This window comes from Rhinopithecus roxellana, chromosome 19, assembly GCF_007565055.1.
Source record: "Rhinopithecus roxellana isolate Shanxi Qingling chromosome 19, ASM756505v1, whole genome shotgun sequence".
Lineage (NCBI taxonomy): Eukaryota > Metazoa > Chordata > Mammalia > Primates > Cercopithecidae > Rhinopithecus > Rhinopithecus roxellana.
The window spans coordinates 26,382,807-26,452,969 of NC_044567.1; the positions used below are offsets into that span (position 1 = coordinate 26,382,807).

At 43.2% G+C, this 70,163-nt stretch overlaps 4 protein-coding genes and 1 long non-coding RNA gene across 9 annotated transcripts; 3 read left to right on the top strand and 2 right to left on the bottom strand.

Moving 5' to 3' along the window:
- The first annotated feature begins 19,429 nt into the window (after nucleotides 1-19,429).
- SRSF1 (serine and arginine rich splicing factor 1) lies at nucleotides 19,430-26,713 on the top strand. 2 transcript variants are annotated; one of them, XR_749037.2, is made up of 5 exons: nucleotides 19,430-20,691; nucleotides 21,100-21,284; nucleotides 21,649-21,821; nucleotides 22,022-22,701; nucleotides 23,623-26,713. XR_749037.2 is itself a non-coding variant. In XM_010372920.2 (4 exons), the coding sequence occupies exons 1-4, from the start codon at nucleotides 20,498-20,500 to the stop codon at nucleotides 22,214-22,216; spliced, it is 747 nt and encodes a 248-aa protein (XP_010371222.1). In that variant the 5' UTR covers nucleotides 19,430-20,497; the 3' UTR covers nucleotides 22,217-26,710. The 2 variants fall into 2 exon arrangements, 1 of the variants encoding a protein (XP_010371222.1); XM_010372920.2 differs by having other exon boundaries at nucleotides 22,022-26,710.
- An 8,033-nt stretch (nucleotides 26,714-34,746) lies between these two features.
- LOC104669817 lies at nucleotides 34,747-38,913 on the top strand. Its single transcript, XR_004055008.1, has 2 exons — nucleotides 34,747-38,299; nucleotides 38,674-38,913. It is a non-coding gene; the product is annotated as an uncharacterized LOC104669817 (long non-coding RNA).
- A 119-nt stretch (nucleotides 38,914-39,032) lies between these two features.
- LOC115894923 (putative glycine-rich cell wall structural protein 1) lies at nucleotides 39,033-39,839 on the bottom strand. Its single transcript, XM_030924085.1, has one exon. It carries the CDS (start codon nucleotides 39,837-39,839, stop codon nucleotides 39,165-39,167), a length of 675 nt encoding a protein of 224 aa, XP_030779945.1. The 3' UTR covers nucleotides 39,033-39,164.
- VEZF1 (vascular endothelial zinc finger 1) lies at nucleotides 39,634-56,966 on the top strand. Of its 4 annotated transcripts, none has more exons than XM_030923311.1 (7): nucleotides 39,634-39,870; nucleotides 42,480-42,691; nucleotides 44,565-45,259; nucleotides 46,023-46,086; nucleotides 47,153-47,354; nucleotides 48,635-48,784; nucleotides 53,582-56,966. In XM_030923311.1, the coding sequence occupies exons 2-7, from the start codon at nucleotides 42,686-42,688 to the stop codon at nucleotides 54,007-54,009; spliced, it is 1,545 nt and encodes a 514-aa protein (XP_030779171.1). In that variant the 5' UTR covers nucleotides 39,634-39,870; nucleotides 42,480-42,685; the 3' UTR covers nucleotides 54,010-56,966. The 4 variants fall into 4 exon arrangements, with proteins under 4 accessions (XP_030779171.1, XP_030779169.1, XP_030779172.1 ...); XM_030923312.1 differs by having other exon boundaries at nucleotides 39,641-39,870; nucleotides 47,171-47,354; XM_030923309.1 differs by lacking the exon at nucleotides 42,480-42,691 and having other exon boundaries at nucleotides 39,637-39,870.
- Nucleotides 51,802-52,376, bottom strand: LOC115894819 (60S ribosomal protein L21). Its single transcript, XM_030923313.1, has one exon. The coding sequence runs from the start codon at nucleotides 52,322-52,324 to the stop codon at nucleotides 51,842-51,844; it is 483 nt and encodes a 160-aa protein (XP_030779173.1). The 5' UTR covers nucleotides 52,325-52,376; the 3' UTR covers nucleotides 51,802-51,841.
- Nucleotides 56,967-70,163: the final 13,197 nt, after the last annotated feature.

The following is a 70,163-nucleotide window of genomic DNA, read 5'->3' on the forward strand; positions in this document are numbered from 1 at the left end:
GGTGTTGGCCCTTATCAGTTTGAAGATTAATGTTCTTCAGTTCTGGAAATGTTTTGGGCTCTCTCTTTAATAATAATATTTTCTCTACCACTGTGCTTTTTTGGAGTGCCCATTTGTAGTTTTTACACTTCGTGAATCTTTTTTTAAATCTTTTTTCTCCTTAGTGGTATCTATTTAGTTTTTCTGTTCTAATTTCTAAGAAGCATCCTTGATTTTATCTTCTAACTCTTGTTTAGATTTTCTTTAGCTTTTTCTATCATATTTTGAATTTTAAAGTGTGCTTCTGTCTTATTCCCTGATTTTTAATATATGTACATACATATGCATGAATGCATGGATGTATGTGTGAGTGTGTATACATACGTATAAAAGATAGATGATAGACAGATAGATAGATAGATATTCCTGTTACTAGTTTGTAGAGATATATTATCTTTTATCTGTTTGGGGAAACTAATTATAGTTTCTTTGAAGTTTTTTCCTGTACCTCACATTGTATCTATTTTCTCTGAACCCTCTTTTTTTCCTGTGTTCACTTCAGTCTCTCTCATTGGACATTTTCCTTAAACATCTAGCAATCCTTGGCTGGCTATTCATATTTATAAGTAAGGCATTAAAAGTTGATTGAAAGCTCCATATATATGGGTAGGACCTCACTGAAAGGAAATCTCTGACTGTAGTCTTTCTGCTTTTTGTCAAATGAAACTTTTCCAGAGATTTTATATTCTGTGCTAACCCCACCTACCCAGGTACCTAAAATCTGTTTCTGAGCCTTTTTTGGGTTTTGAGAGAGAACCAGCTTGTTATTTAGGGTGCCTACATTTGCCCTTCTGTGAGTCTCCCAGCTTGCCAAGTCATCTATCACTTCCCCCTCTGCTTTCTATTTTCCTTTATGGCTCAAGGCCTCAAGTGTCTTCTTGTTTTCTTTACTTTCCTTTTTCTTTCTCTTTTTTTCCTGCAAGATAGGGTCTTGCTCTGTTGCCTAGGCTGGAATGCAGTGGTGGCAATGCAATCATAGCTCACTACAGCCTCAAACTACTGGGCTCAAGCAATCCTCCTGCCTCAGCCTCCCAAGTAGCTGGGACTATAGGTGTGTATTACCACACCCAGATAATTTTTTTTTTTTAGTAGAAATGAGGTCTCACTATATTACACAGGTTGGTCTCGTCGAACTCCTGGGCTCAAGTGATCCTCTCCGACCTCGGTCTCCCAAAGTGCTGAGGTGGGAGCTACCTCACCCAGCCAATATTTGTGATTTTAATTTTTAAAAATTAAAGACAATTTGGTTAATTTAATTTAATTTATTTATTGATTCATTTTTTTTACTTTATAGCTCACTGTAATGTTGAAAGCCCTTTTTGTTTTCTTCTGTGGGTAGTGGAGTGGAGGGGAGGTGTGGGGTGGGGACAGTGTCTTGCTCTGTTGCCCAGGTTGGAGTGCAGTGGTACAAACATAGCTCACTGCAGCCTTGGATTCCTGGGCTCAAGCAATGCTTCTGCCTCAGTCTTCTGAGTAGCTGGGACTACAGGCGTGAGCCACCATGCTGGCTAATTATCTAAAATTTTTGCGGATACACATGCTTACTATATTGCCTAAGCTGGTCTTGAACCCCCTGGGTTCAAGCGATCCTCCCACTTCAGCCTTTCAAAGTGCTGGGATTACAGGCGTGAGCTATCTCACCTAGCTCCTAATTTTCTTTTCTTTTCTTTTCTTTTTTTCTCCGAGACAGAGTTTCACTCTTGTTGCCCGGACTGGAGTGCAATGGCACAATCTTGGCTCACCACAACCTCCGCCTCTTGGGTTCAAGCGATTCTCCTGCCTCAGCCACCCAAGTAGCTGGGATTACAGGCGTGCATCACCATGCCCGGCTAATTTTGTATTTTTAGTAGAGACAGGGGTTTTCCATATTGGTCAGACTGGTCTCGAACTCCCAACCTCAGGTGATCCACCCACCTCGGCCTCCCAAAGTGCTGGGGTTACAGGCATGAGCCACCACACCTGGCCAATTTTCTAAACATAATTATGTTATTATTGGATTGGTAAGTAGTGTTACGTTAGGACATTTTTCTTTATTTCAGATTTACATGATGGCCATGAGTGCCATTCCCAACACACTTGTGCAGCTAGCATTCTGGGTGTAAATTAAGTTATACCAATTAGATCTATAGGTGGACTATGCAACAAACTAAAACTTTCAGCTACAGCCAACCACTACCAAACATCTACTATCCACAGCGAAATAGCTACTTAGTAATGTCTGCAATGGATGCCTCTGTTTCTAATTGGTATTGGAAGTGACCCAGTTATCCTTTCCCATTTCAATAGTGCTTTCTGTGTAAGTTCATTTGTTTTTGGTTGGTGTACCGAAAATTGAGCTAAAGAGTCTGGAAGATGAGGATAATCCATCAAAACCCAAGGCATCAAGATGACAGTATCAAAATAGAGAATACCCAACCATCAGGGTCCATTTACTGAGCAACTTCTGTTTGCCTGTGCCTCGGGCTGAAAACTAAAAAGTCATAACACCTTTCCTCATGGAGGTTTCAGTTCACTTAGCCAAATCACAACATGTGTATGAGCAACAATTACCAAACAAGACAGTGGAGAGAAAAGCAGCAAGGTCCATCTTCCTGACGCTCTGCAGTATGTGGTGCTTGTGAAATTTCGGCTTCGGTCTCTCTCTTTGGTGTTGAGAATCCATTGCAGCAGTGGCAGCCAAATAGCACAATTCAGTGATGAGACAGTTGTGGCTGTGGCTTCTACAGCTTCCTGATCCTGGCTTTATGATCTCTGAATGGCATTTTGATCAGTATGCCAGGGATCTTTTGATCCTAGTAGTTTATTTTTGGCCTCCTGATCTCCACTTTTCTATCTGTGGCAAAGGAAGCATCATCCTTGATAGACCAGTTCTGCAACATTCTGGGAGTCATGCCAGAGGTATGCCTAGAGCCCACCCCTCCATCTCTTCCAAAAAGTTTCTAAATATCTAATGTAATCTACTGTGTTTAACCCCTTTCTGCTTAAAATACCTAGAGTAGGCAGAGCGAGGTGGCTTATGCCTGTAATCCCAGCACTTTGGGAGGCTAAGGTGGGCAGATCACCTGAGGTCAGGAGTTCCAGACCAGCCTGACCAAAATGGAGAAACCCCGTCGCTACTAAAAAAATACAAAATTAGCTGGGCGTGGTGGCGCATGCCTGTAATCCCAGCTACTCAGGAGACTGAGGCAGGAGAATCGCTTGAACTCGGAAGGCGGAGGTTATGGTGAGCCCAAGATCACACCATTGCATTCCAGCCTGGGCAACAAGAGCAAAACTCCATCTCAAGAAAAAAAAAAACTAGAGTGTTTCTGTTTCCTGCATTGAACCCGGACTAATGAAACTTGTTAGGAATTTGAAGTGTTTGAGAGAATAAGATATATTAAATTTTCAATTACTTGAAATATTTAATAAAAACTAATGAACTACTTATATAATACGCTAAATGTTTAGGGGTTTAATTTTTTTTTTTTTTTTTTTTGAGACGGAGTCTCGCTCTGTCACCCAGGCTGGATAGCAGTGGCCGGATCTCAGCTCACTGCAAGCTCCGCCTCCCGGGTTCACGCCATTCTCCTGCCTCAGCCTCCCGAGTAGCTGGGACTACAGGCGCCGCCACGTCGCCCGGCTAGTTTTTTGTAGTTTTTAGTAGAGACGGGGCTTCACCGTGTTAGCCAGGATGGTCTCGATCTCCTGACCTCGTGATCCGCCCGTCTCGGCCTCCCAAAGTGCTGGGATTACAGGCTTGAGCCACCGCGCCCGGCCAATTTTTTTTTTTTTTTTTTTTTAAGACAGAGTTTTGCTCTTGTTGCCCAGGCTGGAGTGCAATGGTGCAATCTCAGCTCACTGCAACCTCCACTTCCCGGGTTCAAGCAATTCTCCTGCCTCAGCCTCCCAAGTAGCTGGGATTACAAGCATGCACCACTACACCCGGCTAATTTTTTGTATTTAGTAGAGATGGGGTTTCACCATGTTGTTAGGGCTGGTCTTGAACTCCTGATCTCAGGTGATCCACCTGCCTCGGCCTCCCAGAGTGCTGGGATTACAGGCGTCAGCCACTGTGCCTGGCCAGGATTTAATCTTTTACATATAAGTATTTTTAAAAATATAAGTATTAATTGAATATTAATCACAGAACAAGTAAAAATAATGAATCTAATTTCTTATATAACATAGGATTAGATTAATATTTATCAAGATTTGTAAGTTGAGTTTAAGGACTTAAGAAAAACTACTGGGTTTAGTGGCTTACACTTGTAATCCCAGTGAATCAGGAGCCCAAGGCAAGAGGATCATATGAAGTCAGGAGTTCGAGACCAGCTTGGGCAACACGGTGAGACCCTCACTAGAAAAAACACAAAAATTAGCCAGGGGTGGGACATGGTGATGCACAGCTATAGTTCCAGCTACTCAAGAGGCCGAGACAGAAGGATCATTTGATTCCAGGAGTTTCAGGCTGCAGTGAGCTATGATCACACCACTGCACTCCAGGCTGGGCAACAGAGAGACTCCAACTCTAAAAAAAATTAATGTTTTTAAAAAAGAAAAACTAGGTGGGGCATGGTCGCCCAGCCTGGAGTACAGTGGCACAATCTCTGCTCACTGCAACCTCTGCCTCCCGGATTCAAGTGATTCTCCCACTTCAGCCTCCTGAGTAGCTGGGATTGCAGGCACACACTACCACGCTTGCCTAATTTTTTGTATTTTTGGTAGAGACAGGGTTTCACCATGTTGGCCAGGCTGGTCTGGAACTCCTGACCTCAAGTGATCTGCCTGCCTCAGCCTCCCAAAGTGCTGGGATTATAGGCATAAGCCACTGCGCCCAGCCTCACAATATCTAGTCAGTCATAAGACAGACTGACTTGAATTTCACATCTTATTTCTTCTGAAGAAGAGTAAAACCGGCTGGGCGCAGTGGCTCACGCCTGTAATCCCAGCACTTTGGGAGGCCGAGGCGGGCAGATCACGAGGTCAGGAGATCGAGACCATCCTGGCTAACACAATGAAACCCCGTCTCTACTAAAAATGCAAAAAATTAGCCGGGTGTGGCGGCGGGCGCCTGTAGTCCCAGTTACTCGGGTGAGGCAGGAGAATGGCGTGAACCCCGGAGGCGGAGCTTGCAGTGAGCTGAGATCACGCCACTGCACTCTAGACTGGGCAACAGAGCGAGACTCTGTCTCAAAAAAAAAAAAAAGAAGAGTAAAACTGATCAGTCTAACCACAAACATTGAAAAAGCAAGGGAATAGGTTTTTGCAGCCTTAATAAGAAACACTGTTTATTATGGTGCAGGGCACAGAGTAGTGCAGAGCATAGATCACTACTATGTGCAGGGCACTCGACGACTAGTTGATTTCCATGTTATTTCATTTAATCTTCACAACAGCTCTGTAAGTGCTATTATTGACCCCATTTTATGGATGAAGAAATAGAGGCTCAAGCAGGTTAAGAGAGTTGTGCAAGATCACACAAGTAAGAAGTGGTTTTGGGGATTTAAACCCAAATCCATTTTGTTCAAAGCCTATCTTTCCACTGCACCTTCATGCCTTTTAGCGATAAGATACACGGGCCGTGCCTCTGCCAACTCGTGGCTGCCAATATGTAACATAAGCAAGAAGCAAACCTCAGTTATTTTCTTAAGCCACTGGTACGCTTGGAGTTGTTTATTACTGGAGCCTTATCTAACAGAAGTTGGCTGATAATAGCTATCTTTATTTTCTATGTACAGTGGTGTAAACCTTGGAAACTGTTTTAGTATTAATAACTTAGTACAGTGCAAAACATGCTTGGTGAGAACCTCTATTAATTTATACCATCCCCAAACAAGTACTTCTTCTTCTTTTTTTTTTTTTTTTTTGACAGGGTATCGCTCTGTCACCCAGGCTGAAGGGCAGTGGTGCAGTCTTGGTTCACTGCAACCTCCATTTCCCAGGTTCAAGCGATCCTCCCACCTCAGCCTCCTAAGTAGCTGGCACCACAGGTGTGCATCACCATGCCCGGCTAATTTTTGCATTTTTTGTAGAGGCGCGGCTTCACCATGTCGCCCATTCTCTCAAACAAGTACTTTATTTAGACAAATGCTCAACAATGATTGATGCTCTCTGGGGAAGACAATTAATCTGTTGGGGGCATGGCTTTGGCATTCAAATTTGTGGCAACATATATTCCTGTATAAGTATCTAGAGAAGTATATTTTCTTTTCTTTCTTTTTTTTTTTTTTTTGAGGCGGAGTCTGTCTTGCTCTGTCGCCCAGGCTGGAGTGCAGTGGCCGGATCTCAGCTCACTGCAAGCTCCGCCTCCCGGGTTCCCGCCATTCTCCTGCCTCAGCCTCCCAAGTAACTGGGACTACAGGCGCCCGCCACTCGCCCGGCTAGTGTTTTGTATTTTTAGTAGAGACGGGGTTTCACTGTGTTCGCCAGGATGGTCTCGATCTCCTGACCTTGTGATCCACCCGTCTCGGCCTCCCAAAGTGCTGGGATTACAGGCTTGAGCCACCGCGCCCGGCCGAGAAGTATATTTTCTTAAGAGCAACTAGAGAATTTTAAAACTATATTGTCAGATGGGAAATGTAAATAGAGCCCCATATTTTCCTATGTGTATTTGCAAAGTAATTAAGAATTTCTAAGAAACTTACTAGAATTATGACATAACATTATTAACAAGGTGCCCAGGCAAATGCCTATAATTTTTCCTACCCTGGATTTAGTTGAGGCTAAGAAAATGTATACTAAGGTGATAAGCAGTTATTGTATCTATAGAGGTGGAAAACCTGAATAATTCTTTAGAATAGACTGTTTCCTTTGTGTTAGGAAGTCTGCCTAAAGGGGCTCTTCAGTTGCCCAAATTTAAAGCAACACTCGCTTGTCTTGGGAAAAGTTAGAAAGCTTTTTTCTGAATGCAAATATATGTGTGTGTGTGTGTGTGTGTGTGTGTGTGTATGTATATGTGTATGTGTGTATATACACACACATACATATTTCGAGACAGAGTCTCAGTCTGTCGCCAGGCTGGAGTACAGGTACAATTAAAGCTTACTGCAGCCTGGCACTTCTGGGCTCCAGTGATCCTCCCACCTCAACCTCCTGAATAGCTAGAACTACTGGCATGTGCCTCCCTGGCTCTGTGTATGTGTGTTTGTGTGTGTGTGCGTGTATCTGTAAACAGGGTCTTGCTGGTCTCCAAAATACTGGAGACTCAGAGCCAGGGGAAATAATTTTTTTCTCCCCTGGAGTCTTAATTTGATGGAGCAGAAATTAACCTGGAGTGAATTGCAGCTGGTGAGCTGAGTGGCTCCTCGCCACATGGAAACAGATGGGAGGCAAACAAGGAAGGACACCCCGGACGTGGGTCTGGACTGTAAACTGTAAACACATCTAGCAGCCTCCTGGGGACAGGGTGGTGGTACCAGCACCAGCCTGAGAGTGAGTGATCCCAGTACTGTAGAAAAACAATAGGAACATTTTGGAAATTTCACCTGCAAATTCCATAGTGAGTGGACACTAATATTTACTTAGAACAAAACCTGTCATGGACTTATTGTGTGCCACATTACTTCAGTGCAAGAATGGTTACAGAAACCTGCCATCATTGGACAATTTTGATCAACTAGACTAAAAAACAAAAGAAGGAAAGAAAGAAAGAAAGAAAAAGATATCAACTGCAGTAGAGCAACACCTCCTTTACTAGGCTGGGCAGATAGGCAGGATAATTTCTTTCCACCAGCTCTCAGTACCTTATTACTGAACTGTAGTAGTGGCTGATCAAACACGTGCTAACTACCTATCACTTGAAAAGGTTTATTATTTATGCTTACAACTAATAATATATTACCCATGACAGAAGCATCTGCAAGAGGAAAAGGACATTCATGACAAAGCTGAGTATTTGAATTAGTTAAGCACAAATGACAAATGCAGGTTATTATTTTCCTTTTGGTAACGGGTTGACAAACTTTTTCTGTAAAGGGCCAGATAGTAAATATTTCAGGTTTGTGAGCCATTAAGTTTTTTTTTTTTTTTCCCTGAGATGGAGTCTTGCTCTGTCACCCAGGCTGGAGTGCAGTGGCGAGATCTCGGCTCACTGCAACCTCCGCCTCCAAGGTGCAAGCAGTTCTCCTGCCTCAATCTCCCGAGTAGCTGAAACTATAGGCACCTGCCACCACACCTGGCTAATTTTTTGTATTTTTAGTAGAGACGGAGTTTCACCGTGTAAGCCAGGATGGTCTCGATCTCCTGACTTCATGATCCGCCCTCCTCAGCTTCCCAAAGTGCTGGGATTACAGGTGTGAGGCACTGTGCCCAGCAGAGCCATGAAGTCTTTGTTGAAACTGCTCAACTCTGCCTTTGTTGAATAGAAACCAGCCATAGACAATATGTAAACAAGTGGTGATGGCTGTGTTCCAATAAAACTTAAATATGGACACTGAAATTTGAGTTTCATATAGTTTTCACATGCACAAAATATTATTCTCCTTTTGTGTGTGTGTGTGTGTGTGTGTGTGTGTGTGTGTGTGTGTTTTGAGACGAAGTCTCGCTCTGTCACCCAGGCTGGAGTGCTGTGGCCGGATCTCAGCTCACTGCAAGCTCCGCCTCCCGGGTTCACGCCATTCTCCTGCCTCAGCCTCCCGAGTAGCTGGGACTACAGGCGCCGCCACCTCGCCCGGCTAGTTTTTTGTAGTTTTTAGTAGAGACGGGGTTTCACCGTGTTAGCCAGGATGGTCTCGATCTCCTGACCTCGTGATCCGCCCGTCTCGGCCTCCCAAAGTGCTGGGATTACAGGCTTGAGCCACCGTGCCCGGTCTTGTGTGTTTTTTAACCACTGAAAAATATAAAAAACATTCTGAACTCATGGGCATTCCAAAGAACAGGTCATGGGTCAGAGGTCTGTAGTTTGCTGACCCAGTGCTCTCGGTCTAATAAGCTCTGCGATGGTCCTGCAAGTAATATACAAAAGTAATTCTGAGAGATTTTTAGCTCACCTAATCTGGAATACCTTTTACAACAGTAAAGAGGAAAAAACTGTCACATACTCAAAACTTCAAACTAAAAAATTTATCAAAATTAACTTTCTAACATACTTGATAGTAGTAGTAGCATAGAATACCACTATCACTATTAATAAAGAAAGCTAACATTTATATAGGACTCACATATTTGTGATTTGTATAAGAATCACAAAAACGGCCAGGCATGGTGGCTCACGCCTGTAATCCCAGCACTTTTGGGGGGCCAAGGTGGGTGGATCACCTGAGGTCAGGAGTTCAAGATCAGCCTGGTCAACATGGCGAAACCCCGTCTCTACTAAAAATACAAAATGAGCTGGGCGCAGTGGTGTGTGCCTGTAATCCCCGCTACTTGGGAGGCTGAGGCAGGGGAATTGCTTGAGTCCAGGAGGTGGAGGTTGCAGTGAGCCAAGACTGCACCATTGCACTCCAGCCTGGGTGACAGAGCGAGACTCCATCTCGAAAAAAAAAAAAAAAAAAAAAAAGAATTACAAAAACAAAGGTAGCATTTTTAGCAAATAAAGTATGCCTGCAATATGTTTTTATAGGACCTTAAAGAGCCACTTACTCTAATTAGGAAATGTACAATTTGAATTGGAGTTTGATTTTAAAAAGAAAGAACTAGGTAGAAAGAGGAGACAGAAAGTTATAGTAGTAATAGGAAAAGAAAAACATGGTGAAAATACATCTTTTCATAATCAATTTTTTTTTTTTTTGAGACAGAGTCTTGCTCTGTCACCTAGGCTGTAGTGCAGTGGCACGACATTAGCTCACTGCAACTTCTACCCCTCAGGTTCAAGGGATTCTCCTGCCTCAGCCTCCTGAGTAGCTGGGATTACAGGCACATGCCACCACTCCCAGCTAATTTTTTGTATTTTTCTAGAGACGGGGTTTTGCCATGTTGGCCAGGCTGCTCTTGAACTCCTGATGTCAAGTGATCCATCTGCCTCAGCATCCCAAAGTGCTAGGATTATAGACATGAACCACTGTGCCCGGCCCATAATAGATCATTTTAAGAGCTGTTTGCTGTCAAAATCATATTCTATTATTCTCAATAATGGGACAATAAAGATGGAAAGAATTAGCCAAAGATGAAACAAAATGAATGAAAGAATGAGGTGGGCAAGTCATAAAATAAGATTACTAAGACTGTATTATTAGATGAGTTATTTGGGCTTAAAAGGTGGCCATCTTTATTATACCATGAAATAAAGAAACAGGCTGGGTTCAGTGGCTCACGCCTGTAATCCCAGCACTTTGGAAGGCTGAGGCGGGTGGATCACGAGGTCAGGAGTTCGAGACCAGCCTGGTCAGCATGGTGAGACTCCCATCTCTACTACAAAAATAAAAAATTAGCCAGACATGGTGGCGCACACCTGTAATCTCAGCTACTCAGGAGGCTGAGGCAGGAGAATTGCTTGAACCCGGGATGTGGAGGTTGCAGTGAGCTGAGATTGCACCATTGCACTCCAGCCTAGGCAACAGAGACTCCGTCCCAAAAAAAGAAATAAAAAACAATCCTTATACCCATTGTGTGTATTCACTGACAGCAACATGATGAAGTTTCCATAGAAACAACATTCTGCTCACCTAACTTCCCACCTTTTTCAAAGAGCAGTCAGTAAACAGTCAATAATATTCATTTTAACAGATAGCATACTGGTAATAAAGGGAGTTACAGCAGAAATCTGTCCTCAATATAATTTACCAGGGAAGATGAGACAAATATAAATGAAAAATTAAAATACATGGTTTCTTTCCTTTTCAGGGAATATTTATCCCTGAATCAAGTGGAGTAAGGGAACAGAGAATCTTGCAACTGAAATGTTTCTGGAAGTAAACTCCTGTACACAGTGGAATCGAGTGGTAAGCCCGGCCTTTCTAAGTGTCTTTTTACCTAGTAGTAAAAACAAGAATTATCCGCTCAGAAGACAGTAGGGATTGGCACAACAAATGTTGGAAACAGAGTTTCCAGATTAGGAAAGCCATATTTTAGTATAAATTACTCTTGGACTTCCCCCACTCCCAATAATGCCTTTCGAGGACTGGTACTGAAGAGAGATTTTTCTGACTGTGGAGATACAGAGGTATTTTTTCCCCCAGTCATTTGAAAAAAAAAAAAAAAGTTACTGAGTTATAATTTACATACCATACAATTCATCTGCTTTAAGTAGACTATGCCATGATTTTAAATTTATGCACAGTTCTGTAACTATCACCACAGGTGGAGTTTTGAGTAGTAAGCAAATCACTGAAAAATTGTGTCTCGTGATTTCAGCTCTTACAGCAGTTAACTCTTTGAATTTCTTTCTTCTCCCACTCCCCAAGTAATCATTTCCAGGATAAAGTATGATGCTGACACTAATATGAGGGAACTTCAAGAAGTTTATGGAAAAAAATGGTATTAAAAAATAAAAATAAAAACTTTCTTTCTCCATATAAGCTCCATCAAGCTCAAGACACTTCTGTAAGTAAAGATACCAGCCATTTAGTCCACCCCTAAAGAACTCCAGGTCCTGGGAATTTAACCATGTCAGCGTACTCTTTCACTTAAAAAAATTTTTTTTTTTTTTTTTTAGATGGAGTCTCACTCTGTCGCCTAGGCTGGAGTGCAGTGGCATGATCTTGGCTCACTGCAACCTCTACCTCCCGGGTTCAAGTGATTCTCCTGTATCAGTCCCCCAAGTAGCTGATTCCAGGTGTGCACCACCACGCCTGGCTAATTTTTTGTATTTTTTGTAGAGACGGGGTTTCACCATGTTGGCCAGGCTGGTCTTGAACTCCTGACCTCAAGTAATCCGCCTGCCTCGGCCTCCCAAAGTGCTGAGATTACAGGCATGAGCCACCACGCCAGCCCCTTTTCACATTATTATTATTTTTAAAAAGGGTGCCATTTACACATTTTTAAAGATTAAGAAACAAAAAGATATCAGAAGGGGTCAAATAAAGACTGCAAGGTGAATGCCTAATCATTTCCCATCAAACCTCTTGCAAAATTGCCCTTGCTTGATGAGAGGAATAAGCAGGAGCATTGTCATGGTGGGGAACTCTCCAGTGAAGCTTTCCTGGGCAGTTTGTTGTTGTTATTGTTTTGCTAAAGTTTTGGCTTTCTCATAATAAGCCTATCTGCTTATTTTTGTAATAAGCACAAATTATCATTCTTTGGCCCTCCAGAAAGTCAACAAGCAAAATGCCTTGAGCAGCCAAAAAAACTGGTGCCATGATCTTTGCTCTGGGACTGGTCCATTTTTGCTTTGACTGGACCACTTCCACCTCCTGGTATCCATTGTTTTGATTGTGCTTTGCCTTCAGGATTGTACTGGTAAAACCATGTTTCATGCCCTGTTAGAATTCTTCAAAAAAATGCTTCAGGGTCTTGATCGCACTTATTTAAAATCTCCATGGAAAGCTCTGCTCTTGTGTGCAGCTGATCTGGGTGTGCAGTTTTAGTAACCTTTGAGTGGAAATTTTGCTCAGCTTAAATTTTTCAGTTAGAATTGTGTGAGCCAAACCAACTGCAATGTCTATGGTACTGGCTTTGGTTTCTGCTATTGTTGGTCATCTTCTATGAGAGTATGTGAGAAACAAACTTACCCATCCAAACCCAAAGAATGGACTCAGAGACCCAGAGAACTGTGAAAGTGAGACTTTTAATGACAGTCTTGCAAGATTGGGTGTCTGATAGACAAGCACACCCAGCACAGTTTTTTTTTTTTTTTTTTTTTTTTGAGACGGAGTCTCGCTCTGTCGCCCAGGCTGGAGTGCAGTGGCCAGATCTCAGCTCATTGCAAGCTCTGCCTCCCGGGTTTATGCCATTCTCCTGCCTCAGCCTCCCAGGTAGCTGGGACTACAGGCGCCCGCCACTTCGCCCGGCTAGTTTTTTGTATTTTTTTAGTAGAGACAGGGTTTCACCATGTTAGCCAGGATGGTCTCGATCTCCTGACCTCGTGATCCGCCCGTCTCGGCCTCCCAAAGTGCTGGGATTACAGGCTTGAGCCACCGCGCCCGGCCCCAGCACAGTTTTTTTAAATTTAATTTTATTTTTTTGAGATGGAGTTTTGCTCTTGTCGCCCAGGCTGGGGTGCAGTGGCACGATCTTGGCTCACTGCCACCTCTGCCTCCCAGGTTCAAGTGATTTTCCTGCCTCAGCCTCCCAAGCAGCTGGGATTATAGGCACTTGCCACCATGCCCAGATAATTTTTGTATTTTTAGTAGAGATGGAGTTTTGCCATGTTGGCTAGGCTGGTCTCAAACTCCTGACATATGGTTATCCACCCGCCTCAGCCTTCCATGGTGCTGGGATTACAGGTGTGAGCCACTACGCCAAGCCCCAGCATAGTTGGGTTTTTTGAGACGGAGTCTCACTCTGTCAACCAGGCTGGAGTGCAGTGGTGTGATCTCAGCTCACTGCAACCTCCGCTTCCCAGGTTCAGGTGATTCTCCTGCCTCAGCCTCTCGAGCAGCTGGGACTACAGGTGTCTGCCACCATGCCCAGCTAATTTTTGTATTTTTAGTAGAGATGGGGTTTCACCATATTGGCCAGGATGGTCTCTTGACCTCATTCATGATCTGCCTGCCTCAGCCTCCCAAAGTTCTGGGATTACAGGCGTGAGCCACCACACCCGGCCCCCAGCATAGTTTTAACAAGCAATTTATCCCCTAGTATGCAGGTCCCTCCCCCGGTTCCTCATAGGCTGAGTACTATGGGGTCACAATCTTCCCAGACATTGCCTATTAATTGTTGGGTAGGGGCTTTAGGTGTTTTTTTGTTTTTTTTGGGGGGGGGGGGTTGTCTTGCTGCATTTTATTGCAGCCCACAATGCACTGCAATCCTACTTAGCTCGCGGGCTTTTCAGATATTTAACTTATGACCTAAGTAGCTAGGCAGGTTGATAAGAGAAGACAAAGTGAGCTATTTTGCAGACTAGTAAACTTTCATCTTAAACTTTTTTGGTTTGGGTGAAGGCAACTAAAGGGGGAAGGAGAAGTGTTGGGGAAGAGGGAGGGCGACAAGCAGGCATCAGCTATCCAAGCAGCGGCCCAGTATGTCCTGTTTCTTCTGTAGTTTGCTGACCTATGCCCATGTAAGGCATTTTGTCTTGAAAACGGGCCACTGGGCCGGGCGCGGTAGTCAAGCCTGTAATCCCAGCACTTTGGGAGGCCGAGACGGGCGGATCACGAGGTCAGGAGATCGAGACCATCCTGGCGAACACGGTGAAACTCCGTCTCTACTAAAAAATACAAAAAACTAGCCGGGCGAGGTGGCGGGCGCCTGTAGTCCCAGCTACTCGGGAGGCTGAGGCAGGAGAATGGCGTAAACCCGGGAGGCGGAGTTTGTAGTGAGCTGAGATCCGGCCACCGCACTCCAGCCTGGGCCACAGAGCGAGACTCCGTCTCAAAAAAAAAAAAAAAAAGAAAACGGGCCACCACCGTATATGTTATTGCCTTCAAGCATGAAAAGATTATTTTTTTTCCTTGCAAATTGATGTGGGTAGTCTGCCACTGCAGGCTTCCTCTTCAACACTGTCTCATCCCTTCTTTTTTTTTTTTTTTTTGAGACGGAGTCTCGCTCTGTCGCCCAGGCTGGAGTCTGGAGTGCAGTGGCCAGATCTCAGCTCACTGCAAGCTCCGCCTCCCGGGTTCCCGCCATTCTCCTGCCTCAGCCTCCCGAGTAGCTGGGACTATAGGCGCCCGCCACCGCGCCCGGCTAGTTTTTTGTATTTTTTTAGTAGAGACGGGGTTTCACCGTATTAGCCAGGATGGTCATCCCTTCTTAAAATTAACTCTCTAATTATAAAATACTGATTTCTTTGAGGCATTGTGCCCATAAACTTTTTGTAAAGAATTAATGATTTTACCATTCTTTCACCCAAGTTTCATCATAAAGTTGATGTTTTTCCTTGCTTCAATTTTAACAGAATACATGTTGCTCTGATAGGGGCTCTTTTCAAACATGTCTTATTCTTTTTAGTACATCAAATTAGATGCTGTTCATACATGTTATAACAAGACAGTACGAGTTTATTTTGGTATAAAAATTTTTTCAAATCCATGCATGATTTGTTCATAACACACATTTTCCTTGAACTTTTAAAAGTCTCCTCCTGAGATTATTGGATTGAATCAAAAGTATTTAAAAATTTTCTCTTGGTTGGGCGCGGTGGCTCACACCTGTAATCCCAGCACTTTGGGAGGCCGAGGCAGGCGGATCACGAGGTCAAGAGATCGAGACCATCCTGGCTAACACAGTGAAACCCTGTCTCTAGTAAAAATTAAAAAAATTAGCCAGGCATGTTGGTGGGCACCTGTAGTCCCAGCTGCTCGGGAGGCCGAGGCAGGAGAATGGCGTGAATCCGGGAGGCAGAGCTGTCAGTGAGCCAAGACCGCGCCACTGCACTCCAGCCTAGGTGACAGAGTGAGACTCCGCCTCAAAAAAAAAAAAAAAAAAAAAAAATTAGGTTGCTTCCGACAATGAAGTTGGTAAAGTTCATGCTTAATAAATCCGCTGGTTGTGGGAGCAATTCATAAAACTGACAGTGAATGTGTAACTAAGGAGTTTAGAAAACCCTCAAACTCCAATTAACATGAGGATGTAATCTTGGGAGGCAAAACTGGAAGTGGTTGTAATTTGCTCAGCACAAAAGGAATCAACCATCTAGTATATTGTTTAGAGAATTGTGTGAAGATTAGTCTGTAGAAAGATAATTGCCAGTCTTTACCCAGCGCTGTCCAGGGTACAGAGAAACAGAATCCAGGTGCTGTGAATTTATCTGTCTTGGAGAGAAATACTTTGTTATGGGGGCAGGGATCATTTATCAGGTCTCAGGATCTGAATGAAATATCCCTCAAAATGATTCACCTTATTTTGTTCTTATTTCCAAATAAGTTGTTTATTTGCTTTTTTGATGTTTTACTCTTGTGGACTGAAATATGTTAACTCTGGTTAACTGGTAACATCCTTAATTGTAATCATCACCAAGCTAACGCCATCCTGGGAGACCTGATAAAACAGCCGTCAAGACTTTTCCTGCCATATACTGACCTCATCATCAACTCCAGAACAGTTGGTTACATTCAAATACAAAAAAAGGTGCCAGTGGAGAAATAAGAACGTCCTATTCACTCTCAATTAAGTTCCACTTTGTATTGTGCTGAACTGAACAAAATCAGAAATTACTGCATTAAATTAGACAAGAATAAATTAAAGTAAATTCAGGTTGGGTGTGGTGGCTCACGCCTGTGATCCCAGCACTTTGGGAAGCCAAGGTGGGCAGATAACTTGAGGTCAGGAGTTAGAGACCAGCCTGGCCAACATGGTGAAACCCCATCTCTACTAAAAATACAAAAATTAGCCAGGCGTGGTGGCATATGCCTGTAGTCTCAACTTCTCGGGAGGCTGAGGCACGAGAATCGCTTGAACCTGGGTGGAGGAGGTTGCAGCGAGTCGAGATCCTGCCACTGTACTCCAGCCTGGGTGACAAAGCGAGACTCCATCTCAAACAAACAAACAAAAAGCAAATTCAGTGATATTTTTCTGGAATGAAAATACCTTGAAATTAAAAGTACCGATGTATTGTCTCATCCCTTCTCAAAATGAACTATTCAATTATAAACTATGGATTTCAGTTATTATTTCAGTTATCATTGACTTATCATTAATTAACAGAAACTTTGCCTGCATAAATTTAAATTGATGGATAAAAGAACATAAATATGTTCAGCAAATAACTGTTGAATGAAAGAATCAACAGGTTGCAAGTTTTTAAAAACTCTCTTCTTTTCTGCCACTCAATGAAACAATGCTAGAAACAGTAGATTTGTTGAAATAGTATCTTTTTTGGTCACTTTCTCATTTAAAAACATATCAGGCTCTGGCCAGGCACAGTGACTCATGCCTGTAATCCCGCCGCTTTGGGAGGCCGAGATGGAAGGATTGCTTGACTTCAGGAATTCAAAAGCAGCCTGGGCAACATGGCAAGACCCTATCGCTACAAAAAATACAAACATCAGTCTGAAGTGGTGGTGCATGCATGTAGTCTCAGCTACGTAGGAGACTGAGGTGGGAGGATGGCTTGGGTCCAGGAGGTTGAGGCTGCAGTGAGCTGCGATTGCACCACTGCACTCCAGCCTGAGTGACGGAGCAAGACCCTGTCTCAAAGAAAAAAACTGGCCGGGTGCGGGGGCTCATGCCTGTAATCCCACTACTTTGGGAGGCCAAGGCCAAAGGATCACTTGAGGCCAGGAGTTCGAGACCAGCATGGCCAACATGATGAAATCCTGTCTCTACTAAAAATACAAAAATTAGCTGGGCATGGTGGCTTATGCCTGTAATCCCAGCTACCAAAAATACAAAAATTAGCTGAGCATGGTGGCACATGTCTGTAATTCCACCTACTGGGAAGGCCAAGGCACAAGAATGGCTTGAGCCAGGGAAGCAGAGGTTGCACTGAGCTGAGATCACGCCATTGCCCTCCAGCCTGGGTGACAGAGGGCAACTCTGTCTAAAAAAAAAAAAAAAAATATATATATATATATATACACACACACACACACACACACACCTATATATATACTTGAAGGATGGTCTGAAGGATGGGCAATCTATCCCTCCCTTGACAATTTTTCAGAAGTTCTTTTCCCTTTTGGGATCTATGGACTCCTTTAAGAAGTTGATTAAAATTTCAAATCCTCTTCCCAGAAAAAAGTACGCACATGCATATAATTTTGTACATGCATATATGCATATAATTTTGGAAAACATTACAGAAAGCTCAAGGATTGGCTGGGCACAGTGGCTCAAGCCTGTAATCCCAGCACTTTGGCAGGCCAAGACGGGTGGATCACGAGGTCAGCAGATCGAGACCATCCTGGCTAACACAGTGAAACCCCGTCTCTGCTAAAAAAAAATACAAAAAACTAGCCGGGTGAGGTGGCGGGCACCTGTAGTCCCAACTACTCAGGAGGCTGAGGCAGGAGAATGGCGTAAACCCGGGAGGCGGAGCTTGCAGTGAGCTGAGATCCGGCCACTGCACTCCAGCCTGAGCGACAGAGCGAGACTCCGTCTCAAAAAAAAAAAAAAAAAAAAAAAGAAAGCTCAAGGATTACCAAAGGTCATCTGTGGATATGCTGAGGATCTTCAGACACAAGACCAAGCATCCCTGCTCATTTCAAATTTAATATGTATTTTGGGGTCACCGAGAGACATTTGTAAAATATATTTCATCAGCTTTTAGAATTAAGAAAATATGTCCTTCTCCTGAATGACCTATTTATTTTTATCCCAAAGGCACTTTGGATTTTGAATACGCAATACTGGTGTACCCTTCTTTACGGCGACTTCTGCGAAGACTAACGTAAAATTTGCAGTCTATCTCAACAAATTCAACAGACTTTCACTGCAGGCATTTTGTATAGTAATTTATGCTTATTTCATTTAATCCACCCCTTATTTTCCCATTGCTCTAGTTTTGGTGTGTGTGTGTGAGAGATGGAGTCTTGTTCTGTCGCCCAGGCTGGAGTGCAGTGGCGTGATCTCCGCTCACTACAGTCTCCACCTCCTAAGGGTTCAAGAGATTGTCCTGTCTCACCCTTCCGAGTAGCTGGGATTACAGGCACGTGCCACCATGCCTGGCTGTTTTGTATTCTTAGAAGAGACGGGTTTCGACATGTTGGTCTCAAACTCCTGACCTCAGGTGATCCGCCCGCCTCGGCCTCCCAAAGTGCTGGGATTACAGGAGTGAGCCACCACGCCCAGCCTCATCTACTTTTAATAATATTTTATGGTATCTCTGTAAGTTGCCTCACATCCTTGCGGAGAGGGACTGTTGTAAATAACATGAAGAAAATTATCCCTGAAATTCAGGGTGTAGATCTGTTATCGCAAATTTATGACTGCAGGGTTTGATTTTGTTGTTGTTTCCCCCTCCTTTTTTTTTTTTTTTTTTTTTTTTTGGAGGAGTCTTACTCTGTAGCCCAGGCTGCAGTGCAATGGCGTGATCTCGACTCACTGCAACCTCCGCCTCCAGGGTTCTAGCGATTCTCCTGCCTCAGCCTCCCGAGTAGGCTGGATTACAGGCGTCCGCCACCAAGCCTGGCTAATTTTTTGTTTTTTCAATAGAGACGGGATTTCACCATGTTGTCCAGGCTGGTCTCGAACTCCTGACCTCAAGTGATCCGCCCGCCTCTATCTCCCAACGTGCTGGCGTGAGCCACCGCGCCCAGCCTGATTTTAATTTGAATTCATTAGCGACGTTTAAAAATCCCAGGATTTCACATAAAAATCCAGATTGCAGACGTCGAAAAAAAATGTAAAATGTTATCTCCCAATGCCGCAGGCAAATAGGATCACAGTCCTGAATAGCAACCGCGGTCTCTAGTGGTTACGGCTCTCATCCATTTCGCTCCATTTTATCACCTGGGAGGACCGGTATTTTCAATTTCAGTAACTTTTAGAGGAAATTTTTGAAAAAAGGACTGCACACACGCACCTTTTCTTCCTTCTCGTTCTTTAAAAGGTAACAACGGAAACAATTCATTCTGCAGGCAATCTGCGCTAGTCCCACGGATAGGCGATTAACAAGAGATAAAGAGGTGTGGCTCCCAGAGGCGGTACTGTTACCCCTTCTGGTTGGCGGGTACCACGTTGAAAGGTCGGGGTACGGGCCCACTGCGACTAGCACAAGGAGTGCTGAACTGAGCTATGCAAAGTTCTGACGAGAAGGTGGAACGGTTCTTAATGAAAAGGATTAAGGAATCTAAATCGGTTTCGCTAAATTAGACACATCTGCCTAAGCAGCCACAGCCTGTTCGCAGCAGGGGCGGAAGACAAACCAACGCCGTTCAGTCGCCGGCAACTCAGCTCTGGAGTAGACGCACTCTACGAAGATACCCGGGTTTCCGGAGCAACCGCCCGAGCCCTCCCCCTTTAGCCCCGCCTCGAGTCGCTTTCCCGCCAAAGGCCGTTACCGCCGCAGAGCATGGTGGGACAAGGCTTTAAGGCTAGGTTTCACCAAGTCCTTTGAAGGCGCCGAGTTGCTTTCAAAGATCCTCATTCCTGCGGAAATTGACTATCCTTCAAGACCCGACCTGGATGACTAGCTCCTTTAACGAGAGTTCTTTAACTTTTACCAAACAGCTGCTCACTCTATTCGGAAACCACCACAAGCGGGGAACGCGGGGGACTTTTTTTCCCCCTTCGTGCGGAGGGTGACGTCGCGCGTGCGTGCGCGTGCGTTGCGCGTATCCCTCGCACCATCCGTTCTGCTCCCGCGCGTGCGTGTTGGGATCGAATCGCTGTTTCCTTCCGCTTCTCTTCCTCTGTCTCCCCCCCATATCCGTGCGCCGAGCTGATAAAGGCGCCATTTTGGAGGGGCCGTGGGAGACGTGGTGCCGCTGCGGGCTCGCTCTGCGGTGCGCTAGGCTTGGTGGGAAGGCCTGTTCTCGAGTCCGCGCTTTTCGTCACCGCCATGTCGGGAGGTGGTGTGATTCGTGGCCCCGCAGGGAACAACGATTGCCGCATCTACGTGGGTAACTTACCTCCAGACATCCGAACCAAGGACATTGAGGACGTGTTCTACAAATACGGCGCTATCCGCGACATCGACCTCAAGAATCGCCGCGGGGGACCGCCCTTCGCCTTCGTTGAGTTCGAGGACCCGCGGTGAGGCGGCATGGGGCTTGCAGCCTTGAGGAAATAGGTCCGAGTAGTCGGGGAAGGCTCCAAGGCCTTAACATAGAGAACGGGGAAGCGGGGGCTCTTAGAGAGGTTGGGGCGAGACTGTATCGCCCATGCAGGAGTCGAGTAAGGAGCTGAGTTGGTGTGGCTTCTCTGGCGCCTCGCCTTGGACGTCCCCGGAGCCCATTCGCAGGCTGGAGCGGGAAACTGAGGCGCTGAGGGCTGGTGTAGTGGTTGGGAGCCTGGCGTGTTTCTGGGTGGGGGAGGGGCCATTCCTATTATGCGGCGCATGTGGGCTCTTCCACGTTGGGTGCGCATGTGCGGGGGGTTCCCGACTGAGCGAGCTGCTCCTCCTGGTCTTTCTCATGCCTTTTACTTTCTGCGATCCCGCAGAGACGCGGAGGACGCGGTGTATGGTCGCGACGGCTATGATTACGATGGGTACCGTCTGCGGGTGGAGTTTCCTCGAAGCGGCCGTGGAACAGGCCGAGGCGGCGGCGGGGGTGGAGGTGGCGGAGCTCCCCGAGGTCGCTATGGCCCCCCATCCAGGCGGTCTGAAAACAGAGTGGTTGTCTCTGGTGAGTGTACTGGTTGTGTGGATTGATGTGAAGGGACGGAAGCTACCTAAAATTTTTGTCTTGCATGACCGGTTTAACAATTGCAAATTTTTCATGCTAGGTCTTAAATTGCTTTAGTTTTTGGGTGAATTTAATAAACGAGGATTGCTGCTGTGGTGATTACCAAATTAGGTTGCGGTACTAGATACGAAGATCCGTTACAAATAATTTTGGACTCTGGATTCCAGAATCTTACCAGCTCTTTACCTGGTATCACTTAAGTACACCTATTAAGTATTTTTAAGTACTCTTTGTCCTAATGTACCTTACCAACTTAACGTGAAATTTAAGATAATTGATACTAAGAAAAAAATCACTTTTTCAGGACTGCCTCCAAGTGGAAGTTGGCAGGATTTAAAGGATCACATGCGTGAAGCAGGTGATGTATGTTATGCTGATGTTTACCGAGATGGCACTGGTGTCGTGGAGTTTGTACGGAAAGAAGATATGACCTATGCAGTTCGAAAACTGGATAACACTAAGTTTAGATCTCATGAGGTAGGTTATACACTTATTCTTTTCTTTGACCAGAATTGGATACAGTGGTCTTAACAGTGGAATTTGAAGGTAAGGATTCAGGCAAGGGTGTCCAAGTAAATTGCCAGATTTCTGGTTTTAGTTACATTGTATGCATTCAGCATGCCTGAAGATAGATGAAAGCTTAGATCTTTCAATGGAAAGTTCTGTCTATCCAATAGGGAGAAACTGCCTACATCCGGGTTAAAGTTGATGGGCCCAGAAGTCCAAGTTATGGAAGATCTCGATCTCGAAGCCGTAGTCGTAGCAGAAGCCGTAGCAGAAGCAACAGCAGGAGTCGCAGTTACTCCCCAAGGAGAAGCAGAGGATCACCACGCTATTCTCCCCGTCATAGCAGATCTCGCTCTCGTACATAAGATGATTGGTGACACTTTTTGTAGAACCCATGTTGTATACAGTTTTCCTTTATTCAGTACAATCTTTTCATTTTTTAATTCAAACTGTTTTGTTCAGAATGGGCTAAAGTGTTGAATTGCATTCTTGTAATATCCCCTTGCTCCTAACATCTACATTCCCCTCGTGTCTTCGATAAATTGTATTTTAAGTGATGTCATAGACAGGATTGTTTAAATTTAGTTAACTCCATACTCTTCAGAACTGTGATATTGTGTAAATGTCTATTCTGCCCTGGTTTGTGTGAACTGGGATGTTGGGGGTGTTTGTGGTTATCTTACCTGGGGAAGTTCTTATGTTTATCTTGCTTTTCATGTGTCTTTCTGTAGACATATCTGAAGAGATGGATTAAGAATGCTTTGGATTAAGGATTGTGGAGCACATTTCAATCATTTTAGGATTGTCAAAAGGAGGATTGAGGAGGATCAGATCAATAATGGAGGCAATGGTATGACTCCAAGTGCTATTGTCACAGATGAAATTGGCAGTATTGACCTTATACTAAAAGGCAGGGGTTAAAAATGATTATATACGTTTTCCTTAAAACACTTGCAAACATTTTATTCAGTTATCTTTAGCTACAATTGCTTTGCTCTTTAAACCTTGGCAATTGTGGCAAAATTATATTGCCCATTTTGTAGCAACTTATTTTGCTCCCTTCCCCCCATTTTTGTTTTAATAGGGACTAATGTGGGAAGAACTGGCTAATTTGTCACAGTGCTTAGTTACAACTGTTAATGTGTGACCTGCTGTTGGTGTACATGTGGGTACAGGGTGTCTTTAAATCCAACAAGATAGAGTATAATATCAATACTGCTAAATCTGCATGTCCTCTGTGTGACTGATAGAGCGTTGCTATTTCATTTTTTTAAGACAAAATGAAAGCAAAATATAGAGTTCCAATGTATTGGTGTAGATAATCTAGTTGGGAATACTTTTAAGTCTCACCTTCCCCTTTAAACTAATATTCATAATTGATTCATATGTTTAAAAGATTTTAATTTACAAATTAAATTGCAAATGGGAGCATTAGATATAGTTTTAGACTTAGGTGGGTAGCAATGCCAGTAAACTTAAATTACGTAACTTCTTGCAACCACGAAACCTGTAATACGCTGTACAGTAACAAGTGTTGGCATTATCAGTTGAACTGTAAATACAAAATGCTTCTTCCAATTAGTCTCTATGATGATTAAGTTTCTAAAATTTATCTGAACACCATTCAGAAACTTGTTTTGGGGAATTTGATAGTTATTGATGTGCATCTGTTAAACTGATGACAGACATAACTCATCATTCCCCAGAAACCTTTTTTGATTACAGTATCTAACATTTTGCCTCCTCTTTTTTGGTTTTGCTGGTTATAAAGGTTTGGATTGGAGAGGGCTCACTGGATCCCAATCCTTGGAGCTGGATCATTGGATTCAAATCATAATGTGGATAGGATAGGGAGGATGAATTACCAGGATTCATGGAGCGGGATCAGATTACCAGGAACATAGGAGTGGATTCCTGCCCCAACCAAACCGCATTCGTGTGGATTTTTTTATTCAACTTAATTGGCTATTCCAAAGATTTTTTTTTTTTCCTATTTTTGACGATTGGAGCCCTTAAGATGCACGATGGAATTGTGTTTTGCGTTTTTTGGTAAAAGGAGCAAAGCGAGGACCTGGAGATAAACGCTGGAGCAATCTCCTTGGAAGGATTCAGCACGAGTAGATGGTAAACATTTAAAGGGGAAAGGGGGGGTTTGTTTAAAATAGTAAATCAGTAAGTCACTTCTAAATTTAAAGAAAACAAAATTGGAGTTGAAGAATAAGTAGGTTTCCAATTGGCTATTGCCGTTTTTCTTTGAAAAAATAAACATTTTTTAAAAAACTATGCATGGTTGTCCTTTTTCCTCTTCATGTAAGATTCTAACTGGGTCTATCAGTTAATCTTTAAATTGTTAAGTAAGATAAGATTTTGACTCTTGTATTAATGTGTTAGCAAATTAAAAGTTCTTAAAAGGCACTATAATGGTATTAGCCATCTTTTATTGTTAATTGTAAAAGTCTTCAGGGGAAGGCAAAAGGGGAGAATAAGGCATTTGTGTATGTAACTTGGTAAATGACGGTGGGGGGTTGGATCTAGCATCTGAAAGATAAGCTTCTCTACTTTGTTATAAAGTGGCTAAAAAACTAGATGCTGCTTATTTTCTGGTGGTCATAGAAAATATAGGCTTTTGTGCAAAGTTGGTTGATGGCTAGTAAATTAATGTTCACTTGGAGATAGCTTTTGATATTTTCAATGAAACTCATCTCAGAAAAAGGTAAGTATTAAATGTTAACATCAGCACAGAGGTATTAGAACTGTTTTTTGTTTTTGAGACAGAGTCTCGCTTTATTCCCCCGACTGGAGTGCAGTGGTGTAATCTGGGCTCACTGCAACTTCCACTTCCTGGATTCGAGTGATTCTCGTGCCTCAGTCTCCTGAGTAGCTGGGATTACAAGTGTGTGCCACACTTGCCTGGCTAATTTTGTATTTTTAGTAGAGGTGCAGTTTCTCTGTGTTACCCAGGCTGGTCCCAAAACTCCTGGCCTCAAGTGATCTGCCTGCCTTGGCCTCCCAAAGTGTTAGGATTACAGGTGTGAGCCACCATGCTCGGCCTGTAGAACTTTAAACACAAGTCACATTTCTTTTTTGAAAGGGAAAGAGTGTACAAGATTAACTGCTTCTTTGGATGAATCATTGCTAATAAAAAGCTGGGCATTTAGCATTTTGCCTTATAAGCCCTTCTCATCCATAAGATTATTTTGTACCTAAAAGTTTGGTGTTCTCTACCAAAGCAGTTGTTAAAAACTTGTAGTCTGCTACTTTTTGTATTTGTCTACTGACAGCCCCTTGATACTATTTAGGTTGGGGGAGGGGACCTAAAATAAGTAACTAGACTTTATTTCCCTCGGGTGCTAATCATAGTTGGAAGTTGAATTTAAGGTGATTATTCGGGTGACAATTAAAAACCTAGGGAAAACCAGAAATCTTGGTAGTGGAAGAAATGTGTAAGGTTACCCCAATCAGATTTTAATGAACGTTGTGGAATGTTGGAACGAGGGGATGTTGAATGCAGAATTTCACTAAGTAAAGTACTTAGTTTAAATTTATTAAGGATGTAGCTCTTTTTATGTAAGAATTTAATGTAATGGCCAAAAGGCAGATTTACTGTTTAACATTTGAATAATTTTACATGACATTCTTGAAGTTCTAAGTTCTGTTTTATGTGTAGAACATTTAAAAAATTCAGATTATTAAAGGGAAAATAAATGATTAATGATCATTTTGTAAGGTTAATGTGAGCTAGACTTAAGCAAACTTGGTTCATTTGTGTTCATTGAATGTTTTGGAAACCACCAAAAAATGTAAATGGCCTTCACTCAAGTTTGAGTGTTTAAAGTTGAAAGATGTGCTCAAGTAAAAGTTAACGGTAATTCTAACTTCACATTGAAATGAGACAGCATTCCTTGTTATACAGGCTGAATTTGAAGATTAGAGAGGACTTCATGTTTACTTATGAAAGGTAAAGGGGCATAGATTTTGTAGTTAAGATGACCAGACAGCTAAAAGCTGTGATGGGAAGTGTGGACTGCTCCTATTTATAGTCTCAGAAAATGGACCTTTAGGTCTCTATCCATATTGGCAATTATTAAAGTTACACCCTTTTGAAACTACAAAAGCTGTCTTGGAATTTCCCCCTCTTCTCCCTATTTATGTCCGCTTAGAATGTTTTAGGGAGCCTATAATTATTTTCTAACCAAGGAAAAACTTAAGTCTCTTTAAGAAGCAATTACTTTTCATAACATCAGATTGAATAACCCACCTTGCTGTTCAGCCCACATCCTACTGGAAACAAAAGGTAAGAAACCCATTTTCTGGTTCCTGATTGTTTGGGTCTGAATTTTGTTTTTAAAGTGAAGCTAAGTTTAATATTTTTAAAAATGATGTTTGGAATATGAATAGATTCCCCATAAAATGTTTTTTCCTGTTTTATGCTTTAGAAAATATTCAGTGCTCAAACGTCTGCGCATCATAGTGCTTGCATTTAATATGATTTATTGTAGAATCTCAACTTTTCTTGGTGTTGCCTTTGAAACATTGTCTTGGTCATTAGGGCTGGTGTTTTCACATTTCTGTGGTCAAGGTGAATTTCTTATGTGTGCCTTTTTGCTTACTTTGTATATGAATTTTGTAATTTAAATTGCAAGTAAGTTATATATATGTATTTACCATAAATAGTATTAAAAGATGAGAAACTGTTAGACTGAAGTTCTGTTGTAACATAACCACTCTTATTTCCATCACAGTATGAAGAGTGCAAACGCAGAAAACAGATTACAGTCTCTTATCCATTTTTTGAAATCCAAAAACTATATGAAAACGAAAGATTTTCTGTTGTTGAGCTAATTAAATGTGAAACCTGACCAGAATTGCTGCCTTCATTTTGCACTTAGTGTGACTAAACTGTTTCCTGTTGAACTTCATTATTCATTGCACAGTTGCCACAGACTTTGCTGAGGGTTTTATGTAATACAGGGTATATATGTACCTTATAAAGTGCGTACAGCTCTGAATCCCAGATATATCTGTCCCCAAAGAGTTCACGTAAGGGAGTGTACTAGCATACACAGGCCTAATGCTTTTGTCTGTAACTGGGGTGTCTTGACTGAAAAACCTATTGTGAATCCTTTATTGATTGAATTTTAAGTTCCCCCATCTTTTTAGGCTGAAGCAGCCACAAGAAAAAAAGGTATGGCCCACATTCTTTACATTCTGTTGTATTAGTGGACTCAACAAGTATATCCCATTGAAGCAAATACTCAGGCATCCTAGAGTGTACAATACAACATTCTTTTGAGTTATTGTTTCTGTATCAGTACTTACAGGAACATTGACCAATTAGATCCTATAGGAAAAGCTGGGATTGGCATGAAGTAAAGAGATTATAAGGAAACATCTGTTCATTGTGTCTATTGTGATTGTCTATTGAATAAATAGTAATGCTGCCAAGGTAACTTTTGCTTTAAACATGGACCCCAAGAGATTATAGTATACTTAAACCAGTACTTATTCCTGTTATTGAGACCTTTGGAGTGCTTCTTGGTAGCTTTGAAAGCTAATGCCTAACAATCCTGAGGGTGGTTGTGAGCTTGTAGTGATTAAAGGAAGGATTTTTTATTACTATAAAAATCACTCCGTGCTTCATTAATGCACAGAATAAAAACTGAATAAATGACTCTGTCATATATAAGTTAACTTAGGCAGATATAACATTTGTAGTTTACAACATTTGAATAGGTGCTAGGTGGGATTTCAGGGGGTGAAAAGTCATACATGACTTTTCATAAGTTTAATATTTAGGTAAGCAAAACAGAACACTTAGTTCAGCTTGACACTCAAGCATTGGGTTAAAAAGCATCAAATTTCTCTCACCAGACAACTTCTAAGTGCCAACTATTGGTAGAACTGTGGACATGAAGATAGTGGAAACAGCTTTTCTAGGGTACTATACTCATCTCCACCAAATGCACTTCGAACAAAAACAACTCTTGATTTTTTTTTTTTTTTTTTTTAACAACATGCTGTACTGCTCTCCATTGGAGTAAGTGCTAGGGAAAATCACTTAGCCACTAGAGGGAGCTATAACACAAAATTAAGCAGGAAATAATCCCCATTGTAGATAGGTACAACCAAGTGGAGACCAGCTTAACTACCTTGATCCTCTGTATCAGCTCTAAAGTTAGTTGGTTTGGGTAGGTTTTCTTGTAACTTTACCTTTGTCTTCCCATCTTTTGTGCAAAATTCTTCCCCTTTTCAGCTTTTGCATCCATTTAGGTTTTCGGTAGAGTTTAACTTACAGTCACTCACTTTGTAACGGAAAAATCTAGGTTCTGGGACTAAGAAAATACTGAAGACGTAAGTGCTTGTTTTTCTGCCTACCTTGTACATCAGGTATGGAGTAATAAGGCCTTGAATGTGAGAATTGGCAATAGGAGTTAGGTGTGCTGGGGAAATAAAATCTAGGCATAACAATTTGGTTATGAACTGGAAGAAATGAATATGCTTTCAGAGACCTGTAGTTTGCTTTTACAGTGTGACAGTTTCAGGTGTGATGATCTTATTTCTCAGTATTACCTAAGAGGTTCTTAAAATTTGCCTTAAAATCGTACTTACGTGTCAACTTAGCTGTTTGCTATTTTCTAGGCCTCACTTAAGTAGCAGGTTGTCTTGTGATCAGAAAGTCAGTACACACAGTAGTTAATGTCATATTAATAGCTGAAAATTACTGAGAATTAAACACTTTAGTATTTTAGTATTTAGTATTGACTAAACACTTTAGTCATTCCCATCATCCCTTTCTCCCCAGGTTTCTTTTATAAAAATGGGAAGGACACAAACTTATCTCCTGTTTTAAAGTATAAATTGTCATTAAGAATACTAAACCTTTTAGGCCCTCATAATGGGATTTAGTCATCCAGAAGACAGGTGTGGTACAACTGGCCTTAAAATACTAATTTTAGAAAGTCGGTCTGTTTCAAAGAATAAGGCACTAAAAGTGGACAAAGTGGACTTCTTGTGGGGGAAAAAGGAATCAAGTTTACACAGTAGGGATTTCCCTGCCTGATAAGTTAACACTAAGTAGCAAGGAAAGCTACAGAAAGTAGTTACTGTTAACTAGTAGTCTTGCTGCAAATTGGATTGACAGCTGAAAGGGCACTAACTAGATTGAAGCCTGTCTTTAATCCTGTAGATGTTAACTCTGGTGTGCCTTTGATAATTTTTAAATAACTTGAAAATGCACTCTGAAGCCACAAATGAGGCAAATGAAAATTCAGAATTCTCTGTTTTTTTTTTTTTTTTTTTTTTTGAGACGGAGTCTCGCTCTGTCGCCCAGGCTGGAGTGCAGTGGCCGGGTCTCAGCTCACTGCAAGCTCCGCCTCCCGGGTTTACGCCATTCTCCTGCCTCAGCCTCCCGAGTAGCTGGGATTACAGGCGCCCGCCACCTCGCCCGGCTAGTTTTTTGTATTTTTTAGTAGAGACGGGGTTTCACCGTGTTAGCCAGGACGGTCTCGATCTCCTGACCTCGTGATCCGCCCGTCTCAGCCTCCCAAAGTGCTGGGATTACAGGCTTGAGCCACCGCGCCCGGCCTCAGCATTCTCTTCGTAGAAAGAAAAGTGCTAAACCTGGAGACTGTAAAGTGCTAAGAAAAATAATGGTAGAATTATTCCCTCAGGTGCTGTGTATTAGAGGAGTCTTTATATGTCATTTTGGGATAAGCTTTCAACAATTATTAAGGCTTAATACATAGGACTATAGGATCAGTCAAACAAAAGGGAAGGTATAGCCTTTAGAAAGGACTGGGAAGTCCTGGGTGTATCTCTTCTGCCTTTAACGGTGGCATGCCTAGAAATTTGAACTACAAAACAACCGCCAAGAGTGGCATTCACTTTTTTTTTTGGTCTGTTTTTGACACAGCGTCTCTGTCACCCAGGCTGGAGTGTAGTGGCGTAATCTCGGCTCACTGCAACCTCCGCCTCCTGGGTTCAAGCGATTCTCCTGCCTCAGCCTCCCAAGTAGTTGGGATTACAGGTGCCCACCACCACACCTGGCTAATTTTTGAAGTTTTAGTAGAGACAGGGTTTCACTATGTTGGCTTGGCTGGTGTCTGAACTCCACACCTCAAGTGATCTGCCTGCCTCGGCCTCCCAAAGTGCTGGGATTACAGGCGTGAGCCACTGCGCCTGGCTGACATACACAACTTAAGGCTAGAAATGTAAAATGTTGGTTCACAGTGCAATGAGCACATTCCAAAGAAAACTCAAATGGCTCCTTTGTACTCTAAAAACAGTAAATTTGTAGCAAGATGATAGTCAAGTTCTGTGTCTTCAGGGTGTCATTGCATCTATGATTTAGACTAACCTAGAGATTTTACTTGCCAAATAGAGTTCTTCAAGATGCTGTTTGGATTTGTCTTACCATCTCCAACTGCCATATCAGCATTTTTGTCTGTACCCAAATTCATATTACTGAAGTGTTAGAGCTGATTTCAGTGACTCCAGTTTCTTCTTAAAACATGTCACTCCCATAATATGAGTTAACAATGGGTTATATTCTACCCTTCCAATTTATCCTGTTCTCAATTACATCTTCCCCTACGCTGGTTGGTTTGGTAAATATATATATTTTTTTAACTCTACAGACCCAGGAACTTGAATATATTTATATTTCCCAATAAGCTAAATGCAATGCTGACAGTTTAATATTGATTGGCGGGATGGAAAGAACTTAATACTCCCTAAAAGCAAAGCACTGTAGAAGTCTGTTTCACAAGCTGTTCGTTAACTGAGTGGATTATTGGAGAAGGTATTTTAATACTAATAACTCCTCAGATGTGAAGCCAGAAATTTTGAATTAATTTAAATGCTAGCCTAAGTCCAAGTATAATGGATAAGTAAATGTTGCTCCCAGAATTGGTCTTGCAAAGTAAGACCAATTGTAAGAGCAAAGTAAGTGGTTTTGTTGTAAGCTATGCACACTTTCAGTACAGATCACCAAGAACTGATGACATTGTCCCCTAAAAGACTAAGTAGTTGCCTCCTAGGTATATCCTTTTTCAGTCATTCTCTTTTAAGCTTCTTACAGAAGAAGCTTTAAGTTGCCTCTGAATTTAGTGGTACTGCCTCAATGAGAATTTCTGTATATATCTCTTTGGGATGGAATCATTTTGGTTCTTTGTTGTTGTTGGTAACTATACGTAAAGAGATTAATATATAATGATGTATTGTGAAGAGACTAGTATGTATGTATATTATTCCTTGGGTTGGGAGTCTTCAAGCATTACTTCAGGACCCTGACTCTGGTCTTCAAGTTTATAGGATCAGCTAGCTTAAACAATGCTCTCAAAACCAAGAGACCCAGCATTCATACATTTTAACACCCCACACCCTAAATCCCATAAGCAGCCCTGTTCTTTCGCCATTAAAAATCTCAGTCCTTCATGATCACACCTAATGACTGAAACATTCTTGAACTAATTGCATTGTTTCTGCTTTGCTTTTCTTCAGCATGTTTTAAAAAGTGTGCTACACATGCATGCACATGTTGACTTTAAGCTGTTCTCTAGTTCAACATGTATGTTTTGTTTCCCTCAGCTACATAGTAAACCGGGGGCAAAGGCTGTGTTTTTTTGTTGTTGTTTGTTTTTTTTCTAGATGGCGTCTTGCACTGTCACCTGGGCTGGAGTGCAGTGGCGCAATCTTGGCTCACTGCACCTTCCACCACCTGGGTTCAAGCGATTCTCCTGCCTCAGCCTCCCAAGTAGCTGGGATTACAGTTACCTGCTAATTTTTTGTATTTTTAGTAGAGACAGGGTTTCACTGTGTTGGCCAGGCTGGTCTCAAACTCCTGACCTCGTGATCTGCCCACCTCGGCCTCCCAACGTGCTGGGATTATAGGCATCAGCCACCGCGCCTGGCCCCCCAGAGGCTATGTTTTTAACTTTTTGACATTTCTTCTAAGATGTCCAGAATGCTAGTACCTACCTATACCTTAATAAATGTTTGTGAATAAATATATTATTGAAGTCTTAGGCTGGTGTGCCACATAGCTTAAATCTGAGACAATTCAGTCAGATCACGCATATTCCTAGAATAGTAACCTCAAATTTGGGTTTATAACCTTGCTACCTTTTATATATTTTTTGTAGAGACAGGGTCTTGCTCTGTTTCTCAGACTGTTTTTGAACTCCTGGGCTCAAGCAGTCCTCCCACCTTGACTTCCTAAAAGTGCTGGGATTACAGGTATGAGCCATTGTGCCCAGTCCTGATACTGTGGCCCATATTAATCCTCATGTAGTATTTAGTCTCATTTTGCAGTTTGAGGAAATAGGCTCAGAGATGTTAAAGTGGCAGGCCCAGAACTTGAATCCAGGTTTTGTGATGAGAAATTCTTGTTTGTTTTACTACCAGGTTGTTTTTTAAAGCCAGCCTGCTTTTTCCAGTTGGGAGGCCTTCGGGAGAAAAGTCTGACCCAAGTGAAAAACACCCGTAGTATCTACCAGATGCCAGCAGGGTGTCCCATGGTGCTGTCTTTGATCCACGTTCTTACCCCATGTACTGAGGGTTGTTCTAGAGTAGGACTACATCTAGTCACAGTGGCCATGGTCCAGAGCCTGGCGGCAAGAAAGTGGGATGCCTAGCTCCTTGACTTTCCAGTGTGCAGTGCATAGCCAGCTCTCTCAGAGAAGCCCTTGCCCTCTTTTGACCTCTACCATTGAGGCTGGCCCACAGGAGTACAGCTGGTCACACAGTGGCCAGGGCCTGGTAGCCACTCAATAACTATGCAGCAGCCCCACAAAAAAAATCATAGAAAAGAACCTGTGAAAGGGTAAATGTTTAAAACATCTGTATTTGTGTTGATAGCTGAGTATACACTTAAATTTGTATTAGTAACAGATCCACAAAAATGACCCACTCTAGGAAGATGAGTTTTAAAAGCCAGTGTGTGGTAACTTCCAGTTTCCAATAAAAATGTTTGCATTACACTTAGCATACGCATACAACCTCTTAGGTATCAGTTTTTGTATTCAGCAACCCTAGTTGGTAATCTACAGTGTCAAAACTATCACTTATGTGAAAACAAATGAGCAAATAGCCCTTTAAAAATTTCCTTTCCCAGTGCTCCTTAAACACTTTGTACAAATGTCTGTAACTTTTATAATTATTTCTTTGCAAGTCTTGGTTTCTTCACTAGAGAATATTCTTAGAAGTATCCCCAGTGACAGTACAGCTCCTGGCATTTAGTAGGTGCTCAGTAATTATTTTACTGAAATACTAATGCTTCCGTAATAGTTCTGGGATAATTCTACACACAAGCCATTTTTCTAAGGAGAGTTCACATTAGAGAGGTCTTTGTTTTGTATTCAAGATGATTAATTATGAACTGGGAAGTTAGTCCCTGGGGTGTCCTGGCTGGCCTTTGGAAATCTTCACTACATCTTTCTGGGTTGGAATTCTCACCACAGCCTTAATGTGGGGCTGTATCTGAGCTCTCTGAGTGCTGTCCATTTGATATATCGAGGACTGGGTGTTTACCAGGGCTCTTCAAGCCATTGGGAGAAACAGCTACAGAGTAACCTACTGATTTGAGATCTGGATTTGTGCCCCATCCCTTTCTTCTCCCTGTTTCCCACAGGAGTTTTACCTCAAACTCCTAAGTCATTTTTAAGGAGATCACTGGAACAAACTCCAAACCTACCCTCTAATAGTCAAGTTTACCTGAATTTTCTTAGTTCTCTCGGGAGAAGACTAATCACACATTGTAGTACCAACTTGGACTCTTCATGTGCTTTTCTTAACTGATTAGAGTAATGCCTCAGCTAAAGTGTATAGAACATACATGGGGCTTCCTCAGGCTTCAGAATCAGCTTCACTAGATGTGCTATGTAGGAGGCCACGGGAAAATTACTGTAGGAGTAAAAGTTACCAGTTATGATGCAAACAATCCTCTTGTCCCCAAGAAGTATCACTAAGGGATTTTTTTGTCCCATATTATAAATTGGCCTGAAAATATCCTTTCATATGTGAGGAATGAGTATATGGTGACTTTCTCCTTTAAAGTATGAACTGCTAAAGGACAGAGATAATATGTATTCTGTATTCCAACACCCACTGTGTGTTTCTGGTCTTTGTACCAGGTGCTCAGGAAGTGTTTTCACTGGCTTGGGTTGACTACTTGCCATCTGCTCTCTGAGCATTCATTTCTGAATGAAAAGGGAGAAAGTGAAAGGAGTGGTGGGAAGAAAGAGGAAGCTGGAGAAATAAGAGGAAACAGCTGGAGGAGGGAGGTGAAGCTGAGGAAGGTGGAATTTATGTAAGGTCAGTAAAACAAAAAGCTAGCAGAGGGCAGGGTCAGGCCCTGGGGTTAGAGGGCTAATTAACTTCTGTCAGCTAGTTGAATAGAGCCTTGCGTGCTTTGTTAGAGACCAAAGGCACTTCAAAGGAAAAAATCTAGATTCTTCCCTGTGTACCTTAATAATTGTTCATCAGGTCAAAATCTGTCGTGTCCTCTAGGAATTCTGGTCTTCCCTCAGGCCTAGCAGAGAGCTTTCTGCCACTACTCAGGCAACCAAGGGTGAAGTGCTTCAAGTAGTATTTGTGGACAGCAGCAGGTAAGCTTGGTGTGTTATTCACAGCTTAAAGAGTAAATGCTGAGTACAGCTGTTGTCCATGTGTAGAGCTTTTAACAACCAGCTCAGCAGGCCCCTTCACCTGCTTTTATGCTGGGACCAGATGACTGAATGTAGAACTTCGGGCACTTTTTTTTTTTTTTTTTTTTTTTTGAGATGGAGTCTCGCATTGTCACCTAGGCTGCTAGAGTGCAGTGGCACGATCTTGGCTCACTGTAAGCTCTGCCTCCTGGGTTCACGCCATTCTCCTGCCTCAGCCTCCTGAGTAGCTGGGACTACAGACGCCCACCACCATGCCTGGCTGATTTTTGCATTTTTAGTAGAGACAGGATTTCACTGTGTTAGCCAGGATGGTCTCGATCTCCTGACCTAGTGATCCACCCACCTCGGACTCCCAAGGTGCTGGGATTACAGGTGTGTGCCACCATATCTGGCCCTTTAGGCACTTTCTACTTCTCAAAGTCAAGAAACATCCTTTAAAAAGTTAATTCCCTTTTTGGAGCCTAAGCCATATCTTATCTAAGCCTTGTGTTGCCATCTGTTGGCATTGTTTTCTAGAATGGAGCAGCTTTCTCAAAGTTTGGTCTTGCTAGACATGAGGTCATGTCAGTGTCTTAGGTCACTGATGCTCACCTTCCTTACCCAGGGAGCATACTGCATAGGTTTCTGAACACCTGTTTTCATTATTCACTGTTCTTCTCACTACCAAGAATGGAGGGACCCTCAGTTGAAGATCAGATTGACTCTGAAGAAAAACTGGAGAGAGATGTTTCTCTTGGAGTTTGGATCGAGTATTGATAACATGTTTTTGCCCTGCCTTGCTCTTCACAAGAACATTGGGCCAGGCATTAACAATTAGTAATTTTTTTTTTGCATATGAACAGTATTTTTTTTCTGGTGATGTAGATGGGTGCACATGACACTAAACAATGCTGTTTAGTGTCATCATATCCCTCTTAACTGGTGGGATGTATTTGGGGTGGAGGCTATAGCCAATGAGAAGAGGTTCACCTCTGTACCGGATAAACTTTGTATAGGAATTTAGTTTATTTTTTGACTATTAGCACAATGCTATAATTGAGCTAATCTTTGTAGTTTGGTGCAGGACCACCAAGTTTGTGTGACCTACTTTTTCCATGCTCAGCCATTACCCTGTCCTGGGGCATCTGAGGGCAGTAAGGAACAGGTGTCCAAAGGAGGAATGTTGGTGCCTATGGTATGTTTTTCAGTTGTATTGAATTTCTTACTTGGTGTATTTTTGACTTGTCTTAGTTTCTTTCCTTGTGGTCTCTGCTATTTTACTTGCTATTTGTTGGATATTCTCCCGTCATTAAAGAGTTGTAAAATGGAAGTTAGTATTTCTATGCAAATGCTTAGGTTTAGTGTTGATTTTTGCAGGTGTCCTTCAACAAGTGTGAAGGTGATAAATGTGTTTCCATGGCTTTAGACTCATTTTTGAAGGATTGGATTGTGTGAACATTCTTAGAAATAATAGAATGTTTTAATTAAAAGCCCTCGACTACCAGTTGAACTCAGTGTCTACTAGGAAAATGGGTAGATTTGTTACATTGTCCCTTTGCTCTCTATGACTTTGTTCCAGTTGTCAAGGAATTTAAATGGATATTCAGGGAAAAAGAATTCTTGTTTCCCTTTCCTCACCTTGCCAGTTAAAACAAATAACTCCTGGTGACACTTCAGGTGGTAGAATTGAAACACAAACCTGACTTCTGACCACATGGGTCAAAGGCAAATGGCTTCAAAGCCCTTAGTGTGGTTATCCAGTTTGGGCAGTGAGGAGATAACTTCTGCTATCCTCCCTGAGGAGTTTGGAGTATTTAAGCGGGGAAGCGGGGGAGGTGTCACTTTGAAAATATGTTGCTTTTTCTCCTGATTGTATTGAGGCTGATATGGAAGGGTTATTTCTTTCTGGCCAGTACTTTTTGGTATTTGTAAATACTGCAATTTTGATTTTTACTATTTGTTAATTGTCAGTTCTGGCTTTTTTTGCATAAAGAGTTGGTCCATTAACTTGTCAATTTGAAGCTTCTAACTAGATATTCCCTACAGAAAGTTTTGGATTTGTTTTTAGTTTGTGGAACAGTCTTAGCTGGGGACAGGTAATTAACAACAGCAGAGATTACTTCCTTTTCCTAGGATTCTAAGTCTGTAATCCACATCCTCAATATATTCACAGGACTTTAAAATTCTCTCCAAATGAGGAAGGAAATATCCTGTTGCTTTCTAATGTTTACTAAAAGTTGTGTTTAGAACAACAGATTTTAATAGGCATCTTTCTTTGTTATGTGTCATAAGCCCTTTGCCTGTTTACCTTATGGTTCTTTGAAGGAGAAATGGATGGAAGAAAACCTGTCACTTGGAAAAAGTAAAAGGAATAATTAACCGACTCAGAGCTTATGTGCAGAGTTCCCAGCCTCAAAGTTAATCTGGAACTGCTCGATAGCACCAATAAAAATATTTATTTCACATCTGTTATTTCTGGAAAATGTTCTAAGCATCTTACATATATTTCTCATTAAATTCACAGGTGACCATTGTGAGGTAGATATTTTGTTCTCATTTTCCAGATGAGGAAGCTGAGACCCTGAAAGGTTAGGTGACAGGTTATACAACTTGGAGTGTGGGAGGAGGAGAGAGGAACCTGAACAGGGCAAGTTGGGGATCTGACTTTTGTTTGGGTGGGTGTAGGCACATTGTATTTTTGGTTTAGACGCTTTATTCATCATGGCTGAAGGTAATACCATTTACTCACCGAAAATGGTTTACAATAATCAAGATGAATTTACTGTCTTTGGACATCTGTCTTTTGACTGGACCTCAGTATATAGTCTGTGGAAGTTCACTTAAGGAGAGGGCTCCTTTTTGTTTGGTTAGAGAAATTGTCTGTCCTAAAGGTAGAAATAGCCCCTTCTAGATAGGGATGGAGCATTTGATCATACTGATTTCATTATATTCCTCTAACAGTTGGAACCAATTGTTTTTGAGTACTTGTTTCAAACTTCTGAATATTTTCCTTCTGGAAAGTAGCTCAGTGTTTAAAATTTATATGAACTTAAAAAGTTAATTTTAAAGATGTTTGAGGAGCAATCAACAATTCTGGTTTTGTCTTATGGATAGAAATAGAATAAGCCATTTTCCTCAAGAAAAGTGATTCTTCTGAATCTTATTTCTTCAGTAATGAGAACTGGACTGTTTTCATTTGACCTCTATTTCCTGTTAGTGGGAAACCCCTCCCCAGAGGTGCTGTGTGAAAGATTGCTGGGGAAAGGGTTTCTAGATCCCAGCATAACAAGTTCAAAAGAGCCCAGCGATATTGTCATTAGAATAATGGTCTTCATTAAGTACTGGTTTTCATAATCTTGAAGCTTCATTTTCACCAATTTGAAAGGCAGTGGCTAGGGAGGAGAGACTATGCAGGGAAGGAGGAAGACTCAGGAGTGCATCACAGAGACCTTGAGTTAAGGCAGGGAAGCAGATTTGCTGTCCACTAAATGAAAATAAAAAGAATTCCATTGTCCAAGGTCAGAGCAAGAACATAAAGGTTTTAGTTTACTTAGTTAATTCCTTAGGTTTGGACTACAGGAGACATGGGGGTCACCCATAGCAATTTAGCTGATAAATGTATCAGAAACTCTTTCATCATTTTCTGTCCCCTCCTGTCTTAGGCTGACCGGTTCCCTGATGTGTTACCTGCTTCTGCTACTGATCCAAACTGCAGAACTTCTCCCCCAAGGCCTCCAGGCAGTATCCAATGGGGAATCAGCTCTAAAAGGAACCAGACCAACGTTTTCCAGCCCCTTCATTCTGGTGACTGAGGGGAGGAAAGAATGGGAGGGGGTATTCTTGTCTAGTGGATGGAAAGGAAACATACTGTCAAATTATTATATATCCTTGGTTTTCTATTACAGTAGAATTCTCCAGCCATATTTTTACTGTCTGTGGGGGAAGTTGGAGATGGTGGCCTTGATTAGAAGTGTCTGGAGGGGGAAAAATGGAGGGGATAAGATTCAGTTGGTTTTGGAAAATGTTGAAGTCTTAATGCGTCCATCTGAAGAATGTTTTCTAAAAGCAGAGTTTATAAAAATATCACTGATACAGCCTGCCCCCTCATTTCCCTGCCACAGGAGATGTCTTGGACTAGAGACACTTGTTTAATAATAGCTTGTCTCTGATATTCCCAGTAGCTACCCTCTGTGTGAGGAAAGGATAGAAATGTTCAGGACATCATCAAACAGGCTCCTCATCTACAAAGTTCCAGTAGCAGTGACGCCTACACGGAAGACTTGGAACTGCAAACAGAGGCTGGGGTCACCTCAGTGACATCTCCTGACGCTGTCCAACCAGAAGTTCGATTTTTGTTCTGGGGGTGAAGGAGGAAACAGACTGTACTAAAGGACTAAAATAATTTCTTGTCTATACTATCTCACTTGTTTTTATTTTTGGCGGGAGAGGAGGGGTGTTGGGATAGAATTTCACATCCTATCTTGGAGTGAAGGGGAGGATGGGGAGGCTCAGCCCTTCACCCAAGAATAACCCAGTAATGACATCTCTACGCGTGGGAAGTGTTTCCCTCCACACTGGGAGGATCTGAGGCTGCACCCCAGTGGGATTCCCTGCTTGAGTTGGAAGGCCATCTAGCCATGAGATGCATATCAGCGAGAGCGCGGAGGGCTTAGCCGACCGGGGAGGAAATGCCAGAGGGAAGAGACACTCGAAGTCGAAAGGGTTTCCCCCAATTTGGAGGTGGTGACCATGCTGTGCATGAGCGATTGAAGAGGCGGGTGTCCGCTGTGGCCTGTGCCCTCCGCTGAGGGTCTAACAGGGACGCGACGGTGTTGGACACCGTGTCTGAGTCACGGGAGACGGCCCAGCTGTGCCCAGCGAGGCACCGCCAGACCCTGGCGTCCTCCATCTTCTCTCCCGAGCTCCCCCTGCTACAGCTGCCTGAGCCACGGACCGCAGCACCACACACCCCCGCGGGGGGGGACGCCGCGCCCCATCCCCGCCCCGGGCCCCACCCCAGCCCCCCCGCGGGGGCCCTGACCCCACCGCCAGCGGGCACTGGCTGAGCTCCGAGGCGGCGAGCCGGCAGCGGAGACGCCCAGAGGGGGTCCGGGCGACTGGGGGCGGCGGCGGCCGGGCCGGGGCTCCCCCCCCGCCCGCGCTCGCCGCCGCGGTGGTGCGTCCCGGAGGTTACCGGAAGTGGCCGCGCTCGGCGCTGCCATGTTGAGGAGCCGCCGCTGCCGTTGCCGCCGCCGCCGCCGCCGCTTTGTTGTCGCCTCCTCCGGCTGAGGAGGCTCCCCGAGCGGGGGGAGTGGGGAGGAGGGGGGTCGGCCGCCGCAGCCATGGAGGCCAACTGGACCGCGTTCCTGTTCCAGGTACTGGGGGCCCCCCCGGGGGGGCACGGGGGGGACAGGGGGGCCGGGCCCCGGGCTGGCGGGCGGGCGGGCGCTCCTCCTCCCCTCCCTCCCGGCTCCGCTCTCCGGCCCGGCCTTAATCCCCCTTTGTTTTTCCGCCCGCCCGCCCGCCCCGGCGGAGCGGGGCTGCTGAGGTGAAAGGAGGCGGCCTCACGGGGTGCGGGGGAGAGAGCAGGCCTCGGGGTGAACCCGGGGGCCCCCCAGCACACACACGCACACACACACACTCACACACACCCTTCCCTCCCGCCCTGAAGGGGAAGGGAGGAGGCCGGTCGCTGTCACCACCCCGCGGCCCAGAGAAAGGAGGGCGCCGGGCCGCTGGATAGCGCGGGCTGCTGGGCCACTGCGTGCCGGCCGGGTCCGGCACGGTGGGGTGAGGAGGTCCCCAGGTCCTGCTCTGAGTCTCCTCCCGCCACTTCATCCATCTTTCGCTTGTTCTCTTTTCACCTCCCTCTTCTTTTTGTGTGTGTGCGTGCGTGTGTTGACTTTCTGACCCCCTCCCGTGTCCCCGCGAATAGCGGGTATCCCTATGTTCCCCGCCACTCCCCCTCACCGCCACCACCCCTCTCGTGTTTACCCAGTTGGGGGGGAGGATGTTGTGAGTGTGTATCCCCTCCCCAAACTTTTTCACTGGATTTACATTTTTTCTTTCCCAAGCCTCAGCCGAGCCTTGGCAGCTGACACCTTCTCTCTCTGTCCAGCTCTCCCGCCGTCCCATTGAGCCCGGGGAATCCCCCAGCCGGGCCGGCCCGGGGCGGGGGGAGCGGTGGGGGCCGGGACTCCTGGAGGCCCGACCTTCTCCCGAAGCGCTTTTCTTTCTCGGCCCACCTCGAACGTTTCCTCCAAGTGGAGAGAGCAAACAAAGTCCGCTTACAAAGCCCCCAGATGAGTCACTCTCTGGGATGTTGGTCTTCGCTTTTTTGCAAGAAACTTGAAAGTGACTGTAGCCGATCTGTTTTGGCAATTCTCTTGCCCGCCCACTTTAGATGGGGGACCCCTCTTTGGCAGATCTAGGCTGGAACTTATTTTTTTCCTACTCCTTTCTATTTGCAAACGAAGCATTTAGTGGGCAGTAGCGATGAGCTCACGGGGAAACTTCGGAACTGGAGGAGGTTAGGAAGCTCGTCACTTTTAAGTGCGTTCTTCCCGCCTCTCTGAGTTATTTTCCTTTGAATACTTGGTGAAATCCCAAACGCGTAGCTGGGGCGCTTGATACCTTTTGGAACTAACAGGAACGGATGCAGAATTTTCAAAAAATTATTCTCCCAGCCACTGGATTCATCCTAGTGGAGTTAATGTAGGGATTTGGATAATTCAGAAATTACCTATTGTGTAGACTGGCCTTTTGTTTTAAGACGTGTTTTTTCACGTATGGGCAATTTGATCTTTAAGTAGTTATGGAAATATATTTGGGCTTCTTAAAATTGAAAATACCCAACATTATGGAATTCATGAACTTCCCCCTTTTCTCATTCTGGTCAGTGTTGTTTTATTGTACTTTGATGAGCTTGCTAATGTGATAAACCAACTTGAAAATGCATTGGAAAAGAAATGATATATAACTAGCATGCATCCAGGTTGGTGTAAAGGTGGCAAATATTTTTCCCCAGAAAAAAGCTCAAATGGTCATTTTAAAATATGGGATTGATGGGCCACTGAAGGGATTTTCATGTGATTAAAAACCATATTAAGCATGGTATTTATACAGATTGGAAAAAAAAAAAATTCTTCATGTAAAGGAAAAACCCATAACGCATCTTTGGAAAGCTGGTTGAAAAATCTTTTGAAATACTTTTTTAAAAATTATTTTTTCCCCTGGATAAAACAAATGCCAAGCGTTTATTGATCAACTTTTTAATTGGATTTTATATTATTTAATTTTTTTCAGCTATTAAAATCTTTTTTTCCACCTGATGGAGAAGTGTGAAAACAAATATTTGATCCTGGGCTTGGCAATGTGTGCAGTGAAATTTGTTGGAAAACTTAAAATTTAGAGCCGAGAGCAGTTGAATGGGTAAAGAGAATATTTCAGTCTTTTCTATGGAAAGGTATGAATAGACTTAATCAGTTCTGGTTTTAAGTAATTTTCACTGGGGATATGGAGTTAAGTTATCTTGTTTGTTTCCTGGAGCATCCTGTTGAATTTATATTTTAAAACAATTTAATACCGGCTTGCTTTCCAGATAACTTGGTGGAAAGTGAAAGCTATAGCTATTAAAATGTTTGATGGATGATTCTTCTAACAGGACATTCAAGATATGACTCACCGATGTTAATTTGTTCAGTACAAAATCTTTTACCCTCTGGCACTGGAGATTTCATGGTGCCATATCCTACTACCCTGGGTGATGAAATAACATTTCTGTTTTGTTTCTTGCCAGCCCCAGGAAAAGGAAAGCTTGGGCAGGGTTAAAAAGCCTTGCAGTTGAAAGAGATGGGATATAAAATTAAAACTTTGGTTTGATAATGCTAGACAAATAAAAACCTACCCAAAAGTTATATTTTTAAAATAAATCACTTAACTGAAGGCTGGCCGTGGTTGTTATTTTACTCTGTCTCTCCCCCAGAGAACAAGTTGGGAAAACCCAGTTCCCCCTTAGAAGGCTTCATGTAGAAGTGTGGGGATCCTAGGAATCCTCAGAGAGTGATTCCTGTAGTGGTTCTACAGCATTTCACCCAAGAAGCAGGGACCTGGTGTGACCCTCGTGTGAGAGTGAGCTTCAGCAATGCTGTAAAAATACTTTATGTTGCCACAGACATCTGAATTGGTAAAATGGCAGTAAGTGCTTTTAGTACTCCATCGTACTAATGGTTGTTTAGAGTTGAAAAATGCCTCTAAATGCTATAAGTCTGAACTTTGTCCAGAAGATCTGCATTCCCTATTATCTGTTAGCCTTTGAAATTGTATATCTTCAGCTATCTTCAGCTATTAACTATTTGTATACTGTATGGAAACTTGAGTATCCTACAGCCAGGTTGGAAAAGGGATTATGACTGGAGTCCAAATTCTGTAAGTTCCTACTGATGTCACCTGGGTTGATAGACCCTTGCATTTACAGGAGCTTCACAAATTAGATTAAAAGCGGACTGTAATTTGCTAGGAGCAGTAAGTCCAGAAAGAGACTCATAAATAACCACATAATTTCTGAGAATGCTTCCAGGACTAAAAGGGTGATTACATCAAAATTATTAAATTGAAACTGAGAACTCTGGATACCACACCTCCTAATCATTTGGGGGAGACTAGTTCCAGGCTTAACTGTTATGCTGCCACCAAGTAAACATAGAGCAATGTGTGGTAGATGTTCTTACCCATCAGAGGAGGAGCTGTGAGTGAGTGTGTGTGTTTCTCCTTGTTTTTTCGTCCTTAATCAAGTTAGCTGTGGGACTTGTGGTTATAGAGTAAGAAGGGTAAATAACTGTCTAAAGTGTCTAAGATGATGGGATGGGCCCCTAGTAGGACATTGTATGCTTAAAATATTTGAAACTCCTCTTGAGTGCATGCATCCTATTAGGATTACAAAACTCAAAGCATAGGGGCTTGGGCTCACTGTCAAGAGTTTCAAAAATAATGTTGGTAAAGAACAACATATTAGGAAGAACTATTTCAGGAATTTTTTCCATCATTTCCTAAATGTTTATCAGTATGGAGAATTTTGAAAGTATCAGAACCAAGAGAGGAACTACTCGTAAATGCCAAGAACCTGATCCATGGTGAAATTTTGGTTTCAGTGCAGCCAAAAGAATTTACAGTGTGCAGCCTCCAGTTTTGGGAGTGGAGAAGCACATCATAACAGCAAATGTCTAATACTTTATTGAAACCTACAACTGCTGGAAGAAGATAAATATGAAAGGAATATAAGTGTTTATAGTTTGTTTTTCTCATTAGTCTGTCTTTGAGAGTTTGGGATTTGAACAGCTAGTGTTGCTGAAAGATGCAGTCTTCAGTATACAATTAGATAACCTGAGAAACAACTAACAGGTGCTTTGCTATGGGCTACCTTCACAGATGCCTTCCAGGTTGCTTAATAGCAGATTTTGTGTCAACCAAACCTTTTAGTAGTCAAGTGAAAACTTAAAGTTAACAACTAGCAAATGTGTTTAGAGAACTAGATTTCTTTCATCACTTAGCAACAGCCCCTTCCTCAATCCGAGTTTTCTGATAGGAAGACATGATGCTTTTCTTCTGGGTAATAGACAAATAGATGATTATGTTATTGTGTGTACATGAGTGTGTATGTGTGTGTTGCTGCAGTAAGGTACTATTAAATACTTAAATCTGGAGTTTTTTTTTGTTTTTTTTTTTTTTAATATGTTATTTAAACTTGGTTTCAGCACTGACAGACTAATGCAAACTGATTTCATCAGCTGGTCTGTCCCTTATGAACCAGGATAGTGTGTAGTTTAGTCAGCTGTTTAAAAGCAAGATCACTGTCAGCAACTTAGTTGCAAAAGTTTTGTGTCTGCACAGTGATGTTTCAATGCTTTGTATTGTGAGCTCTTAGAGTAACTAGGTGGTTGCTGGATTACCACTGCAGAGTAGCTGATAGGTTCTTTGACTGTTTCTTCTAGTCTCTGTTGTCTGGAGCATGTTGAATTTCGAAGGCCATTGTGAGAGGCTGAGTTTCTGAAGTGTAAATGTTTGGTTTTAGGCCCATGAAGCTTCCCATCACCAACAGCAGGCAGCACAGAACAGTTTGCTGCCCCTCCTGAGCTCTGCCGTGGAGCCCCCTGATCAGAAACCCTTGCTTCCAATACCAATAACTCAGAAACCTCAGGGTGCACCAGAAACATTAAAGGATGCCATTGGGATTAAAAAAGAAAAACCCAAAACTTCATTTGTGTGCACTTACTGCAGTAAAGCTTTCAGGGACAGCTATCACCTGAGGCGCCACGAATCCTGCCACACAGGGATCAAGTTGGTGTCCCGGCCAAAGAAAACCCCCACCACGGTGGTTCCCCTTATTTCTACCATCGCTGGGGACAGCAGCCGAACTTCGTTGGTCTCGACCATTGCAGGCATCTTGTCAACAGTCACTACATCTTCCTCGGGCACCAACCCTAGTAGCAGTGCCAGCACCACAGCTATGCCGGTGACCCAATCTGTCAAGAAACCCAGTAAGCCTGTCAAGAAGAACCATGCTTGTGAGATGTGTGGGAAGGCCTTCCGAGATGTGTACCATCTCAATCGGCACAAGCTCTCCCATTCAGATGAGAAGCCCTTCGAGTGTCCTATTTGTAATCAGCGCTTCAAGAGGAAGGACCGGATGACTTACCATGTGAGGTCTCATGAAGGAGGCATCACCAAACCTTATACTTGCAGTGTTTGTGGGAAAGGCTTCTCAAGGTACTGCAGTTTGCTTTGCTTTGCTTTGTTTCATTATGGTATCAGTGTACTTCAGTTTTGTCTCCATGTGATCGAGAATTTTTATGTGAGAACAGATGTGGACAGACCTGTGTTATTAGAGAAGATTGTGATAGATAAAGAAGTATTAACACCTTCAGGTCTAACCCCATTTTGATGTGATTGACAAGTGGTGACATAGTGATTAACCTGTTTTTTTCACTTAACAAGTGCCTCGGTGGACTCAGGCTTTCATTTGAAACATGAATACTTATCACTGCAAAACCACCAGTTTTCAGTTCAGTTGGGGCACTAGACATGAGGGTCACTGTGCAAATTAAAGTAACATTTCTTGGAAGTTGCTATGACCTTGGATGCTCTTAATTAAACTTTTAGACTGTTTTTTCATTTTTCTGAAAGCACCAACATTTCACTAATTTTCATTTTTAAAAGCTTTTAGAGTTAGTATAGTGGTAGCTGTTTCTGGCAGGTGTTAAGAGTAAAACTTCAGGTATTTTGTAATTGTAAAGAATCAAGACAATATGATCTGATGTTGACTAGGAGAGAAGATTAACAAGTAGAGGCCTAAGACTTTGTGTATGGTAAGAGAGGGAAGGAGACTTGCACTGGGGGAGGGAGGTTGGTAATTCTGCTAGCTTTCCGTAAAATGCACCCCCTCCCAATCTGCCAAGCATGTAAGCATCACATAAATAGCATTTCTCTGTGTGTTCGATTATATCTTCTGTTGAAACTCTCTTTTTCACAGGCCTGACCACTTAAGCTGTCATGTAAAACATGTCCATTCAACAGAAAGACCCTTCAAATGCCAAGTAAGAGTTAAAATGACTTATCCTTAGTGTAGCACTTATCTAGAAGGTCTGAACCAGTTCAATCTCACCAGTCTTGAATAGTCTTAAAATCACTGACCTGAGTAAATGTGGCCCATTTGACTTCGTTTTATAAAATATAACTGACAGCCTCAGTTTCTGTAAAGCAAGATCATTTAAAAATTTAAGTGTGTTGTTTTTGTTAAGCTATATTTCCCTTTCTTTGGGCAATAGTATTTTTTGTTAGGAAAAAAACGTTACAGTCTTGCAAAGGTGGTTGTGTATTTGAAATGAATAAAGGAATAAAGGGCTTTAATTTCTGGTTGATTATTGAAGTTTTTTTTTAACTGTAATAGGAGAAAATAATGAATTTTTCTCCCAAATGTTATCACTTACCGGATTTTTGTCTGTTATTACCAAATTGGAGCACTTTCTAGTTGTTTAAAAATCCATTCCAGTTAATGATTTTATTTGATATCAGTTATAATAACGAAAAGATTAAGAATTTTGCTAAATCAAATGACTGTTTTAGGCATTGGTAATTCTAGTTTGTTGCTGAAAGTCTTTTAGTGCACCTTTCCGTTAAGTTTGTTAATGACTGATTTTATTAAGTAAATGATTTGAATTCTAAGAAAGATCTAATTGGAGGAAGGAAGCTAGTGTCATTGTCATTGAGTGAGTGCCTGCTACGTGTACGAGGCTCTTCTTAATCCACCAGTAATTTTGTGAGAGAGGTTATTATCCCCATTTTACAGATGAAGAAACCTTCAGATAGGTTAACCAACTTGTTCAACATTATGCTGTTTAGTAAATTGTGGAGCTCAACTTAAACCCAGGTTTAACTTACCCTAAAGCTTACATTTTTTGTGCTACTCTGTGTTGATGTATTTTCTTCCTTCAAAATGGAAGAGTCTAAAATTTATCAAGTGTTTTATTATGATTATGATTCTAGGTAACATATGCAATTAAAATTAAACTAGTTGTCAGCTTGCACATGTGGATAGGGTAATGCATAGAATATAACGTACTTTAAAATGAGTAGAACAGGATAGTCTATATTTAAAAAAAGTTTTCCTCCCTCATGCAGACATGCACTGCTGCCTTTGCCACCAAAGACAGACTGCGGACACACATGGTGCGCCACGAAGGCAAGGTATCATGTAACATCTGTGGGAAGCTCCTGAGTGCAGCATACATCACCAGCCACTTAAAGACTCATGGGCAGAGCCAAAGTATCAACTGTAATACATGTAAACAAGGCATCAGTAAAAGTAGGTGATGCTTCAGATTTTATTTCTTTTATATTTCAGATTGGTGAAAAATGCATGTTTTCATAATGTATCAAAGGTATTAATATGTTTATATGTTTCCTCCTATTGCCAACATATGCAAACAGGCAACAATGGACAGAATATATTTGTGTCAGAACTATGCTTTACTTTCGTGTATGCAAACAGCATTGATAAGCTGCTAATAACCTTTAAGGTGAAAGCAGTGTTAATAAGCGTGCTTTTCAAACCCAAATCTGTAGAGAAATGAGATACCATATCCACTTGCAGGTTTAAATGTTTTGCTTGCCTTAAATTCAGAGCTGAAGATAGAATACTTGCATTTACCCAGGATTTTTCTTTTAAGATTGCCCTAACCACTAGAAGAAGGCATTTTCCTAATCCTTTATTCTATTATATATGTATTTTATTTCCTAATCCTTTATTCTATTATATATGTATTTTATGCAGCAGAAACTTCAAATTCTCAAAAAAATAGGTGGCCACAGGAGAATGGGGAAGAAAACTTAATGTGTATTAATCTATCCATTTTTGCTTCTTTGTAAGTACATCGGGTTTGTTATCTAGTGTGTTGTACTTTATAAGCATTCACTTCTTTTTTTTTTTTTTTTGAGACGGAATCTTCGCACTGTTGCCCAGGCTGGAGTGCAATGGTACGATCCCGACTCACTGCAACCTCTGCCTTCCAGGTTCAAGCGAGTCTCCTGCCTTAGCCCCCCAAGTAACTGGGATTACAGGCACACACCGCCATGCCCAGCTACCTTTTTTGTATTTTCATAGAGACGTCATTTCACGGTGTTGCTCAGGCTAGTCTCGAACTCCTGAGCTCAGACAATCCATCTGCCTTGGCCTCCCAAAGTGCTAGGATTACAGACGTGAGCCACCGCACCCGACCTATAAACATGCACTTTTAGTGTACATTGTTGTGGTCCAGTAAAAAATATTTTGTTGAATGTTGACTAGTCCTATATTAATATTATCAAACTTCCATTTTTAAAGACATTTGGGTTTTTTTGGTGACACTTGGTTTTTTTTATAGCAAAGATTCCTTTTCTCTTTTATATTGTTTTTCGCTAATTCTCTAGACTTTTTAGTGCTTGTTTATTTTGACCAATGTAGACACAGCAACAGAAAAGATGCACTTACTAAGAGCTATCAGGTTAAATGGTTAAGATCACAGAAGCATGAGAAGTCAATTTTGAAAAAAAAACGGCAACAGTTTTACAGGTAAATACAGTGTTTTTGGTTTGTCTTTGTAATAGCATGCATGAGTGAAGAGACCAGTAACCAAAAGCAGCAGCAGCAGCAGCAGCAACAACAACAACAACAACAACAACATGTGACAAGCTGGCCAGGAAAGCAGGTAGAAACACTGAGACTGTGGGAAGAAGCTGTTAAAGCAAGGAAGAAAGGTAAGGCACAGCTTCCAGCGTTGAAAATATGGCTAGAGAAGTGTTTTCATTTAGTATGCCAAGTGATCAAAGTAGAGAAGCCACAGTTTTAGGAAATCTAGCTTAATGGAAACATGGAAATAGTGCATGCTGGGAAATATCTGGTTAAGTATAGTTATTGGCAATAAAGTGTCCAGATAAGTTATTACTAGGAATTAAAAGTTCTCAGTACTTCTATCATGTTCTTTCTTTTGATTTACTTTTTGTTACAAACTTGGAGCCAAAATTGGTCCTTTGCTATGCCCAGAGTTGCATTTTTATTTTCAGTTTGATGTCAATCTCCATGCATTGTGGGCCTTTTTTGTACCTTTCTAAAATATTCCCACTTTTAGAGGTGGATATCCTTGTGTGCACATAAGTTCATTTTCTTACAACTGTGCTATTTTTGCTCTTTAGTGTTCTTTTTCATTGTATTATTTATTACATGTTTCAGATTCTATAGTGTTGATGTCTTTTCTCTTGGTCACACTCTTAAATCTCCTTCAGTCCATCACTATGGCTGGCCTTAACATATCTAGTCTTCTGCTGCTGAGAATTTTACTGTAATTGCTTTAAAAATGTTAAATGATTTGCTTTTCTCTCGTGTATATCTTCTAACAAATAAGTTGGAGTATCAGTTTTCAATGTACTTTTCAACTTACTAGTACAGCTTTGGCTTCTGGACTATTGTGCAGCCATTTCAAATGAATCATTTTGTCAATGTACCATGAGCCGAAGGGCAGATTTGTAAATTCCTTCTTCCTCCTCCACCTCTGTAGTGTCTTACTATGTTAAATGTTAAGGAATCCTGTATCTGTGGGCTCCTCTGTATGTAATTCCTTTTCTGTGTAGTTTCTTCTATCTTTTGCTTCTTTGCTTCGTGTAGCGTGGCCCTCAGAGTGATCCCTTCTGTTTTTTTTTTTTTTTAGACAGTCTCTCACTGTGTTGCCCAGGCTTGAGTGCAGTGGCGTGATCTCGGCTCACTGCAGCCTCCGCCTCCTTTGTGCCTCAGCCTCCCGAGTAGCCAGGACGACAGGTGTGTGCTACCACACCTGGCTAATTTTTGTATTTTCACTAGAGACAGGGTTTTGCCATGTTGGCCAGGCTGCTCTTGAACTCCTGATCTCAAGTGATCCACCCACCTCAGACTCCCAAAGTTCTGGGATTATAGGCATGAGCCACTACACCTGGCCAGAGTGATCTCTAAACCTCCTATACCTGGATAAAAATAAAAAGAATAGCATTCTTCTTTTTTTTTTTTTTGAGATGGAGTTTCGCTCTTGTTGCCCAGGCTGGACTGCAATGGCGTGATCTCGGCTCACCGCAACCTGTACCTCCTGGGTTCAAGTGATTCTCCTGCCTCAGCCTCCCAAGTAGCTGGGATTACAGGCATGTGCCACCATGCCCGGCTAATTTTGTATTTTTAGTAGAGATAGGGTTTCTCCATGTTGGCCAGTCTGGTCTCAAATTCCCGACCACAGGTAATCCGCCCGCCTCGCCCTCCCGAAGTGCTGGGATTACAGGCATGAGCCACCGGGCTCAGTCAGCATTCTTTTTCATACATTTACTGGCATTGGAAGAAAAGAGTACAGCAGTCCATATAGGCTTTCCACCATTCCTCAGGTGCTGCTTGTTCCTAGCTTCCATTTGAAGATTTGTCATTATTTTAATAAAATGTTTTGGCCACGTGTGATGGCTCACACCTATAATTCCAGCACTTCAGGAGGCCAAGGTGGGAGGATCACTTGAGGCCAGGAGTTTGAGACCAGCCTGGACAATATGGCAAGACCCCGTCTCTACAAAAACTCAAAAAAAAAAAAAAAAATTTAGCCAGATGTGACAGTGCATATCTGTAGTCCCCACTACTCAGGAAGCTAAGGTGGGAAGGTCGCTTGAACCCAGGAGTTTGAGGCTGCAGTGAGCTACAATTGCATCACTGCACTCCAGCCTGGACAACAGATTGAGACCCCCATCTCAAAAAAAAAAAAAAACTTTTGTGTTAGAATGGGGAGAGGGGACTGGCAATGGGGAGGAAAAAGTGTAGTGCTATGGTAATTGTATAGTGGGTTGAAAGTATATTATGAAGGGTATTTTACTTAGATAAGGAGTAAAAATGTTTAAGTCATAGTAAAAGGGCACTTAGATTAAAAAGAAAACACGGAGGAGGAGGTAAGGGGGTCAGCAAATAAGAGAGTAAAAATTCTTTGGTGAAAGCAGGCGGAGAATATCCTCAGCAATACTCCCAGCACCTTAAAGTGAATTGGTTTTCTCTCATTCTCTCTCTTGGTGTACTCCTCTATTTGGTATTGTATTTCAGTTTGCTTGCACAATAAGACTTGATTGTTTAGCTCATCTTCTGACTTCCATGAAACAAAATGTTATTGTATTCCCATTCATAGCGTGAATCTCTCTGGAAAAGACCACTGATGTTAGAAACCTCTGTATTCATATTAGTAAATGTCACATTTTAGGAAAGAGGAGACTCCTGACCTGAAAACCTAAACTTGAATTTACAGCATCCCTTTAAATATTAGGCCTAAATAAAGTAACATAAGTTTTCAAACCTGACTGACAATCATATCATCTGGGAAGCTTTTTAAAAATACACATTTCCCAAGTTCCATCTAAATTATCTAAATTTCACTATTGATTCTCCTGGAGTCCTTTTTTTTTTTTTTTTTTTTTGAAGTCCTCTAGATAGTTGATTTTAATAATCACCCAGGTTTGGGAATCCCTGATAGGGAGAATGGTGTATGCCAAAGTTACATTGTATTGCTCAAGTAAGGGCTGCTTGACTCAAGGGTCCCCCTGCAGTGATAAGACCTTCGTGGATCATATACAGATCTCTATCGTTTAGTTCAAGTATGTTTCTCCATTTTGACAGCCAAGTCACAGCTAGCCTACCCATCATTTTACTGCTGTTTTCTGGTGCTGAATTTTGTTGAGGGGTGGGTTGGGGGTGTTACCTTGAAGGGAAGTATTTTTTTTTTTTTTTTTTCAGCCCAGAGGTCTTTTATTTATTTATTTTTTTAACACCTATTATGCCATGAATTCATAGGGAATAGGTTCCAGCAGCTCAGGCTCCTTCCCATTGGTCCTCACAAAGTGTGCTTCTCTGGGTGGAGCAGGCTGGCGCTTCAGCTGAACCCAGGTACCTTTCTCTTTGGCTTCTTTCTTTTTCTGATCATTTTCCTTCACGCGTTTCAGGAAGCTATCTCGGCTCTTAGAGTGCTTAATGTGCTCAATACGCACATTAATTCTCTTGGCAAGAATCTTGCCCTTAACTTGTTTGTTTACAACAATGCCAACAGCATGCTGGGTAACGTTGTAGACTCTCCCAGTTTTGCCATGGTAACACTTGTGGGGCATTCCTTTTTGAACAGTACCCATTCCCTTGATGTCTACAATATCACCTTTCTTATAGATTCGCATATACGTGGCCAAAGGAACAACTCCATGTTTTCTAAAAGGCCTAGAGAACATATATCGGGTGCCTCTCCTCTTTCCCTTTGTGTTCGTCATTTTGGCGAATTACTGGAAGATGGCGGTTCCGGCCGAAAGGAGAGAGGGAAATATTTTTTAAGAAGTGTGTAGACCTGGCTCACACCTTAATCCCAGCACTTCGGGAAGCTGAGGTGCACAAATCGCTTGAGCCTAGGAGGAGACCAGCCTGGGCAACATGGTGAAACCTGATCTCTACAAAAAACACAAAAATTAGCTGGGCATGGTGGCACGCACCTGTAGTCTCAGCTACTTGGTAGACTAAAGTGGGAGGATTGCTTGAACCTTGAAGGTTTGTGACTGCAGTAAGCCATGATCATGCTACTGCACTCCAGCCTGAGCAACAGAAGGAGACCCTGTCTCAGAAAAAAAAGTGTTCAGGTTTTGTTGGGTCAGAAGGACCAGGGTCCCCTAACTCACTGCAGGGTCTCCTTGCCTAGCTAGTTCTCTTTGGTATGTTTGGTGGTATGTGTAATATGTAGAGTTAAAGATACTAGGCATAAAATAGATGATTGTGTCAACATCAGAAACAGAAGAAGAAATAGGAGTGAGGAGAACATGAACTTATTGAGGAGTGTTTTTTTTCTTTCCTAATGTAGTTAAGAGACATAACCAGAAAGAATAAGATTATTTAACTGAAACATATTTCTAAAACTGAAACAAACAGATGATACTAAAATAGCTTGTTTATCATTCCCCAGTTATGCATTTTTAAAACCTTAACAGAATGTGACTTCATGTCTCAGGCTTTAACATACTTATTGAGTATGCACACCTCTCTCTGCTAGTTACAGTGTGCCTTATGAGAAGATTTTTCTGATTATCTGTTATTGTGTAACCATTGGCCCAGCTCTGTGTAAACAAGCTCTTTAGCCTGGCCTGCTGGAGGTTGGCTCTTCCCAGGAAAGTTTTTAGAACTCAGAGGAACTGCATGAAGTAGTAGTGAGAACACTTAGCCCTGCACTGCAGAAGTTAACTGATCCTCTCAGCATCATTGTGAGGTAGGTAAGTAAATCTGAACTTGAAACCTAAAGTGCAAGGCTAAACAAGTTGCTTAAGTCTTTACAGGAGGTATAGCATCAGAAGGTGATTCATACACTGGGATCCCTGGCCCCCAGGCTTGCGCTCAGAAAGACCCTCTGTTCTATTGACCACTTGATAGAAAACTGGAATTTGATTACATGTTTGACATTTTTAATGAAAAGAAATTGATTCAGAAACTGTGAATTTTGCTCACTGTTTTGAGAATCTAAAGACCCTTTTGTCTTCTTATTTTAGAAGCTGCTAACCTGTGCCAAACCTCCACGGCTGCTACGACACCTGTGACTCTCACTACTCCATTCAATATAACATCCTCTGTGTCATCTGGAACTATGTCAAACCCAGTCACAGTGGCAGCTGCAATGAGCATGAGAAGTCCAGTAAATGTTTCAAGTGCAGTTAACATAACCAGCCCAATGAACATAGGGCATCCTGTAACTATAACCAGTCCATTATCCATGACCTCTCCTTTAACACTCACTACCCCGGTCAACCTCCCCACCCCCGTCACTGCCCCAGTGAATATAGCACACCCTGTCACCATCACATCTCCAATGAATCTGCCCACGCCTATGACATTAGCTGCCCCTCTCAATATAGCAATGAGACCTGTAGAGAGCATGCCTTTCTTGCCCCAAGCTTTGCCTACATCACCGCCTTGGTAAACAGTATTATAAAATCAAAATATGGGTTAAAGTAAATATTTACCAGCAACTTAACTTTTAGTTGATTAAAGCAAAAAGTAAACCATGAAATTGGGAGATTTTGTTATATTAGTTAATAAGAGTGTGGTAGCATTTTTCTCCAATTTGGCTGGGATTATTCAAAGTAGGGTGTGTATGTAACTTATCGCTGGACCACTTTAGTTTAATCAGAAATTCCTTTTAGCTGACAACATTGCTTAAACAGGATAGTAGTTGGCAAGATGAAATGCCAGAATTAAAACCAATCATAAATAAGTAGAACCCACTTCAAAATAAAAAAAAAAAAAAAAAAAAAACAGCATTACTGTTTCTAATCCCAAGGAATCACTTTATTGTAAACACTAGCAGAACTCTTCTCCCTGTACAAGGTGGATGGCTGATTTTAACCTGAAATTCTAAATCCACAGATTGAGAGCTAGTGTAGAATTGTCTGTGTTTATTGTTTTTATGAGTAAATACATGCATTGTCATAATAAAATGCATTTCAGAGAATATGCATTTTACCTTTGGGAATATGTTAATTTCAGGCAGCATTCCCTATGGGAAAGGTGATACCAGCTCTGATATGCAAAGCATATGATAATTTATCATTCTAACTTCAACATATAATAGGGATTGTGACCTGATATTTGGAGATGTAAATATTGCTCAGCATATTAATCCCGATGGAAAATAGCATTGTAGTTGACTTTTTAAAAAAAAATTTAAAAAAATCTACAAATTGTGTTTTGCTAAGAAAAGCCTCAACTGACAGAGGAGAAGTCAAGTGTGTGGACAGGCAGCCTCCTAACAAACAGAGGCCAATGGGACTCCTGTTTAGGAGCCAAGGAGTACTTTGGAACAGTTCAAATATATTGCTTTAAATTGGAAGACGCTGGAGGCACTGGGATGTGATATGCCCCTCTCTCTCCCAATCAGAGCCTGTTGATGTTACAACAGGGACAGATGTGTTAGTTGCTCACTAGAGTTTATGTCTTATATTAAATTGTATACAGTTTTTATTCTAACCACTAACTAGGTAGTATATGCCCCTTCAGAACATGCAGAGTGTATCTTTTTTTAAATTTCTCCTTCCGTTTCTTAAGTATTGCTCAGATTTGTTCAACTTTGTAAATATGGACATGACTTTTTTTTTTTTTCTTTGAGAAAACACTTGTATCAGCTTTGTGGTGTTTTCAGGGAGACAGCTGTCTGCACTCCCTGTAGAAACCCAGCAATGATTCAATGATTGTGCATGTTGAGACATGTGCTTTTTATTTCTTAGCAGGATATTTTATCTCTGTACATAAAGTAGAAACCAAAAGCTAGGGAAACAGATACGCTTTACACCATCATGCCACACATTGTTTTTAAAGCATTGTGTTAAAAAAAAAAAAAAGTTAAACCAAGACGCTGTGATTTTTTTTAAGTTGCAATATGTTTTTGGTTTTTTTCATTTTTTAATCATTGCAGTTAAGAGAAATGGAAATTAGTTGTGTTAATCTTGCAGAATGTTTGCAGGACTATCAAACTGGATGATTTCCGTTTATACCCTACTGTGTCAGTTCAAGCATCAAAATACCTTGCATCCGAGGCAGACTTCCTACATCAGGGACAGGTATCTGTGTGTCATTATACAAAACAGTTCTAGGGGGTTGAACTACATAGTAAAAAAAATAAAATAAATAGTACTTAGTGTAAAATAATTTTATAAATGATCTTTTGTACTTTAGGACATTAAATTGTACAACTTTTGTATATATAAAAGCTTAGGAACTTTCTGTTTAGCAGGAAGGCAACACATTCCTACACTTTTAATGTATATGTTTGTTATAATGTCCATGTAAACATGCCCTATGTTTGTGCCTTTTAATTAGTTTGTCTCAATAAACAAAATGTAGAGAAAAATATGTAGCTATGACTTTGTTACAACTGTTCTTATCCGCAGTACAAAAATGGTTTGTTTTTAATATGTAGAGCATTATGTGTGGACTACTGGAAGGACTCGTGTAGGGAAAGCCCAAGAATGACCCTGCTGAGGCCTGAATTGGGAGGCACAGTGGCTACATTTGGAGGAAGTCCACATTTCCTGGCATGCAGACCCAAAATTGGGTTCTGGCTCTGCCTGCTAGGATCTGTTATCTCTGATGGGCTGGCAATCATAATCCACAATTCAGACAGCCCAGGCTTCCTCCACAGTGGTCCAAGGAGCAGTCCTCAGTGGGGACAGGTGTGGGCCCTACCCCTAAGCTAGAATGTGGTTGTCAGAACCCTGAAAGTATTAGTTCTAAAAAAAAAAAAAAGATATATACTAGAAATAATTGTTTTATCAATTCATTGTATAATAAACAGGAGTGAGACTTCATTGTATGACTTCAGTTAAAATGCTATTTTGTATGCATTCTTCATTCACTTAAGAAGCTTGTCTGCAATAATAAAGCCACGTCATGTCTTCTTTTGGGAGGGAGAGAGTCGATGGCAGGAGGGGGTTGTGGGTGGGCCACTGAAAAGGGGGACCGAATAGGTTGTGTGGTGAAATTCTCCTGTGTCTTGGAACTGGAATTGAGTTTCAGTGTTGATGAACTGATTCAACCAGGTGTTGAAGGCACGACGGCCACTGCTCTATGAAAAGGGAGAGTATGTTTTTCCCTTCTGGTTGTAACCTGGTTAAGAGCTTCCCCTTTATCAGATTGGCAGCTAAACAGTTGTATTAGATAATCCTTAAATCTGACATCCAGCCTGTTATGCTCTAGGGTTCGCTGCTTGGCCTGCATTTGCTTTTTATTGTGTATCCATTCCCCTCCTACGGTGTGCTCCTAAATGAAGGTTTCTATGTAAGCAGATGATGATTTTACCTGTCAATACCAGCACTGTATTACTAACATGCAAAATACTGCAGATTTATTTTGAAAATTAAAGTTAACCGGTCACAAATGTTATAATGGATTGCTTAATACCTCAGAAGCTTCATCAGTTTGCTCTGATAATAGAAAAATTTTTCAAGTACTATCTTTTCAGGTGTGCACATCTCAGTATTGGGTTGGAGAGAGGGAGGGTCCAGTATCAGGCTGGTTGAAGGGTGGAAGGGCACCAGACTGACTGCCCTTGGTAGGTGCACCCTCCCAAGCAGCTTGGGTAAGGCCCAGGAAGCCAGGACTGGAGGCATTGGCCACAGGTTTAGGTCCCTGTCCTACCCAAAAGAGAAGATGGGTTTAAAACATTTCTTCTCATGCTCTAGGACCCAATTTCCTTAGTTGAAAGGGGCATTAAGCTGAGTCCCTTGCCCATTTGTGTTCAACTAGATTTCTTAGATGTCCACTGAGGACCAACAGTGTGCCACGCACTGTTAGGCACTAAGGGGCATGAAAAGTTGATTAAGACATGGTTGCTGCCTCCAAGGAGGCTGTTAAGGGAGATATGACGAGTGATGGTATCACCAGAGAGCAAATCAGGATGAATGTGACACTTCATTCAGTGAAAAAGTTTTGGATACCTACATCTGTTTTATATAGAATTGAGGCTTTCCAAACTTCCTGTGATAATTGCTTTAGTCCTTTAGTGACTCAGTGAACACAGCTGGAGGAAAGTGTTCTTCGTGCTGTTTTTGTTCTGGGAACAAGGGAAGTGTTAGTTCACCGAGTTGCTAGTTAATCATTCCAGTCCTGGCTGTTTAGGTGTCCCCACTCATCTCAAAGGGCCCTGTAGTTTGGTCCTCTCTGAACAGACCTGGGTTTAGGACGTAGAGGGGATAGTGGAGGTTTTCACTTCAGTGTCCTCAAGGATCATTGGACAAAAAGTCCAATCTGTTCATGGGACGGTAATCAATTTTTCCTCCCTGCCCTAATAGTCTTGGCCATCAGTCTTGTACTTTTTCCACTTCCTCCTTAAAGAGTCTTATATCCTGAAAGAATGCCATTTGTCCCTGGTTTGGGTGTCTATAAATCTCCCCCCCAGCTGGCCTGACATTGGCAGATTACTGGAAATCTCCCCTTGTAAAAATAGGGGGCTAGGCAGGGCACGGTGTCTCACGTCTGTAATCCCAGCACTTTGGGAGGCCAAGGCAAGCTGATCATAAGGTCAGGAGATGGAGACTCTCCTGGCTAACACGGTGAAACACTGTCTCTACTAAAAATACAAAAAATTAACTGGGCGTGGCAGTGGGTGCCTGTAGTCCCAGCTACTCGGGAGGCTGAGGCAGGAGAATGGCATGAACCCAGGAGGCGGAGGTTGCAGTGAGCCGAGATTGCGCCACTGCACTCCAGCCTGGGTGACAGAGCAAGACTCTGTCTCAAAAAAAAAAAAAAAAGAAAAAAAAAAGGTGGGGACTGGCAGGTTAGTGTGTAAAATGCCAGGGCAGAATACTGACTGAGTCTGTGCATTAGTCCAGATTCCAGCTTCTCTTTGTTGCCCACCTCTGAGCAATCTAAGGCCCATGTAGTTCCCAAAAAAGGAATGAAGGGTCACGGGCTTTCCTTTGAATCTTTGCATGAGGTAACCCTCTCCTTAGACCTACCCATTAGGGGTTGGCTAGTTAGCCTTCCTCTTCGCAAGCTAGGCACTTGACCCAGATCTTGGCCCTGGACCATGAAGGTCAAGTACACATCACTTTACAAACCCACCCTGGATCACTTGAGGCAAGGAGTTGAAGACCAGCCTGGCCAACATGGCAAAACCCCGTGTCTACTAAAAATACAAAAATTAGCTAGGTGTGGTGGTGCACGCCTGTAGTCCCAGCTACTCAGGACGCTGAGACATAAGGATTGCTTGAACCTGGGAGGCAGAGGTTGCAGTGAGCTGAGATTGTGCCACTGCACTGCAGCCTAGGCAACAGAGCAAGATACTGTCTTAAAACAAACAAATGAACAAAATACTGCCCTGACAGTTTTTGTTGTTGTTGTTGTTGTTTGTTTTTGAGATGGTGTTTCCCTCTGGTTGGCCAGGCTCGAGTGCAATGGCGTGATCTTGGCTCACCGGAACCTCCGCCTCCCGGGTTCAAGTGATCCTCCTGTCTCAGGCTCCCAAGTAGCTGGGATTACAGGCGTGCACCACCACGCCCAGCTAATGCTGTATTTTTAGTAGAGACGGGGTTTCTCCTTGTTGGTCAGACTGGTCTCGAACTCCCAACCTCAGGTGATCCACCTGCCTTGGCCTCCCGAAGTGGTGGGATTACAGGCGTGAGCCACTGTGCCAGCCCTGCCCTGATAGTTTTTACCATGACATGATAAGAGAAGGAAGTTTTATACTTCAGATTCTCTATCACTACTGACTTGCATCATAATTTCAGAAGTCTTCTTCATCTCTAATTATCTTAAATTGACATCCCACCTCCCTCCCAACCCCTAAATATCTCTTTCAAAATTACGTAAAATAAGAACTTAAAATCATGACTCCTTTGTAATGTATGTAACTGCTAACCATGTAGGAAGAACTCTCATTAATGGAGTTTCCTCAAAGTGAGGTCCACCTGCATCTGGCTGTGTCAGAAACTAAAGAAGGACATTTGAGGAAAATATTCTGTTCTGCCAATGAGCTATTCTTTTGGCATGACAGCTGAGAGAATGAGATCAAGGGGAATGAAAGGGAGCGATATGCCCTTCCAATGACTGGGCCAGCAGCTCTCTCTTGCTCAGGCAAGGCTGGGACAGATGCACCAATTCTAGAGGCTGCCCATGGAGAAGAGAGCCATCCTCAAAGACTGGGATGAGAAGTCAGGTCTTTGCCAATCTTAGGGACAACTGGGGACTGCCAGAGGCTTATTATCCCTACAGAGTCAGCCAGACAGATCTGTTTTGAAGGAGCTTGGATCCCCAAGGCCCTTGCCTGTGAACCAAGGAATTCTTATATTTGTTAGTGGCAGGAAAAGAGCTAGAGAGAAATCAGTCTTGCATGTATATTGAGGAAGAAAAAGGGGAGTCTTGGAGGTTAGGAAGAGGCTAAGCAAGGGAAAAGAGATATTTTGGAGGAAATGTCCTTGTGCTACCTGTGGTATCACTCCTACCCTGACCACCCTCTCCATGCACCTGCCCTGGACTAGACATGATTACTCAGGGAACTTGGAGACAGGCTGCTATTCCGAGCCAGCTGTGATGATTTTTGTTTCAGCCAATAGGCAGGAAAGAAGACACGCTTTTCTTCACCAGATAAAGGAGAAAAGGCCAGGTGTGGTGGTTCATGCCTGTAATCCCAGCACTTTGGGAGCCCAGTGCAGGCGGATCACGAGGTCAGGAGTTTGAGACCAGCCTGGCCAACATAGTGAAACCCCATCTCTACTAAAAATACAAAAATTAGCCGGGCATGGTGGCGCGTGCCCGTAATCCCAGCTACTTGGGAGACTGAGGCAGGAGAATCACTTGAACCCGGGGGCTGAGGCCACAGTGAGTCTAGATCATGCCATTGCATTTCAGCCTGGGCAACAGAGTGAGACTCCATCTCAAAAAAATAATAATAATAAAAAGGAGAAAAATCAATAACTGAAGAAACAGGCAAGATTCAAGTAATTAGGAGTGGGGACCTGTGAACCACTTCTTGCTGGAAGAAGTGGGGTCCCACCCTTTCCTGAAATCCCAGAGCTCTGTCCCAAAAGAGTAGGTCCTGATTCCAGGGTGGCCCTGTCAACGTAAGGGAAATTCTGTCACCTTGTCAACACCAGAGATTCTGTGGCTATCAGGCACCTCTGAGGGAGAAGAATGGGGAGGAGGGAGTCTTCGGGAAGAGAGAGAAAGAAAGGAGACAGTCATTGCTTCTGCTGTTTTCTAGGCCTAGAATGCCCTCCCCATAACCAGCCCTCCAACATTCTTTCTCCACGGTGAACCCCTAGACATGCAGAAAGTGTAATTTAAATGTTGCTTCCTCTGAAACCTCTCCCTGCCTGAACTAACGTCAGGCAGTTAGTTTGTTCTTCCTTGGTATAACAGGAATAGGTGGGAGATATCAAAATAAAGGTGGAGGCAGTTTAGCATCCCCAGAAGGGAGGCTAGTTTCCAAACTGGATCGTAGCTTCCAAAAGTTTTGCTACTTTCCTTAATCTCTGATTCCAAATTAGTGGGTTCATGGCAGCCTGTGATTGTTGCTGATTTTGCCCTGTATTGATGAATCCCAATGTCCAGGAGACCTGAAACACAACAAGGAACTGAGTACTAAGGACAGAAACAGGAGTAAGCATCAAGGTAAGTGAGGAGGGACCGCAGGGGATCCAGAGCAGAGGGAGATTTGGCATAAGGAACAACTGGGAGGTGCTGTAATTTAGGGTTATGATCAAGAGCAGAGACTTGGAATCTGAGAGGCCTGGGTACACATCCAAGCTGTGCCACTTGAAGCTATGTAACCTTCAGCAAACTATGTAGCCTCTCTGCCCTCTGTTTCCTAAGCTGTAAAATAAGCATGACAATAATTCCAACCTAGTAAAGTTTCGTTTTGTTTTGTTTTGAGATGGAGCTTCACTCTTGTTGCCCAGGCTGGAGTGTGATGGTGCAATCTTGGCTCACTGCAACCTCCGCCTCCTGGGTTCAAGTGATTCTCCTGCCTCAGCCTCCAGAGTAGCTGGGATTACAGGCACGTATCACCACGTCTGGCTAATTTTTGTATTTTTGGTAGAGACAGGGTTTCACCATGTTGGTCAGCCTGGTCTTGAACTCCTGACCTCAGGTTATCCACCCACTTCGGCCTCCCAAAGTGCTGGGATTACAAACATGAGTCACTGCACCTGCTCCTAGTAAAGTTTTAATCTGAAGCATGTAAAGTGCTTAGCCCAGGGCCTGGTACAGAGGATGGAGCCTCAAATTCAATGTAGCCCATCTCTATCTGGTCCTCCTATTTCCAGTTTGGGTCATGGCGGCATCATTTTGCTCAAAGGCACCAATTGCATCCTCTGACAGACCTGCAAAGGAGCTTAATTGCCTTATTGCATTGCTTTCTCGCCTCAGATTTTGGGGGTTGGCATCCAGCATGGGGAACGAGCTTCATCCGAGGAATGAGAAAATGAGATGGATGGCACATCTTCTGAAAAGCAGGTAACTGGAGGCCAGAGAGGTGTGGCAGGTCAGAGGTGTTCAGATTAGACCAGGGAAGAGTCACCAGGCTGGGAGACCCTATATGTGCCTATCTGGGGATGGTGCATCCTGCTTCAGAGAGGTTATTCCATCTCCTTCATTCTCCACATTCACTATATCCAGAGAAGGCACCTGTACAGCTTCCCCTGGCAATCTCACCGTCCTGACAATCAAAGAATTCGTTCGTCCTTCTCTAGCTGCAAGCTCAGCACAGGCCAGACCTCCTCTTTCCTTCCTAAGAAGAAAAGGAACACCACCACCTAGCCAGGTGGGATGAGGGAGAGAAGCCCAAATCCTTCTAGCGGGCTCAGTCCAGAGTCAGCCCTCACAGCTCCATCTCCGCTCCCTAAGGCGTCGGGGACTCACTTATCCGAGAGAGGAACCAGCCCCGTAGGGTACAAGGCAAATGTGAGTGTTGCCACGGCTGGATCGGTCACCTTGCTGTGGAGACCAAACTGGCTCCACATTGGCCTGGCACTTGGTGCCCCTCACCATTTGGCCTGATCTACCCTGCCGGCCACCTGGCCTCCTCTCTGCCTCTTTCCTCCAACAGTAGGGCTGGAGAGGACCCGAGACAGACAAACAACTCTTGGGCGTGTGGGCCCTGCCCGATACTAGAGCATCGGCGGGCTGGGATTGGCTGATATCTCCCGTGTTCTGATTGGGCAGGCGGCGGCCTGTATCTCATTCACAGAAAGTATTGCTTCTCTTCTGCTGGAGCTTGGACCTCGAATGTTGCTTCACTTTCTGCACTTTGCACAGTAGGTGTACTCATTTGATGTAAATAGATACAATTCAGCTATATGGTTTCCGCAGATGACGTGCCCCCAAATGCAGCGTTGGCCCCTCAGGGATGGCTGAATCTGTCCGTTTATTGTATCCCCTATCCAAATCACAGCTGTACGACTGAATGGGACCAGGCTTATGGGAACTGTGGGGGCTGCGTTTTGCATACCCAGGTGAGGCCACGGTTTGTTTTGTTTTGTTTTTTAGATGGAGTCTCGCTCTGTAGCCCAGGCTGGAGTGCAGTGGCGCGATCTCGGCTGACTGCAACCTCCGCCCTCCCGGGTTCAAGCAATTCTCCTGCCTCAGCCTCGCAAGGAGCTGGGTCTACAGGCGCGCGCCACCATGCCCGGCTAATTTTTGTATTTTTAGTAGGACGTAGTTTTGCCCTGTTGTCAGGGATGGTCTCGAACTCTTGACCTCGTGATCTGCCTGCCTCGGGCTCCCAAAGTGCTGGGATTACAGGGGTGAGCCACAACGCCTGGTGAGGCCACAGTTTTATCTGGTGAGACCTTTTGCTGGGTTAGCCTTTCACCCACTTTCACCGGCAGTCCTTTCTACCATTTACACTTGTATTTCATATTTCTTTGTCTTTAGTCATGCTGTTCCATATACTAGGAAAGCTTTCTTCTCATTCACCTACTTTTAAAATGTGGCTAAAGTTCCTGCTCACTAGGACTGTTGGAGAAAAAGCCGATTGCAGGGCTTGGACAGGGAAAACACAAAGTGAGCCTGGAATATTCAATATATATTTAGAAACAAAAACTTACAAAAAGTTGCAAAAGTGAAAATAGTACAAGAAATATCTATATACCCTTTACCCAAATTCACCTATTATTAACATTTTATCCCTTGCTTAATCACTTTATGGGGCTTTATCCAACTTTTTTTTTTCTGAACCATTCCAGGGTTTCATACATCAATTAGCTCTTACCCCTTAATATTTCTGTGTGTATTTCCTAAAAATAGAGATATGCTGTTACACCACAGCACAGTTAACTTTATACACTTACATTTATATAATATTTTTATTTAATCTACCATCCTTATTCCAATTCTGTTAGTTGATCTAATTATGTCCTTTTTCTTTCCTTTTTTTTTTTTTTTGAGACGGAGTCTCACTCTGTCACCCAGGCTGGAGTGCAGTGGCATGATCTCGGCTCACTGCAACCTCCGACTCCCGGGTTCAAGCTATTCTCTTGCCTCAGCCTCCCGAGTAGCTGAGATTACAGGCATGCACCACCACGCCCAGCTAAGTTTTGTATTTTTAGTAGAGACGGGGTTTCACCATGTGAGCCAGGATGGTCTTGATCTCTTGACCTCATGATCTGCTCGCCTGGGACTCCCAAAGTGTTGGGATTACAGGTGTGAGCCACTGAGCCTGGCCCAATTACAGCATTTTCTCCATTCCAGTAAAAGATCTAGTCTAGGGTCAGGTTATTCCATCTCCTTCATTCCGCACATTCACTACATCCAGAGAAGGCATCTGTACACCTTCCCCTTATAATCTCACCATCCTGACAATCACAGTTCATTCTTCTCTAGCTGCAAGCCTGGCACAGGCCTGACCTCCTCTTTCCTTCCTAAGAAGAAAAGGAGCACCACCACCTACCCAGTAGGGTGAGGGAGAAAAGCTCAAATCCTTCTAGACTGCTCACTCTTGAGTTGTCATGTCTCTCTAGCCTCCACAAATCTGGAACATGTACATAGCTGGCATTAAAAATACAGACCCTGCCTTATTTTGTTTTTAATGGAACATTCTCCATTTTGTGTTTGTCTGGCTTTTCCTCATGATCAAGATGAAGTTTTGGCCAGGCGTGGTGGCTCACGCCTATAATCACAGCACTTTGGGAGGCCGAGGTGGGCCGATCACGAGGTCAAGAGATTGAAACTATCCTGGCCAACATGGTGAAACCTCATCTCTACTAAAACTACAAAAATTAGTTGGGTGTGGTGGCATGTGCCTGTAGTCTCAGCTACTCAGGAGGCTGAGGCAGGGGAATCACTTGAATCCAGGAGGCAGAGGTTGCAGTGAGCTGAGATCGCGTCACTGCACTCCAGCCTGGTGACAGAGCGAGACGGTCTCAAAAAAAAAAAAAAAAAGAGAGAGAGAGAGAGAGATGAAGTTCTACATTTTCAGCGGGAATACTGCATAGGCCACATGTCCTCAGGATATTACATCTGGAGACACACAATGTCCCTCTGTCCTTCATACATGATGTTAACTTTGATCATTTGGTCAAGGTGTTACCCATTTTCTCTACCACATAATTATTGTCCCCTGCCCTTGCAACTAATAAACAGTCTGTGGGGAGATGTTTGAAGACCATCTATATATCCTACTCCTTAACAAAATTTCGTCTTAGATTTAGCATTCATTGATGATCTAATTAAATCTTTACCACGATGGTTGAAATGTCTCTTTGCACAAGAAAGTAAGGAAGTGCTCAAAGAAGAGGAGGATTCAGCAGCAGAATGCCAGGAGTCGGCACATGGCCAAGTCCGAAACACTCTAAGCCAAAATAGGTAATGATAATAACAAATTATACACAATCGAAGGAAAATAGTAATCCATGAATTCATAAAGAAATGAGTGACTACATCTTCCTGCTCCCTTAAATCTCAGTTCAGCCTTTTTGTCCTTCAGTGGTAGATGTGCCCCTCTATGCTACCATCTCCTGCTGTGCTTCTCAACCTGCCACAATAATGTGACACTTTCCTGACTGTAGAATGGAGCCGAACTGAGTCCTGGGCTCTACCTTCCCTACCCTAAAGGGAGCAGGCTCTATAGACTGGAGTGTGAGGCCTGAGGCTGAGGGTCTGGCTCCTAGGAACTCAGTCTTGCCACAGCTTCAAGGTCTTCTTGCCCCAGAGGCTCAGCCCTGCCTCTAGGAGGAGGTTTCTCTTTTCTCTTTTTAAGAAACAAGTTACTCTGAAGTCAGTTCTCTATGGGGTCCTCCACCCACCACTTTGCTGTGCAACCCAAGTGAGGCTCTTCCTCCAAAGAGTAAAACATTTTTGACATTTCAGCTAGTGCCCAGAACCCTGTTCAGGGGTCAATGATTTAGTGCCAGCTTCCTCTCTCCTCCTTCCCTGACCATTTGCTGGCCCAGCAGAGGTTCCCTCCCTCCAAGAAGGGAGGATTCTTCCCCAGGACACCAGGGCCATGCGGCTCCTCCACCTGCAGCACCTGCTCCCAAGTCCCACACAGGAATATTCATCCTGCTTCACCCCGCAACCTCCTCTAGGGAGCTTCATTTCTGGGAAGAACCAGATCTGAGCATCTAGACCAAATTGATCTCAGGTATCCTTTCTTGGAATTGGAAGAATGACAGTAAGAAAAACAGGCATCATTCATTGAGTATTAGAGTGATAAGGAGCAAGCCAAGGCGATGCTGGTGCGCACCTGTAGCCCCAGCCATTTGGGAGACTGAGGCAGGGGGATCACTTGAGTCCAGGAATTCGAGGCCAGTCTGGGCAACAGGAGGCAGAGGTTGCAGTGAGCCAAGATTGTGCCACTGCACTCCAGCCTGGGTGACAGAGACTCTGTCTCAAAAAAAAAAAAAAAAGAGCTTAAGTTAAGAATAATTATGGAGGAGCCGGGCGCGGTGGCTCAAGCCTGTAATCCCAGCACTTTGGGAGGCCGAGATGGGTGGATCACAAGGTCAGGAGATCAAGACCATCCTGGCTAACATGGTGAAACCCCGTCTCTACTAAAAATACAAAAAACTAGCCGGACTTGGTGGTGGGCGCCTGTAGTCCCAGCTACTCGGAGGCTGAGGCGGGAGAATGGCGTGAACCCGGGAGGCGGAGCTTGCAGTGAGCCGAGATGGTGCCACTGCACTCCAGCCTGGGCGACACAGCGAGACTCCGTCTCAAAAAAAAAAAAAAAAAAAAAAAGAATAATTATGGAGGAAAGTCATTTATGTTTAACTTTCCTCCTTCCAATTATAATGATTTTGAAGGCTAAATATAGACATATATACATAATCGATTATAAAGCAATGCATGTACAATGTAGGAAATTCAGAAAATCCAGAAAAATACTAATAACAAAATAAAAGTTATCTTTAAACCCTCATCTAATGATGTTAACATTTTGGTATATTTTCTTCAAGTCTTTTATGTTTATACTTTTATTTTTACCAACTAAAAATAAATAGGATCACTGCATTTTGTTTTGTAACATTCTTTTCCCCAACACTGTATCATTTTTTACATTCACTAACTGTTCCTTTGTTTTTTTTTTTTTTTTTGAGATGGAGTCTCGCTCTATCACCCAGGCTGGAGTGCAGTGGTGCGATCTCGGCTCACTGAAACCTCTGCCTCCCAGATTCAAGCAATTCTCCTGCCTCAGCCTCTCGAGTAGCTGGGATTACAGGCACGTGTCACCACGTCCAGCTAATTTTTGTATTTTTAGTAGAGACAGGGTTTTACTATGTTGGCCAGACTGGTTTTGAACTCCTGACGTCGTGATCTATCTGCCTCAGCCTTCCAAAGTGCTGGGATTACAGGCGTGAGCCAACGCACCTGGCCTTACTAACTATTCTTTAAGAACAATTTTAATTATTACGTGGGATTCCATTTATCTAGGTCTAATCTCCACCCCACTGCCTTGTAGAGGATAAGCTGGCAGCCTCTGTACAAAGGGGCAAGATCCCTGGAACCTCACAAACTGTTACCAACCAAGGGGAAGACAGTGGTTTTTATAAAGGCAAACAGGGCATGTCTCACTCGCCTGTTAGAATTCAGGCCTTTGGCAAATATTTACTCAATCTCACGGGGTGCAGACACTGAGATAGATGGAAAACACCCCTTACCTCCCAGGAGTTCATGAAGAGACCAACTGTAATGGCACACACTCTGTCTCTCTATAGGCTGGCGGGATGGACACAGGGACTTCACGGGAGCAATTCCTTACGCAAAGGAAGAAGAGCTCACAGGAACTACCGCAGGCATGATGTTGGTGCTGGCACCCTGGGGAAGGGGTGGAAGTCCCCAGAAATCCTTTCAGATAGTCATCAAATTGGCAAGCCCACAGGCATCCATCTAGCTATTATCTCACAAAGGAGTTGTTTGCTTATTTATTTATTTTTTACGACTGCTTCCGCGGTTCATCTGTGTGTGCTTTCAAATCCCCAAGTGATGTTACCAGTTCCTTAAAAGTTTCCCTGGGCTGGGCCGGGCGCAGTGGCTCACACCTGTAATCCCAGCACTTTGGGAGGCAGAGGCGAAAGGATGGCTTGAGCCCAGGAGCTCAGGGCCAGCCTGGGCGAGATGGCAAAACCTCACCTTTACAAAAAAGTTTTTTTCTTTAAATAGCCGGGTGTGGTGGTACAGGCTTGTAGCCCCAGCTACTCAGGAAACTGAGACATGAGAATCTCTTGAGCCCAGGAGTTCGAGGTGGGAAGTTTCCTCTGAGTTCCTTGGTTAAATTGGTCAGAGGGAGAAAGGGAGAGGATTATCCAAATTACTTGGATGTTTACACTACTTACTTTTCTACCTCCGGCCTTCTTAAGCTGTCTTTGGTGGTCCTAGAGGGGTGGGTCTCAGGGTGACAGGGGCAATGTGGTTGGTTGCAAAACTGCTACCATCTGCTCTTCTTATCAACCATTCATGCCCTGGCATTCGCCCTGGGCTGGGGGAACTTCAGAAGGGAAATGTCCTGTTTTCCCCTCAGTCCGATCAGAGCTCACCATTTCCAAGCTTGAGCCCAATGGCTCTCCATCAACCTCATTCTCACAGTAGATAATGCCATATGCTCCAGTGATCTGAGCTTCATACAGCCACAGACTTAGCAAAAGGCTTCTATCACCTTCATATTCAGTCTGTGGAAACAGCGAGTGTTCTTGGCTGGTTCTATTTGTTTGTTTCTTTGTTTGTTTGAGTCTTGCTCTGTCACCCAGGCTGGAGTTGAGCATGATCTCGGCTCACTACAACCTCCACCTCCCAGGTTCAAGCAATTCTCCTACCTCAGCCTCCCAAGTAGCTGGGACCACAGGCGCCTGCCACCAGCCCTGGCTAATTTTTGTATTTTTAGTAGAGATAGGGTTTTACCATGTTGGCCGGGCTGGTCTTAATCTCCTGGCCTCAAGTGATACACCCACCTCAGCCTCCCAAAGTGCTGGGACTACAGATGTGAGCCACGGTGCCTGCCCTGTTCTTGGCTGGTTCTAGCCTGGGAGTGGGTGGGTGGCATGAGGACAGAAATGGGAGGAGCTGGAATGGAAGTTAAGGGCACCCTGGGAAGGGCCTCTCTTAGGAGTTTAAATTTTGTTCTCCAAGCAGTGGGAAGTCATCCACCCTGTTCAGCAGGGCAGAGACATCACCAGTTTGTACTTTAGAAAAGTAACTGCTGGCACTGAAGAGGATGGATTGAAAGGCAGGGCCCTGGAGCAGGGCCTGAGCCAGGGCAGAGGAGAAGGGGCAGATTCCAGAGAAACTCAGAAGCAGAAAGCCCTGAGTTTACTGAGGGGGTTGAATGTGGGAGGGGAAGAAGGCAGCATGTAACATCTGCAGCTTGAGTGAATGGGAGGCGCTCCTTATCCAGGACAGAGAATTCTGGCAAAGGATGTGGAGATGATGGGCTCCAGGCTATCCACGCTGAAGGTGCAGTGGCTGTGGGACAGCTTGTCCAATAGCAGTAACACATGCCAGTCAGGGCTTGAGAGAGGGAGTGGGGCGCTCAGATAGGTCATCAGCACACTCCACTAGGAGCAGAGGGGGTAATGTTATTAATAACATTTGGCTGGGCATGGTGGCTCATGCCTGTAATCCCAGCACTTTGGGAGGCCAACGCAGGCAGATCACCTGAGGTCGGGAGTTTGAGATCAGCCTGACCAACATGGAGAAACCCCGTCTCTACGAAAAATACAAAATTAGCTGGGTGTGGTGGCCCATGCCTTTAATCCCAGCTACTCAGGAGGCTGAGGCAGGAGAATTGCTTGAACCTGGGAGGTGGAGGTTGCGGTGAGCCGAGATTGTGCCATTGCGCTCTAGCCTGGGCAACAAGAGCGAAACTATGTCTCAAAAAAAAAAAAAAAAAAAAAAAAAAAAAAAAAAAAAAAAAAAAAAAAAAAAAAAAAGAAAAAGAAAAAAGTAAATAAAATAAAATAAAATAAATAAAACAAAATTGAAAAAAAACCCGGCTGGGTGCGGTGGCTCATGACTGTAATTCCAGCACTTTGGTAGGCCAAGGCTGGCGGAGGTTGGGAGTTTGACACCAGCCTGGCCAACACGGTGAAACCCCATTTCTATTAAAAAAAAAAATTAGCTGGGCATGGGGGCGTGCACCTGTAGTTTCAG

Coding starts and splice junctions, on each gene's coding strand:
- SRSF1 (XM_010372920.2), top strand. CDS start 20,498: ATGTCGGGAGGTGGTGTGATTCGTGGCCCCGCAGGGAACAACGATTGC. Junction 20,692..21,099: donor GTTGAGTTCGAGGACCCGCG/GTGAGGCGGCAT, acceptor GCGATCCCGCAG/AGACGCGGAGGACGCGGTGT. Junction 21,285..21,648: donor AAACAGAGTGGTTGTCTCTG/GTGAGTGTACTG, acceptor TCACTTTTTCAG/GACTGCCTCCAAGTGGAAGT.
- VEZF1 (XM_030923309.1), top strand. CDS start 39,838: ATGGAGGCCAACTGGACCGCGTTCCTGTTCCAG. Junction 46,087..47,152: donor AAAGACCCTTCAAATGCCAA/GTAAGAGTTAAA, acceptor ATTTAAAAAAAG/TTTTCCTCCCTCATGCAGAC. Junction 47,355..48,634: donor TAAACAAGGCATCAGTAAAA/GTAGGTGATGCT, acceptor TCTTTGTAATAG/CATGCATGAGTGAAGAGACC.
- LOC115894923 (XM_030924085.1), bottom strand. CDS start 39,839: ATGGCTGCGGCGGCCGACCCCCCTCCTCCCCACTCCCCCCGCTCGGGG.
- LOC115894819 (XM_030923313.1), bottom strand. CDS start 52,324: ATGACGAACACAAAGGGAAAGAGGAGAGGCACCCGATATATGTTCTCT.